This window comes from Trachurus trachurus, assembly GCF_905171665.1.
Source record: "Trachurus trachurus genome assembly, chromosome: 15".
In the NCBI taxonomy this organism is placed as follows: domain Eukaryota; kingdom Metazoa; phylum Chordata; class Actinopteri; order Carangiformes; family Carangidae; genus Trachurus; species Trachurus trachurus.
In genome coordinates this window covers 14,662,821-14,724,242 of record NC_139906.1, presented here as the reverse complement: position 1 = coordinate 14,724,242, position 61,422 = coordinate 14,662,821, and the positions used below count along the sequence as shown (strand labels likewise).

At 40.9% G+C, this 61,422-nt stretch overlaps 4 protein-coding genes across 5 annotated transcripts; 2 read left to right on the top strand and 2 right to left on the bottom strand.

Moving 5' to 3' along the window:
• Positions 1–5,849: 5,849 nt before the first annotated feature.
• Positions 5,850–10,744, top strand: LOC310997799 (uncharacterized protein). The gene is made up of 5 exons (XM_083987594.1): positions 5,850–5,939; positions 6,196–6,276; positions 6,389–6,504; positions 7,488–7,570; positions 9,981–10,744. The coding sequence occupies exons 2-5, from the start codon at positions 6,215–6,217 to the stop codon at positions 10,101–10,103; spliced, it is 384 nt and encodes a 127-aa protein (XP_083843720.1). The 5' UTR covers positions 5,850–5,939; positions 6,196–6,214; the 3' UTR covers positions 10,104–10,744.
• A 5,477-nt stretch (positions 10,745–16,221) lies between these two features.
• On the bottom strand, positions 16,222–18,852 carry LOC310998160 (uncharacterized protein). 2 transcript variants are annotated; one of them, XR_014595979.1, is made up of 6 exons: positions 18,763–18,852; positions 18,426–18,506; positions 18,198–18,313; positions 17,324–17,400; positions 17,132–17,214; positions 16,222–16,371 (listed from the first exon to the last, which is right to left on the bottom strand). XR_014595979.1 is itself a non-coding variant. In XM_083988088.1 (5 exons), the coding sequence occupies exons 2-5, from the start codon at positions 18,485–18,487 to the stop codon at positions 16,285–16,287; spliced, it is 348 nt and encodes a 115-aa protein (XP_083844214.1). In that variant the 5' UTR covers positions 18,488–18,506; positions 18,763–18,852; the 3' UTR covers positions 16,222–16,284. The 2 variants fall into 2 exon arrangements, 1 of the variants encoding a protein (XP_083844214.1); XM_083988088.1 differs by lacking the exon at positions 17,324–17,400.
• A 5,446-nt stretch (positions 18,853–24,298) lies between these two features.
• On the top strand, positions 24,299–49,396 carry pcsk2 (proprotein convertase subtilisin/kexin type 2; the record flags this gene model as incomplete). The annotated part of the gene is made up of 12 exons (XM_083987872.1): positions 24,299–24,490; positions 26,410–26,514; positions 31,000–31,113; positions 31,563–31,671; positions 32,861–32,898; positions 37,841–37,917; positions 38,872–38,960; positions 39,396–39,571; positions 41,674–41,889; positions 43,763–43,863; positions 45,191–45,418; positions 48,907–49,396. The coding sequence occupies exons 1-12, from the start codon at positions 24,302–24,304 to the stop codon at positions 49,394–49,396; spliced, it is 1,932 nt and encodes a 643-aa protein (XP_083843998.1). The 5' UTR covers positions 24,299–24,301.
• Positions 49,397–51,871: 2,475 nt separating this feature from the next.
• On the bottom strand, positions 51,872–60,904 carry bfsp1 (beaded filament structural protein 1; the record flags this gene model as incomplete). Its single annotated transcript, XM_083988482.1, has 8 exons — positions 51,872–52,869; positions 53,104–53,195; positions 53,716–53,936; positions 54,766–54,879; positions 56,268–56,360; positions 58,110–58,205; positions 58,771–58,831; positions 60,531–60,904. 8 exons carry the CDS (start codon positions 60,902–60,904, stop codon positions 51,872–51,874), a joined length of 2,049 nt encoding a protein of 682 aa, XP_083844608.1.
• Between the last annotated feature and the right edge of the window lie 518 nt (positions 60,905–61,422).

The window sequence follows — 61,422 nt, the reverse complement described above, 5'->3', positions numbered from 1 at the left end:
GGTAGTGTTCATACACTGTTTTAAGCAATATATTTACAGTAAATAGGCATTATCACGCGCAAAAAGCAGCAATAAAACCCTTAGCTGACTCATTACATTACAAGACACCATTATGAATTATGATTGATCATCAATAAACTGTATTCTTTTTTCTCGCTGTGCAGTCCTGTTGCCAGTGAGAGTAGTAACTTTTGATCATGTAATTATTATTTTCAGTGGGTCTAAGCATAACAGCTCTTATTTTTTGAATGTCAGATGTTGATGTGTTGTGTCAGTGCTGCATGAGGCTGTGCTTCGACCATTAGGTTTTGTCCTGTTTCTTTCAAATTCCATATCTCAGTCTTGCAGCCACCCAGAGCTTGTTGGAAGAGAGTGACATGATTGACTATATATATTGTTTTTAAAACTGCTGTAATATAACTGCTTATTATGGAATAAAAATGTCCATGTATCACTTCATTTGTTACAGTAAATGTCAAAACAGTGTGGTATAAACAGGGCACATGCAGCTACATGCATTAGAGGTATTATTGCATGTAACTGGGAGGTTATCTGTATCACGGCACCTGAACGTGAAATGGGAAATGTTCTTGGTCTTAAATGGTAAATGAGTGTCAGAATACAGTGTATGTCAGAATAAAATGACATCCCGCCTTGTACAAACCACCTGCGTCTGATCCATTACAGGTAGGCAGGCTGTCCCAGAGTACACGTTGTCGCTTTGCAGAGCCTGTGGGCAGTTTATAGACGAACCAGGTTTGTTAAGCCTAATGGTCCTTGTATTGATTGGCTGGGGTATCCTTGCAAATCGCAGGGGCAGAATGAACAATGAGGATCTCTAAATGCATTTCAGCTTACCGTTTTATTGACCCTCTTGGAGCGGCCAGAGCAGAGTTTATTTACACACTTTGCTCGCAGCCTGTTTTTACAATGGCAGTATGGATCTGTGAGGAAGGTGTTGGAGGGAGTATTGCACATCATCCACTGCACAGTCGACTGGTTATAATGAAGTGAACAGCTTTTAGTAATATGTAACATAAAGGGGCTATGGTTAGTAAAGTTGTGAAGTGAAAAACAATTAAACTCTATGCAAATGAATTACTTTTACTCGATTAAATAAATGAGGCTACACTAAATAAATTAATCAGCACAGTACAGAACTGCTAATTAGCAGTGCTGGCTTCACAGTCAGTAGGCAGAATGGCAGGCTTATTGCTTTTGCTCCTGTCAACTCGGTGCAGTTGCTCAGCCACAAAGAGACTGTGGCCATCACTAATCTCAGACTGGATCAAACGGTGCAGGTTCACACATCTGTGTTAAGAGTCTAATGAAAGGTGTTGAACTCCCATGTTTCCGTGAGAGTCACTGCTTCTTTCAGCCGAGCGGCATGGAAAAACATGCTCATCCAGGCACACGTACAAAAGGCTGTTTTTCTTTTAGGTTACACAACGTTTCTCTGCATCCATTGTAACCTTTGTTCCTACCAACCAGTGCTTAAATGTCAAATGGTCATAATAATGACTTTGTGTCTAGATTCCTGGAAATATTTACTCCTTATCACCGTTTTCCTTCAATAACATCTTCCTTCATTCTTTAGTTGGCTGTTGCTTTGTGTTATTAAAGGATCTGTGTTTTTCCCCCCTTGTATTTAGAATTATTTTAAGCATTGCTAAATCACATGATCTGTTGCTAACTGCTTGGGGCACAGTCATGTTTACTCTGTGCCCTGTGTGTCCTATGAAAAATAGCCATGATTGTTTGCTTTCTTAATGGACTGTGCTCTTTGGCTGCTATAGTGTATAGGGCAGTACTGGAAAGAGGCTTTGGAACCTCTAAGATACCATTACCATTAGCCCTAATGTCCTTTTAAAATGGAAAGAGCATCACAGCCCACACAGAGGGACTGCTGTGTATGCTGTTTGCGTGATGCAGCCCCATTGTCATCATCTCCTGCCAAGGTCACTTGGCCTGTCCCCTTCCTGTAGTCACAGTCAGAAATTAGCCTCTTAGCAAAACAGGGCCATTTCTCCAACTGATGAGCTGATGCCAAGCATTTTACACCCCATTCCCAATATTTAGCTAATTTTAGCTGTGCAGTCATGATACAATCCCTGAGGTTAAGAAGCAATTTAGATAAAATAAGGAATAATAATAAGGAAAAATAAGAATCAAGTGGTTGTTTCCTCTAAGCACACACAGTTTCAAACTGAAGGTTTCTAATGACGGTAACCTGTAACAGAAACAGATGGAAAGGATGGCCTCTCTCACTAAGACATGGAGCTCAACACGGTTTTGCCTCAAAGGTCAGGCTGTCTAATCATACCCTCTAAAAAGTCATGCGACGTTGAACGCGGCATCATCAAACGTCACAGCCCAACAGACGAATGAAGCTGATAATTGCCCAGACATCAGATTGGAGGTGGCTGACTTCACTGACGACCTAATGGGTGTATGAAAGGAAATGGGAAAGTTGGCATGTGCTGTGAGGACTGGGACCAGCTCACGAGGCTTGATTAGAAAAAATTAACTTTGAGGTAATGTTTTCCACAGTGTCCAATCCAAATCATCAGCAGCAAATGTGTCTGAGGTGTTTGATTGTGGCATGTTGGGGGGTACTCAGCATGATACTCTATAATGGCAATTAAACCACTGCAGTCAAGACATCAACATCATTTTTGGATACATGCTGGGCACGAATGCTCGCCTTAGAGATGAGAGCCTGCACATTCGCAAACTTACTGTAAACTCTAAAGCACCCGCTGATATCATTTAGCTGATTACTGTTGTGCTTTTGACAAATCATCCCATTATGTGACACAGAGCTGTAGCTGCTGATAGATGAGCTCTGCTCAAAATAAAGCCAAAACAGTATAACACTGCTCTATCTCAGAGTCAAGGTCAAAACACATTTTCCAAACTGCTAGTCTGACGCTACTACTACAACAACAATAACATTATTACATCTTGGTGCTAACACTTTGAACATGTTTTATTAGCAGCAAAGAGGGAACTCAAAGACCTTGGAGATGGGGTAGTCCTACAGTATGTGCAGACAGAGGAATACATAAAGTAAATCCCCATGTTATAATGCAGGTATTAATATTTTCTGGCAGTGCGTGAAAGATGCTGTTTCCTTCAAAGTCAAAGCGAGTTTGTTAATTAATCAAATCAGACTGCATGTTTTTTCATCCTCTCTCTCTCACTGAACATGATTCATCTCTGAAGTTAATTTGCATGTTCTTTTATTCCCTCCTAGGTGGTGCATTCATTAGACAGCACAGCATACTCACCTCGAAATAAGTAACACACAGGGGGAAATAATTATTGTGATTACGCATAATCTTTGCCCGCACAGTTGTTTTTCTTTTCCAATTAAAACAAAATTTATATTCGGAATATGCTCTGTATGAGAAAACAGGTGGTGCCATTCTCTCGCTGCAGCTCGCCACCGATGCTAGTGAGGAAAGATGAGTGCAAGCTGCACTGCTACAGGCTGTGATAGAGGATTAAATCCCAAAGACTATTAATAATATAACAACTTTTGCACCTTATAATTTGGCTCATGGTCATTTTGGTACACTAATAAACATAATGTTGACTGATATTTTTGATGGTTAATGAAGATTAAGATAATCACTTATTTATTAATCTAATTTATGTTATAGACAGTATTTTACTATTAAAGACAAAGCTACAAAGAGTTAGTAACCAGCTCTGCAGTTCCCCAGAGCACATTTGAGCTTTTTAACTCATCCTTTTGATTTCTCTGCATGCATCTTTAATGTTTTTGTTCACTCCAACTGCTCTCAAAGCAAAAGAGAAACACTCCACTGCACACTGCCTCCTTAGCACCAAACAGCAGCCAGGTAAAGAGAGAGGCTGACTGGCCAACATCATCCAAATGTATGCAAATTCTGTTCAGTAAAGAGGCAATTTTCTGCCAACAACTTAAATGAGAGGCAATAATGTGTCAGTGTTGTGTTTACAGCTAGTTTCCGCCAAGCTGAAATGGGCAAAAAATAAATAAATAGATAGAAATAATTAAATGGAAATTTTAAATATGACACATGCAAACAAATCAGCTCTGGAGAGGAGTTTAATTGCACAATTAATTAGGAAATAAGCACGTGTAGTTTCAGTGCAACACACTGTTTTTAGCTTTTACCCTATTTACTTAAGTGTATGACAAGATACATAATGTGCAGGGTAAATGTCTTGTGGTACTTTATGAATAGACTGCCTGAGCTTTCTTAAGCATTATAGTACTTTAGATTTTCTATTGTGGACATGGGCAGTTCAAGGCGAAGCAGAGGCACAGGCAGGAATATCAATAGTGTCCATATTAGTGAGCACCCCCGCCGAGAGAAAAATCAAAACATCACAGCAGTGTTGTACTGGACCTCACAAATAAAAGCTGTGGGTTGTGGTAACATGAATTAAAATGTTACCCAGTCTTTCCTGACGCTGCCTGAGACCTGCGGGGGGGATGTAAACAGTGCTTACATGGCAACACGACAATTTCAGGAGATGGAGGAGAGAGGAAATGTTAAATGATACACTGATTTGCTGAAGAAAAGAGAGACAGAGTGAGAGGACAAAGGAATATAAAAGCTGTGGATGAGTGAGGTAGAAGATGAGTGATGAGTTCAATTTAATCTTCCTCTCTGCTGGGTTGTGTGGTCCATGACAAATCGAGCCGTGTGTTTCCACCTGAGGTGGCCTTGCTGTCTGCCACACCTCACAGCACATCGAGCATCAGCGTAACCTCATGTTGTCCCTCTGCTCCCTGCTATCTGCCTTTCCAGCTGGCCTGATGGAAGTAATAGATCTGTACAACACCGTGTTACCGCTCCAATCTGTTTATAGGGATGCTGCAATTAAATCCTCCTTCCACAGTGACTTTATTCCAGCAGCATTGTAGACAGATTACTCTTGAATGGGGAGGCTTCATCAGACATCTCCTGTGCACACAACCCAAAACTTGCAATCGACATTACGCATGTTTACGCAGGAGTTTGTATTTTTGTCCACATCTGATGATTGACTTGAGATTTGCTATCTGCTCTCATGTATAGCAACCCAGTCGCCAGAAAGAAACGTTCACTATGGACTATTCTGCAAACTCCAGAAAAGTCCAGGATCAACGTTTCCGAGCGAAAATACGTTATACGCCAACATTACGTTGCCCATTCATTTAACGTGAGCCAATTGCTGCGTTCATTATCAACGTTTTCTACATGTGGCTGTACAACGTTATTTTTTCGCTGGAAAAACAACATTTTAGGATATATTTGGCATGGTTTTGATGACTTTTTTAGCGAGAAATGTGTGTTTTAGTTTCCAAATGTATGTTGAATTAATGCAAATAAGCTTCTGTTTGTAACATATTCTGCGAATTTGAAAATTGAAAACGTATATATTCAACATTATTCATTAAGCTTTCTGGCGGATAAAATGTGATTATTTGGCACTATTTGAGGACATTTCTAGCGAGAAATGTGTCTTTTACTTTACAAATATGTTGAATTAATGAAAATTAAGTTTTATTTGTAGCCTACTCCAGCGATATTTTATCCGACTGATTGGACTCTCCCACTATGCTGTGGGCACTGAATTATGATTATGACAACCTGATACTTTTTTCGTTTTGACGAAGATTTTTTCAGCTTGTAGTTGCTGTCGTGGTTGTTTTAAACGCTATTTTATGAATGTAATTTTTTTTTTCATTATTGTGGTAGGCCAACGTTTGGTGCATTATTTTAATCATAAACGTTATATTTATTCAGTTAATGTGTATTTCGTTTGTTAGTTATTACGAAGATTGCTCAGATTTCCATCGTTGCTATGCAGTGAACGATCAGCTGATTTCATTGTGACTGACGTAGCTTCCGGCAAGTCCGTCATCGTCTCACCGACAGGCAGCCCCAGCCCCCGTTCAGGTAACGTAAACAAACAACATGGAAAATTGTGATAAAATAATGAACAGTTAAAGCTATTTTACCTCCAAAAACCAGCCAGTGTCGTCAACCACAAACAAAGTTTGACAGATGTGGTTGATCAAAGTTGTTAAACTGGCTGACTTTACTAGCTGCACTGTTTGATGTAGATTTTAATGATTAGGCTAACGTTAACATAGCTAGGCTAACATTAATGCTACATGCCAGCCCTCACTGTACTTTTCTCACTGTTTTACAGGTAACAGATAATACCTACAATGGCTACAGCTGAAGCTGAGTTCAATGAGATGCTCAGTAAAACGAAGAGCCTGACACAAAGGTAATTTAAATATCTTATTCCATGCATGGGGATCAGATATTATGATGCATTTGTGCAGGAAGTCTGTGTGGTTAACTGCATTACTTTGATTATATTGTGTTGTTTTTTTTAGGTCAAAAAAGAGGACAAAGGCATCAGACCTGCCACGATGGAGAAAACGTGATGATCATCTCTGTGTCCTTGAGGAGACCGGTGTGGAGATGCTTGATGAACAAGAGCCAGGATTTGGTATGTGATCGTGATAATTTGTGCATCATTATTCTTATTTTGGTAGAAAAACATCATGTTAGGATTTCTATGCGGATGTACCAGTCCAAGAAGCTTTCTGAAGTCTGTAGTAGTTGTAGTCGTAGGCCTGCACACCTCAACATCACCATAATACTTCATTTAGAATGTGATTTTCACAGGGCCTGATTTAAGCCACAGTACCACCTTAAATTAGCTCAGTGCAGCATCACACCGGTGCTCTTACCAATCATATTTCCAACACACGCAACATAACACCACCTGAGAACTCTCTCCTAAACTTCATATGGATGCTGGCAGAAAATGGAGTATGCCAGGGTGGGCTGGCTTATGCAATATTTACAGAGTTTTATGGAGTGGGTGATAAGCTCTTTCAAGGTGGACAAGCTGTGCGCAGAAAGAGGATGACACTTGTTGGAAATTCCCACGGGTCACGTCATTCCCGCGGGATGGGAGTCAAAGTTTTATTAATCCTGTGATTGGGACGGGACGGGAATAAAAATCAACGGGAGCGGGCAGGAGGGGAAACTCCATTAATAGATGATGATTTTCAGCCGTGTTAAACTACCAAAAGGACAGATGCGTCCATTTTTGCCGTCATCTTTCAGTGAGCCAAAACTATTTTGGCTTGCGTTAGTTAAATGGGGAGTGGGCGCAGGAGACACACAATAACAACAAAATGCAACATTTTTGCAACATGTTTGGGTTCATTCAACTGAGATGGACATAAATGGACATGGTGTGAGCAATGTACTGTTTTTATTTTTTATTTTCTCCAGCTCTGAGGAAGGGGGCTACTTTGACGGGTGCTTCTCTGCAATGATGATGACATCCAAATGAGGGCCAAGCATGTACAGTAAGTGTTTTTGTGTATTTTCCACATAGATTCTCATTGAACATCTTGTACTACTTGAAAGTTTATTTTTAAAATAACATTAGAAACTTTTTGTCTTTGTATGCACCAGGAAAGGGCATCTGTGGTCGGTCTCAGCTGAATGCAGCAAAGGCGAGGACAACGAGGAGGAGTAGCTCCAGCCTTGATGAGCAGGTGTGTATCATATAAGAGTTATGCCATCATGGCATTATAGAGAGCCTAAGCGGAAGCAGGAAGTAACGGCGCCATGGGACCTCAACTCTGAAAAACTCGCCATTCAAATGAATGAGACTGAAAATTTTATTTCGTGATCCGATTGAATTGCGCCATGAGAAAAAAATATGTCCTCTACCTGTTTAAAACATCACGTTTCATGAAGAGAAATCAGCCGTTTATCGTAAAACGGCAACAGAAGAATGTATTTTGTGTAAAGACCGCTCTACGGACTACAGATCTGTGTCCCACAGAAAATACGTCACCAACTGGGGCGGCATTTGGTGTGTGACGTCACCTACGCGACTTGTAGTCTTTCTGGTTACGGATTCTTCTGAATCTTATTCTACAATAGCTTTACAACAAACTGCTGATTTCTCGGGATGAAACGTGATGTTTTAAACAGGTAGAGGACATATTTTTTTCTCATGGCACAATTCAAACGGATCACGAAATAAAACTTTCAGTCCCGTTCATTTGAATGGCGAGTTTTTCAGAGTTGAGGTCCCATGGTGACCGTTACTTCCTGCTTCCGCTTAGGCTCTCTATTCTTTGTGCTCTAAATATGTATGTATATCCACACATCAGCTGACCCACACTATAGGCCCAGTTCCAATCCGCCCCATAAGACTCAGGCCCTGAACCCTCACTGACTAAAGTGACGTCAGCTCTAAGTGACAGAGTGTGAGAGACTGTGAGGGTCCAGATGCTGTAAACATGACTGGAACAGCACTTACCCACTCTCACGACACGTTACCTTGACAACAAAATGTTGTTGACTCCGGTCATGAAATGATAATTTACTGTAATTTCAACACGCACAAAGTGTGTGAGGGGGACGGACTCAAAACAAAATGTTCCTGGATCAGATCTGATCAAATCATCATCAATACTCTGCAGTACTACTACCGTCAGTATTAACGTGTGCAAACTGCACATGTTAATACTGACGGTAAACTTCTTTTTTTATTTTTTTGTTGCCCCTGTCCATTAACAATAAAGAGAGCGGCAGAGCTCTCTCTGACTACGTTTGTTTATTTGCTTTTTGCTTTTTTTTTGAACACTTGCGTTCCAACGGCATCACCATGCATCGGTGCTAACTTACGGTAAGGGGGCAGTAAGGGCTCATTCACTGACTCACTGACTTGGTGATCTGACAACGGAACAGCCCTCACACACTCACGGAATTCCCGTGAATGCGCCTCTAAGGACACACTCACACTAGGGCCAGTTGATCCGTACCGTGCTGAAGCCCGAATGCCCCCCCTCCCCTGTCCCCCGCTGGCCCGCACTCACACTACCTCGAACCGAAGCATGCTGAAGCACGGTTGCCTCCGACACATACGTCATCGCGTTGATATACCAATACATCCATGATGCGCTCTGACTGCAGAAAGAACAGCGCTTTTTAATTGTTTGACCGGTTGTCATGGTAACATCTTGAAGTTTAATCAAAGCGATGTCAACTAGCTATGTTTATGGCGCAACGCAATCGTGACTGTTGTTTACACGCGGTTGCAGACACGAGGTGGAGAACGAGCCCGCGACGCATTACTGTACGCATTCCTGGCCAAGCGTACCGTGCACACCTCACCAACCGTGCCGGGCCAGGGAAGTGTACCGTGCTCAGGCACGGTACACTTGCACTCACACTGGCAATAGAATCAGGACTTTAGTCTAGTGTGCCTAGTGTGAGTGCACCCTAAGTCAGTGTGTCCGTAAGGGCTCGGATTGGAATTGGGCCATACTCTTCTCTCCAAGTTATTTTGCACTTCATCTATTCACAACTGTACTACACTTGAATGAAAATCTGTGTAATTGGTTAAGGTTTCACTAACTCACTTTCACAGACTAACACAAACCCAGTTGAATGAATTTATCTATTGGGCTCTTTTTTTGAAACTACAATATTAGCTTCATCTTTTTTGTGTAACTGTTAATATGTTTGCCATCAGTACAACAACAATTACTGCTATAAGGGTGTACGCAACTATACTAATTGAAGGCTGCCCAGAATGCAGCCACCTGACTGCCATGAAGTCCTTGTTGTCTGTGCTTTATCCCAAGGCATATGGCATCAAGTGCAATATCATTTTATTTATTATTCGTTTCATAGCCAATTACAGTGATATTTAACAGTTCTTATTAGCTATAATTTGATGATGTTTACATAATTGTATTGAATTCTACAACCCATAAGACACAAGGTAATACATGGTTTATCATTATTAAAGGTGAAACTCAGCATGATAATGCTGACAGTCATTGGAAAGTTTCAAATCCAGTGAGCGTGCTGGATTACAACGCTCAAACAAACTGATGAATGTTCCACAGACTCAGACTAATGATGTGCACTGTTCTTTAATTACAGATAAAGTGGGGAGCAGACAACCAGGATGGAGCTGGATCTACGTTGGTGGAGGAAATGGGCAACTCTTTCCTCTCCAGGACTGCCATTATCACTAAGCTCATGAGTAAGGGAGGTTTGTTTTAGGCTGTTACACATTGTTATAGAGTTATGATTTACATTTCACTACATTTTAGCATTACATGACTATTGTATTTCAGGTATTTTAGTGGAATAGTCCGACTACATTGTTGTTAGTTACAGTAAGTGAGCACAACATGATACTAAAACAGTTAAAACCCGACTCAAAAAGTGACCAACAGGGGCTCATGAAAGTCTTTAGCTTCTCTTTGCACCAGACACACCAGCATCTCCACAGGCAAAGGCAAAGCCTAGAGACCCACAAGGAGGAGATAAATTAATACATTCTTGTGAAACAGATCAGGCCAGGTGTATAGGGCTTTGTTTATTTCGTGACCATTTTTCATCACCACAGTACTGTGGGTTGTAGTCAACGACAAAGTAGATTAAACGTTTTTCCTCAAAACTGTAAAGGTTAGTACTTCCTATTGCTTGTTGTGAACTGTTTTCTTCTCTGTATACTATATGTCCTGTATACTCTATGTCCAACATCTATGTCCCGTCTGGCCGTCCTGGGTGTGGGATCCCTCTGCTGCTCATCCTGAAGTTTCTCCTGTTTTTTTCTCTCTGAAGTTTTTCCTCAGTGGATGTGAGGGTCTAAGGGCAGAGGATGTTGTTGCTATGTAATGACCTTGGAGACAAAGTGTTTGTAAAAACAGGCTATACAGATAAACTTGCAATGCCTTAAGTGGTTAGATTTTCCACCACTAAATGTGTATGTGTGTATAAATATGTGTAGATGGTCTTACTTAACCATGTTTTATTCTAGTTGTAATGATCTGTGTATGTATTCTTTATCTGTAGTATGAAAATGACTCTTTAAGTTTTGTTTTTACCACCCTGTGTTATAAAATGACAATTAAATGAATTCAAATCAAATGACCTTGATTCCTTCACTTCTTGACCCTGCAAATGTACAGAAACGTTAGTGTTTAAAACACAATTTTCTTTCTATCACCATATTCCAATATATATAATAATTTCATTTCAATAGGCTACACTGAAATCTGCAATCTTTTGAGTTTTTCACCATATTGCATTGGATAGATGTAGCCATCTTTTATTGATAAAATTGATATAGTAAATCTCCTCTCTCACAACTTCTTGTAACCTCTCTGTTGTGTGCCTTGGAAACCTTGGGCTGCGTTCAATAGCTCAATGCTCTAATGTAAGCTAAACTGGCTATTAACCCATCTGGTTGCATATTTTTTAAGCCACATTTTATGAACACAGTCTTCAAACAACACTCTCACTTTATAGCAACAAAAATGTGTCGAGGAATGATGCTTGGGTGTTCCGTTTTGAAACGTTGCCTAATCCTATTGCCTTTGAACGCATCCCGTTCAGACCGCGAAACAGCGTGGCAGAAATCACGTCTAAACTAGCACTAATACATTACTATTTTTATATTTTATAACATACAATCTCTCACGATATAAACATATATGTCATGGTTATGCGTTTTTTGTTAAAGAATGAGCGAATAGACGCTTTTTGAACCCTAGTGTGACAACCCCAACCCCAACCCAGGAGAACGACACAAGAACTACATGTTGCCATAGTGACACGTTGACTGTATGTGCGCTCCGCCATGTTGGTTGTAGTTCTAATGTGTTTTCCCTATTATGTTTGTCTAAGACCAGGAACATTGTAATCTTTTTATAGGTTTTCTGGGGTGCCGAGCACATGTGTTTGGTCAGATTTGATGTGTGTTCCTGTTAAAAGGGAGAAAATGTGTTTTGTGCCATATTTGACCCTATTCTTGACCCCTTCCTGCTGGTTTGCCATTGGACCTGATAGTAGAGGTCAAGAGCTTTCCAAAAATGTGTATAAATTGTCTGTAGCACATTTTGTTGCTGCTCTAGAAGCCTTTAAAAGTGTGTCAGGATCAAGGTTCAAAGGTCACTTGTGGGGAGCAAGAGCTGACCTCAGTTTTCATACTGACACATGTTACTCCCTAGGTCAAGACCTTTCCAACGATGTCTTCATTGTTGTCCTACGACAAAGTTTAATTTTCATCTTGCTTGAAAACTATGGCCCTTTGAGATATACGTTCCTAGCCCTATCTATGAGCCTAACTGGATGAAATCAGTCAAACATGTTTTCAGGGGTAGTGAGTGGCCAAAAATTGTTCAAGATGTTGGTGTCTGACTTATACACTGTTAGACTTTAAAATTTTGACCAGTTTAGACTAATTTTCCTCATAATCTACATCTACACAAAGGTCAGACAAGGAAGACCAGCTGTCCTCTCTCTAATTAGGATGCCCTGACTCTGAGAAAGGAGGTCAGCAGCAGAGAACAAAACTTTAAATAGCCTAACCAATCATTCTATACAATTTTCCCACTTGCCCTGATAAAAATCTATCTATAAATCTAAATTTCTCTTATAAATCTACACCAAATTGATACTGCAGTTTTGATTTGTGTTAGCCCCTCCCCCAAATTTAGGATATGTTACAGTCTTACAATCACAAGTGCACTGTATGTTGGATGGGATACCCCTCCTCCCCAAGTATATAAAAAATTATTACATAACTCTGTTATAAGTCTGTTATAACACCTTATTCTATAATGGCTGAAAGCCATATGGTCTCCTCACCTTCCTTTTCTCCAAGGCATTAGTGAAAGGTATTAGTGATTGCTGTTTCATTTGTACAAAACACACACACACACACACACACACACACACACACACACACACACACACACACACACACACACACACACACACACACACACACCGAAACCATTGTTTTTGTCTATAGTTATTGTCAGTATTGCAGTGGCTGTGTTTGGGAAGTTGGATCACTGTTGAAATATCCTCTAGCCATGAAGCAGTCAATCGTGTTGGTTGAGTGAGATCAGCCCTTCCTTCTTGGTCTTCTCTTCTTCCACTGATGGACTTGTCAAGATGGGCTTATATGCAAATGCTCATAAAAACGAAATCTGAAAGATGACAGTCTTAAGGCAACCTTTATTTAACACATACTACAAGGTAAACTGTACTCTGGAGAACATAGTGTTTCAAATGTACTACATTTCTTCAATTAACAGGCATGCATATTTTCCATTCGGGTTGATGAATGCAGATACTTTTATTTTGTTATCTGTGGGAAGAGATTTTCAAACATGAATACAGTATACAACTGATGAACTCATGGACTACCGTTTAAAAAATGATTAAAAGGACAAAAACACACAAAAACTGTACAATTGGATAAGCATAACTAACCAATCTATCAACTGATCCACCACTCAATCATTCATAACAATGTAACTATAATCATTAACCACATAATTGTACATTGTTTTAAGCTGTTTGTGTGGCACCCAGGAATCTCTCCATCATGTTGCTACGAGAAAGAAGAAATGGAAAAAAGAGAAATTCTTTTTAGTAACAGTTGCTTTAGTATCAATGAATCATGAATTAAACATGATGTTGAACATGACATACACACTTCTTTTAGAAATACTGTATGGTGTTACTTGCATTCAATGTTGATTGGTAACTACAGTGTTCTGAACTATATCTGTTACTCCAGCATGAATGTTCACCCTGTAACCCAGAAGCCTCTCATACAGCTACGCTTCATGGCAAAGTTGTGCACAGAATTTGAGATGTTGCATTTGTGGTAATGCATCTATGATGACACAACATACATACTGTACCTCTTTGAGCAGGGCAGCCATTTCACCTTCACCTCGCTTATCCCCTGAAAAACAACCAATAACCAAAATGACTGAAAATTAATACAAAAAATAAGCAGAAATAATAATCTATAATAATATCTATTATAACATTAGCCTAGAAATCTAGACGCACCCTAGCGGCAGCAAAAATATTGTGTTGACCAATCACAGCGCTCTATCTGTTTAGAGAGTCGTTGGGCGGCTTAACGCCATGACGACATACATTTTAATTGGCTTGTCAGGCTAACGTCATCCTGCTCTTTGCTCTGATTAGTCGTAGCGCTCAAGCACTACCCCATTACGTGCAGAGGCAGTTTGAAAGACAGCCTTCATCCCGCCCCCTGGATTGAGCCGAGGTCTACCGGTCGTTGCCAGACTAGACATTTTAATGATATAGTCTGGCTTGTCAGGCTATTATAACATAAGATCTTAACTTTAAACTGTGTGTGGTGAAATGGTGATTATAGAAAGTTTGCAGTAAATCTGTAGGGGAGACTGTGGTACGCAGCATAGGGCAAGCTGAGCCACCCCTTGTTGCTAGGGAACCATTAAGAAAAATAGAGCATGTGACCAAATATTTAGGAGGACCGAGGAAGGCATCATTTCATGGAATTTGTGACGTAAGAACCACATGGGTTAAACGGTTAGACATCTATGTCCGAAAAAACATTTTTACTCTCGAAAGTGAATTTTTGTCAATCACAAGTTTCATGAGAATTGTGTTTAGACCAAAAGAGATGATTATAAATGTGTTGTATGCATCAGTTGAAACTTTTTAGCTGTGGGAAGTATTAAAGTCAATATGGTAACTGTGGGGTACGTTGTGCCACCTGCCACATACACTACATGAATGTATTTTTATATTTTTCCTTTTTTTAGTTCAGTTGAGAGAGACAGGAAATGGGGAGAGAGAGAGAGAGAGAGAGAGAGAGAGAGAGAGAGAGAGAGAGAGAGAGAGGGGGAATGACATGCAGGAAAGGACTGCCCGATGCGGGATTCGAACCGGGGCCGGCTGCAGTGAGGACTGTAGCCTCTACATATGGGGCATCTGCTCACTTGACGCTCCTAAATGAATGTATTTTGTCTTTACTTGTCCTGATTACTAAATCAGGATTCTGGATGTTTATGATTACAGTAAGTACGCTGCTGAAAACAAGCTGCTGTTCATGGTGAGCCATGTATTACTTTAAAAGAGAAAGATGAAGGATTCTTCCCAAGATGCAATGTAATCACAAAACTCCCCAAAGCTCAGTGAGTTGGTGGCTCAGCAGCAGGTCACTGCAGTTTGTGTTCACCTGCCACCTGGACAGGTGGAATATGAAGTAAAGGGGGAGGTGGGAGCTGGTGGGGGCAGTGTTGCCAACTTGGCGACTTTGTCGCTAAATCTGGCGACTTTCCAACCCCTCTTGGTGACTTTTTTTGTCAAAAGCGACTAGCGACAAATCTAGCGACTTTTTCCCGTGATATTACAAACGTTTCTGGACCTGAAATCACGTTATCACAGCTGTTTTCAACGAGCAGCGACGCTGCTGCGGGCACTCACAGGTAGTCAGCCTACACACAGTAGTGTCACGGAGCTGCCTCTGCTGCATTCAGAGACGCTCTGCTCCACGCCACAGACATAAAGAGCGCCGCTGGCCGCTGCTGCCGCCGGCACCCCCCCCCCCCCCCCCCCCCCCCGCTGAGATAATGACGTCATTTAGCGACTTTTAGCGACTTTTACGACAGCCAATAGCGACTTTGCTTACTGAGGAGTTGGCAACACTGGGTGGGGGTCGGGGGGGGACTCAACTTAGATGCTCCTATGCTCAACTTGCCCAATTCTCCTCTGCATGGTGAATGTGTATATTAAATGGTTCATGTAGCCTACATAAAACCCTGAAAAGATGAGTAGTGTTGGTAGAAGCCCTTGTAATATCTGCACACTAGTAAACAGTATTCAACTAAAAACAACAGAAACAACAACCACCACAAGGACAACTTACTTTGGTAATCCTTTGCCCCACAATCTTGGAATAAGGGAAGCTCTACAGGTTTATGTGGACATCACAGTCTGGAAATGAGTGAAAGTTTGTAAGTTTAGCATAAAAGCACAAAAAGCTAAATTACTGAAATGACTAAAACACTTGTTTTGATAGAGACATCCATGAATGACATGAATACAAATATTAATACTTAGAAAATAATTTGAGCAATTCTTAATGTTAGTGATGCTATCTACATAATGGATGTGTGTGAATGCATATACACCTGCCTGTACATGTGCATCCCTGTATACAAGATCTTGACCCTTGATCAACACTGATTTTCATTCAAGTGTAGTACAGTTGTTAACAGATAAAGTACTAAATAACTTGGAGAGAAGAGTATAGTGTCAGTCAGCTGAAAGTGCTGAAACAGTTACAGTTACCTCTCACTTGATGCCATATGCCTTGGCATAAAGCACAGACAACAAGGACGTCATGGTGGTCAGGTGGCTGTATTCTGGGCAGGCTTCATTTATGTAGGACCAGTACTTGCCAACTACGTCCATACAGAAGACTGGAGGACTTGAGAACATGGGATATGCGAAGATCTCTCCCCTGTAGGATTGCATACAGCATTAATAGCAGTAATTGTTGTACTGATGGTGAAAATATATTAACAGTCACACAAAAAGTAGTAAGTAAAATTGCAATTAAACTCTTATTGTCTTCTTTCAAAAAACAAACAAACAAAACAAAACCAAAAGAGCCCAATAGATAGATTCATTCAACTGCTGGGTTTTTGTTAGTCTGTGAAAGTGAGTTAGTGAAACCTTAATCAATTATTCAAGTGTAGTACGGTTGTGAATAGATGAAGTGCAAAATGACTTGTAGAGAAGAGTATAGTGTGTCAGCTTAAACAGTGAAACATGTTGGTTGCATAGATTTAGGAGAATATAGTTGAGGACTATATCAACAAGAATAAGAATGTTATTATACGGTACTTGCCTGTACATATTTAGAGCACAAAGAATAATGCCATGATGGCATAACTCTTGTATGATACACACCTGCTCATCAAGGCAAATTGAATTATCATTTCATGACCGGAGTCAACAACATTTTGTTGTCAAGGTAACGTGTCGTGAGAGTGGGTAAGTGCTGTTCCAGTCATGTTTACAGCATCTGGACCCTCACAGTCTCTCACACTCTGTCTTAGATCTGACGTCACTTTAGTCAGTGAGGGTTCAGGGCCTGAGTCTTATGGGGCGGATTGGAACTGGGCCTATAGTGTGGGTCAGCTGATGTGTGGATATACATACATATTTAGAGCACAAAGAATAATGCCATGATGGCATAACTCTTATATGATACACACCTGCTCATCAAGGCTGGAGCTACTCCTCCTCGTTGTCCTCGCCTTTGCTGCATTCAGCTGAGACCGACCACAGATGCCCTTTCCTGGTGCATACAAAGACAAAAAGTTTCTAATGTTATTTTAAAAATAAACTTTCAAGTAGTACAAGATGTTCAATGAGAATCTATGTGGAAAATACACAAAAACACTTACTGTACATGCTTGGCCCTCATTTGGATGTCATCATCATTGCAGAGAAGCACCCGTCAAAGTAGCCCCCTTCCTCAGAGCTGGAGAAAATAAAAAATAAAAACAGTACATTGCTCACACCATGTCCATTTATGTCCATCTCAGTTGAATGAACCCAAACATGTTGCAAAAATGTTGCATTTTGTTGTTATTGTGTGTCTCCTGCGCCCACTCCCCATTTAACTAACGCAAGCCAAAATAGTTTTGGCTCACTGAAAGATGACGGCAAAAATGGACGCATCTGTCCTTTTGGTAGTTTAACACGGCTGAAAATCATCATCTATTAATGGAGTTTCCCCTCCTGCCCGCTCCCGTTGATTTTTATTCCCGTCCCGTCCCAATCACAGGATTAATAAAACTTTGACTCCCATCCCGCGGGAATGACGTGACCCGTGGGAATTTCCAACAAGTGTCATCCTCTTTCTGCGCACAGCTTGTCCACCTTGAAAGAGCTTATCACCCACTCCATAAAACTCTGTAAATATTGCATAAGCCAGCCCACCCTGGCATACTCCATTTTCTGCCAGCATCCATATGAAGTTTAGGAGAGAGTTCTCAGGTGGTGTAATGTTGCCTGTGTTGGAAATATGATTGGTAAGAGCACCGGTGTGATGCTGCACTGAGCTAATTTAAGGTGGTACTGTGGCTTAAATCAGGCCCTGTGAAAATCACATTCTAAATGAAGTATTATGGTGATGTTGAGGTGTGCAGGCCTACGACTACAACTACTACAGACTTCAGAAAGCTTCTTGGACTGGTACATCCGCATAGAAATCCTAACATGATGTTTTTCTACCAAAATAAGAATAATGATGCACAAATTATCACGATCACATACCAAATCCTGGCTCTTGTTCATCAAGCATCTCCACACCGGTCTCCTCAAGGACACAGAGATGATCATCACGTTTTCTCCATCGTGGCAGGTCTGATGCCTTTGTCCTCTTTTTTGACCTAAAAAAAACAACACAATATAATCAAAGTAATGCAGTTAACCACACAGACTTCCTGCACAAATGCATCATAATATCTGATCCCCATGCATGGAATAAGATATTTAAATTACCTTTGTGTCAGGCTCTTCGTTTTACTGAGCATCTCATTGAACTCAGCTTCAGCTGTAGCCATTGTAGGTATTATCTGTTACCTGTAAAACAGTGAGAAAAGTACAGTGAGGGCTGGCATGTAGCATTAATGTTAGCCTAGCTATGTTAACGTTAGCCTAATCATTAAAATCTACATCAAACAGTGCAGCTAGTAAAGTCAGCCAGTTTAACAACTTTGATCAACCACATCTGTCAAACTTTGTTTGTGGTTGACGACACTGGCTGGTTTTTGGAGGTAAAATAGCTTTAACTGTTCATTATTTTATCACAATTTTCCATGTTGTTTGTTTACGTTACCTGAACGGGGGCTGGGGCTGCCTGTCGGTGAGACGATGACGGACTTGCCGGAAGCTACGTCAGTCACAATGAAATCAGCTGATCGTTCACTGTAACCATAGCAACGATGGAAATCTGAGCAATCTTCGTATTAACTAACAAACGAAATACACATTAACTGAATAAATATAACGTTTATGATTAAAATAATGCACCAAACGTTGGCCTACCACAATAATGAAAAAAAAAATTACATTCATAAAATAGCGTTTAAAACAACCACGACAGCAACTACAAGCTGAAAAAATCTTCGTCAAAACGAAAAAAGTATCAGGTTGTCATAATCATAATTCAGTGCCCACAGCATAGTGGGAGAGTCCAATCAGTCGGATAAAATATCGCTGGAGTAGGCTACAAATAAAACTTAATTTTCATTAATTCAACATATTTGTAAAGTAAAAGACACATTTCTCGCTAGAAATGTCCTCAAATAGTGCCAAATAATCACATTTTATCCGCCAGAAAGCTTAATGAATAATGTTGAATATATACGTTTTCAATTTTCAAATTCGCAGAATATGTTACAAACAGAAGCTTATTTGCATTAATTCAACATACATTTGGAAACTAAAACACACATTTCTCGCTAAAAAAGTCATCAAAACCATGCCAAATATATCCTAAAATGTTGTTTTTCCAGCGAAAAAATAACGTTGTACAGCCACATGTAGAAAACGTTGATAATGAACGCAGCAATTGGCTCACGTTAAATGAATGGGCAACGTAATGTTGGCGTATAACGTATTTTCGCTCGGAAACGTTGATCCTGGACTTTTCTGGAGTTTGCAGAATAGTCCATAGTGAACGTTTCTTTCTGGCGACTGGGTTGTGTATAGAAGAAGGCGCAGCTAAAGGCAAAAGTGAATGATCTAGAGCGAGTGACACTGGGGTAATGATATGTCATCACTTGTCAGCCTCTCTGACAATATGAGAACCCAGTGTTATGTGTGGGTTGTGATAAGCCATCTACCTGTGAAGGCCGGCATCTTATCTCACAGAGCCAGAGACAGGCGGCAGCTTTCTATGATACAGAGAGAGTGGAACAGAGAGGAAGCGACGGAGCGAGAGTGTGAATGAAACCATCAGAAGTGCAGCCCCTGACACTATCCGCACTGCAATCAATGAGGATAAAGTCCCCAACACCCCCCCCAAGACACACACACACACACACACACACACACACACACACACACACGCACACACACACACACACACACACACACACGCACACACACACACACACACACACACACCTCCACCCCCAATCCAGACAGGCATCCCATCCCACAACATCAGCAACGGCACGACTGAGCAGCAGAGTACAGAGCTGCCTCTGAAATGACAGCCTAACTACAGGGAAGGATGACAAAGGCCTTTACTTTTGTCTTCTCTCTCTCTCTCTCTCTCTCTCTCTCTCTCTCTCTCTCTCTCTCTCTCTCTCTCTCTCTCTCTCTCTCTCTCTCTCTGTGCTGCGCTTCATTTCTGTGACACTACGTAATAGAGAAGGAGACTATTACATACAGACTCACAGTTCCATTTCCAAGTCTTTCCTTGAGGTTTCCCAGGTCAGTTTCTACTCAGTTGCTCTTTGATATAAAGGCATGAGGGTGGATCAACATCAGAATAAATGGGATCTCTTATAAACCTTTCATGCTGTGCTATATACTGTGCATATAATTTATTTTTATCTATTTATTTTTATATTATTGAAAGTGTTTTTATATTGTATTTTTATGGTATTGCTTGTTTGCACTCTAATTTCATTATACAGAGAGTATAATGACAAATAAAGGCATTCTATTCTATTCTATTCTATTCCATATAAAAACAATGTTTTGTTGCTGACTTATCAGGAGTTTCTGGTTTGATCTGATTTCACACTGAAAACTCAACAAAGTCCAGACTGTGAAAGATCAATACCCTCGTCTGTCAGGGCTGATGAACAATTCCACTCTGGTTGAAAGGCTGGTGGCAGAGGTTGCAGGGGCTTTGTCATGTTTGGGGGATCTGTGTGTTTTGGTGTGTGTGTGCTTGATTATCTGCTGAGTATCAGCTTGTACGTAGCTGCCATGGCTAATCTCTCCTGCTGTTTCTGAAACTCATAGCAGAAACACTGACAGGCAGCCTGCTTCCACTCTGGCCTCAGGCGTGTATGAAAAATTAAAGATCCACATTTTTCAGCTCCTCCTCCAAGACTGCTACAGCTGCACATGCAGCTCCATTTCTGTTATGTCATCCCTGTGCTGCTACATAGGTTGCTTATTCATACTGTATGTTACAAAGCAACACTGTAAGATATCCAATGTCCAAATGCTGCCAAAGCTTAGGCAAATGAGGAGGATGCTGCTGACTCTAATGTCATTACAGACACTGTAAAGCCTCATTAGAATAAAGTGAAATTTGATCATTAAATAAAAGGGAATGGAACCCCCCCCCTCCCCCTTCCTCAGACATTACTACTACTAATAAGATAATAATTTGAATGAAAATTTAAATTAAATCTTGTTCAAAATCAAATTTGTTTCTTTAGGCGGCCTAAATAGATTTATTAGATATTTCCCAGGACGCCATGTACTTAATTGAAATGTGAAAAAATTGTCTTTGTTCATCTAACTACTGATGTAATACACACTTGTGTTGAGAATTAATCTTTGAAACTGCTATTTTCAAGGGAAGGAATGAAACAAACAAACAAAACAAAACAATAATATCCACATCACTATATGCACAACAATGGGTCTGCTTCTTGTGCAGCAGGAGTCAGCTCATTTCTTTAACCAGCATGTCTCTCTCACAGGAGGTATTCAGGTTAAATATTTTATAATGTTTTAGAAACAATTGGCAAATTAATCTCTGTGCTTTTGCTCCACTTTATTCCAGCTTGGTGTCCCACAGAACTTTACCTCTGCATGACTGAAAACAATACAGGATAAAAACTACGTAGAAATAAGGGAAAGGGTGAACACTTCCCGTTCAGAAATGATCATGAACTTGATATTGCTCTTCATGTTTTGTGTACATAAAAAAAAAAGTATTAATCTTGTTTGTAAAAGGGTCACAGACCATGAAAATTATAGTTTATTAAGGTTAGTTATTCAACAGAGTGATGTTACTATGTATTTAAAAGTCAATTACAAAACAAAGAGGAATGATTTGGTAAAACTGCCTTTTAAAAGCTGTGGTCTCTGCATCTCCAAGTAGAATGATGTCATTATTTAACAGACTTATGAAACATGTAATCAGCTTAATATCAAGTTCAGATGCAATTCTTAACAAACTTTTTAGACATAACTCAGTGTTAAGGAGGTCCTGAATCATGGCCCCCATCCCACCATCTCTCACTTGTGTGACTCAATCACCATAATCATAAAGGCCAACACCTGCCAGAAGCAGAGGTGCCATAGTCTTGGAGCATTATACTTGTTACAGTGGGAACAAGGGAACAGCCTGAGAGCCATTTAAACACTAACTCCTCTCACAACTGCTATTGATTTGTCAGGAAACCCCCTCACTGCCTAAAAGCGGCAGATGCTGTGGTTTTTCTTTCCAGGTTTTCTCAGACACAGAGATGATGAAGAGGCTACGGTGTATGTGTGAATCAACAGTCTAAACAGCACTGTGGATCGGTCACGAGGGCCCAGAGCTGAAGAATAGCGTACTGATGGAGAAGGGAAGGATGCTGGCTTGCCCAAGCTAAATAAATAATCTCTGGGCTGCAGGATGGCAGGAGTGTGGGAGGAGGTCTGCAGGGAGCATGGAAACAGTGATTAGTAAAGTGGATCCACTTAAAGAAAATCCACCCTCATTATTTTTCCAGACTTCTGTGATAACTGATTCACATACTAATGCACTCCCTTGTTAGCACAACTTTTTTTTATGTATATAAAAGCAAACATTGCATTTGACAGTATACCATTATAGTGATAGATAAACATCTTTATAAATAAATCCACAGTGACTCAACAGAGATGGACACAAAACATGGCATATGCATATTTTATAAAGCTGTTCCTATTCCCATCATGTACTGTTTTAATGTTTTACCGAACAAGTGAAGCAATTTACCAGTAAGACCGCAGAGCATGAAAACTAATAATTTCTCATCGCTGAAATCATCATTTAAACTGGTTTTATGAAGCTGTCTCTTGAAATTAATGCAACATTGAATACTTGAAATATGGGAACTAGTGAGAGAAGTGGGATCATTTTTGTAAATCTAATTTTTGCTCTTCAGACCGTTTTGTTGCGACAGCTGGATACTTAAAGCGTGCAACCATGAAAACAGTTTTATGGACAATGTGGGCTCTCAGGGCAGAACGAATTTACGACAGATATTAACACATCTTATTGTGGTGTTATTCAAAATCAGAAACCTCCCCCTGCACTCAGACTAGATGTTTACATGGATTCCTGGTAAAGGGATGTTTATGTAAGACAGGCCAATGACCTGTCCTATTAGGTGCCTATACTATGATGCTCTCATGGCTGAACTGACAAGAACACAGTAGTAACACCATGCCAGCTGTGCAGCAGTGAGCACCTGTGGCTCTTTTCACCGAACCTTGTCTGAATAAAGCAAATTAGTAGTAACACCCTCACGGGAGCTCATTTCTCCCTCTCGTTCTCTACTTTCTCACATATGCGCATCATTGTTAAATGTGTCCACAGCAGCTCTGGAGCCCATTCATGTACCATATAGCAGCAAGGGAACAGCAGGAAGGCAACCGAGCAGGAGAGCTTTAATGAGCAGCCTTAACAAAGAGCAGGCTTCTGCCTGACAACCTTCCCATCCAAATGAGCAATTACCATCCTTCAGGACAGGTCTTACATTCCACTACACATGGAGGGTCAGGTGGGTCAAAAAGTGAGTGTAAAACCTACAGACCTATTGTAGTATTGTACTGTACTGTACTGTACTGTACTGTACTGTATTCCTTTACAATGGCCACCATAACTAATGGCACATTGATCCTTTTTATTTGGGTGAGGCAAGCGGCAAGATGCTGATCAATAAAAACCCTATCAACTCTGAGGATGATGGAAGGGAATTCTGCAAGGTGCGGAAAAGTGTCCCCGAGCTCATCCGGGGGGAGGAAACAACGGGACACACCCGCCGGAGCCCATTGGTACAACGTCACGCGCAGAAACTACCCGAGCGAGGAAGGTAAATGAATTACAGATGAGAGGAGGAGGAGGAGAGATAGAAAGCTGAGGATGCAGGTTTGCTGCCCAACACACAAACCGCACATCAGGAGCGGCTACACTTCGGTGATATCCAACTTCCAGCGGTCTCAGTCAGCTGACAGCGAGGAGATGCGTCCGCAAAAGCTTTAATTCGACCCCTTAACGTCCTCCTCTTCTTCCTCTCCTCCTCCTCTTCTTCCACCTCCTCCTCCTCCTTCTCCTCCCACCACCACCAGCGAGGAGCATCCCGCACACTGATCTCACTCCGACGGGCAGGCAGGCAGGCAGACAGGCGGACTGACACAAGCCAGACACGATGCGTGGATCTCCCCGACATGGGACAGCCGTGGGATTTATAGTGCTGCTGAACGCGCTGCTGCTGCTGCTTGCGACGCAGGCTGCAGAAGGAGCCTTAACGGACCATCTTCTGGTTCAGTTGCATGAGGACGCACAGGATGAGGCGCACCAACTTGCAACACAACATGGGTTCCAGAGTGCCCGAAAGGTAGGGATGCTCGGATCAAGCTGCCATAGCTTTATTTATTTGTTTATTTTTAGAATGTTTTTAAATAAAACCAAACATTAATGAATCATTCATTAGAATTGTCACATTAATCAATGGAATAAATCAAAATGAAATGAAATGAAATCACTGAAGATACTGTACATGGTGAAACATTTGCAATCTTTCATCATAAATACTCTGTGTTTAGTCACATAGAGAGTCCTGCGGAAAAGATGCTTAGGAAGCTTTTCAGGCTTTTCCATTATTGGCACTTCATTACACTTTTTCTTAATTTGATGACGTCATTCCCACTAAAATGCAGGCTCTAGTAAGCAGGTTGCCCATTGGCTCAAGGCCCATTGGCTGGGGACTCAACTCTACTCAGGCCAAATTCATTTATATTGTTGAAACAATGAAATGATCCCATGCCAGTGTCCTACAGAGCAGAATCATCTGTGAGAGCTGGAGAAAAGAAAAGAAAAGAAAAGAAAAGAACAACCTGTTTTCTCTCATAACATGAAGTTGTGGTTTGATGTCACCCTTTAGAATCTGATAGATTTCATCTTTGTGTGTTTAGTCATTCAATCCCATTTTTAAATTGGCGAGAACAAGCGTGTGTTTTTGTTGAATTACTGTGAGTACCTGATGTAACCCCCTTTCTTTTACATTGCCGCTTATCAAAAACAAAACACACCTTGCTCTGAGTATTGTGTTCCTGCTGCTTTTCGTGACATGCATGGCCTCCCCTGCAGACATTTACACACCTGACACAATACGTCTTATTAAAAAGCCTGACAAATACAGCACACATCACAACATGTCAAGAGACGGTAACAAGCTGTTGATGGCAGACCAATAGAAATAATTCACCGACACTGTGTACGCCTTGTCACATGTCAAAATAAATGTGTGGGTGAAATTGGCTGGAGCCATAGTCAGTGAGGCGTAGCAGTATACAGAGAGGTGCTCCAGCTGCTCTGAATGAGGATTTTCTGTTCCTGTTTTTTTTTTTTTTTTTTTACCTCCACAATGATGATGATAATGATGATAATAAACCCTGTTTCAATATGTGTCTCATGATATTGTGATATCTGTGTCGTGGCCATGCAGCATCACCTGTTCTGTGATTGCTAGTTCTGTTTCTTGTAGGCACTAGACCCCTCCACCCCTCTACCCCCCAACTCACACCCCCATCTCCTGCCTCCCAGGTTATGTAATCGGCAAGCTATATTTGTCATGATGGGATATGCATCATTAAACAATGTCTGTGTTGTTTGAATTATATTCTGTTGTTGCTTAATTAACTAGACCAGGACACCGAACTGCAAGACACGTCCAGATGTGCATAAAAGAGAGAGATGAAAGAGAGAACGGCAATCAGCCAGCATAAGCATTAATTTGAAGCATGTTTTTCTTGTCATTTTTGTGTTCATCTATTTTTTTCAAAAAATTAAAGAACAGTATATGATAAGAATAATCCTCGTCCTCCCATAAGAATTTCATTTTCACATTAGATCTGACAGCCACATCCAAGAGCATTTATTTTGAGGATTGACCTGTACCCTGACGGTTACTAAAGCATAAGGGGGTCTTTAATCTGTGCACAGAGCCGGAGGGAAAGCTCTGGATCATGCATCTCATTTCTCTGCCCTTGTGATTTATTATGGTTGATTCCGGCACTGTTCCTTAAAATAGACCCTGGGTGAAAGCCAGAGAATCTGTGCCCTTGCTCCCACCTGGAGGATGACCTGCTGTCCTTTTCCTCCTTTTATGACATACTGTATTTTTGATTTATAATAATAATATTTGCCATTTGCCACCATTTGCCAGTCAGGCACTTTCTGATTGCTGCCTCTGTGTTTGTTTCTCGTCTCTGCCTCTACTCCTAAGCCATCTTCCTCATCTTTATTTTTACCCAGCTTCCTTTTGGAGAGGGACTCTTTCACTTCTATCCTCAGGACACTTCAAAGAGACGAAGCAAACGGAGCACCCGCAGCAGACAGCGGCTCCAAAAAGACCGCAGGGTAAGCAGACACACACAGAGATAGACACATAAAGGAGCGCACACTGTGTGTTTCCTACATATATGTGCCTACAGCAGCATGGTCACGGTTATTCTGAGGGCTGTTTATGTAAAACACAGTGGGGAGTCAAGGCTTATATGTTGGATGCATCTTGCAGAGAGAAACTGCACATTGTGTCATTCCTATATTTCAATCTAATTTTGTGACTGTCTGTGCTACAGACAGTGCTGAGCAAGGATTTACAAATACACATAAAAACAAAACTGTTTTATTTTTTTTAGAGAGAGAGAGAGAGAGAACAGTGAACTGTAGGAGTGGTTTCTGTAATTGATGATGTCAGGTGCGCTGGTTGTACAATGTCAAGACATAACATCAGTTATTGACAGGAAATCATCCCACCAATCTTCAGGGACTAGGTTTCCTTCCACTTACTTTGAAAATAAAATGAAATATTCTGAACCTCTGTCTAGAAAAAAAAAGTCTCTCAAACACAAATAAATGCATGTGACTTCACAACACAAGTAAAGAAGAACACTGTCAGTGTTGGTCACTGCTGTTGAGATAGATAGGCAGATCACTGCATGGCCTGCATGATCCCTACTGTGCACATTCAGTAATACTATCATAGACCCTTGGTGGCTCTGCCTTTTTCTTTCTGTTTAGTCTAAGCAAAGACAAACTGACTGTGTTCCTCCTATCAGGGCAACTCGAAACCCTGTGGGCTGCTGCTAATTCATTATCCAGCTTTATATCACTCACTGAATATCTCTTAGAGGCTTGCCTTTTGCTGATAGTTATCACATAACGCATTGGATGTGTTTTCAAAGCTTTTTTATGCTCCTCTTTTGTACTTTGTTATGATTTTCAGGGTTTTTACAGTGTCTTTCCTGAAGCATTTTTGATAAGATCCAGGCCAGGGTACAGCTAAAACACAAGGTGTAGCATGGGCACTGTATTTGCATTAGAAATTAAATTAAATAATATAATCAAGCTAGGTTTTTATATGCCATCATGTTACCAAAAAGTGACACCAGCTAGGCCTAAATGGAAATTATAACCATGGACAATTATTCTCACAGTTAATCATAAATCATTTGGTCTATACTGTACAAGGTAAGAAAATCCATCAGTCAGTACTCAAACAAGGAAAACTGTGGTTTCCCACATTTTTGAGACTCTTGAACTACAAACCTTTGGCATTTTTGGCTTGAAAAAAACCTATGTGGATTTGTTTTATATTGATCCACTTAAAATTAAATGGTTCTTACTTGTGTGAAATACATGAGAAAGACTCGCTTTGTCTTATCCAAATAAAAGCTCAGTGTTTAGCTCTGTCCACCGTTGGGGGTGGGGGTGGTGGTGAAAGTGGAGGTCTTACTGCAGACAATGAACTAACCTCTCTAATTGCGGTTGTGAGAGGTGCTAATGAAAATAAATGTGAGCCACTCCACCGAGCTAATACAGCTAATGGAAGAGAGACAGCACGGACACGGGCAGGTCCACATTCCAGATGCAGGGTTATAATCAGATGCTTGACATGCTCATATGCAACACTGCAGTTATTGATTTCTGCACATCTCTGAAATTGATGAGGTCAGCTAGTCTGATTTAATGTTGCCTGTTTGTCATGCTAAAGTATCCCCCGACCCCCCCACCCCCTCACATCTTTGAGGTGGACATATCTCAGGTTTACACCTGCGGGTCTGTCAGTGAGGACGATGAGGCTAGCTTGTTGCATTTAAGCATATGAAGAAAAGTGATGCACATAAACACTAAATGGTATTTTACAGGTAAAAATAAGAATGCGTACTGTACCTTTTGCAGTAGTTTTTTATTTTAAAGGAGCAATTGCACACTTGTTCAACATGTTAAAATCCTGTCTCTAATTGAGTGGCAGGACTGAATGTACTGTTGGATGGATTCCTCAGTGTCCCAGGAGACTTGTTCTATGTTGGACTCTATTAGTGGAGCATGTTGACCCACTTCTTACTCACCCACTATCTTTTCCTTGTGTCTCTCTGCATCTTTCTCTATGCTTACTCGTCCTTGTCCTCTCCTGTCCTTTTACATTTCCAGTCCTGCATTGATCGATAATGTGACATGTATTTATCCCCACATCCGTGCCCTCATCCGTCCATCCATTCATCCATCGATCCATCCTACTATGATTCCTTACTCCAATATTTTCCTCTTTTTTCACAGGAGATAAATGCATCAAACCCTATTTTAGACACACTAGGAGGTGAATAAATAAACATTGAAAAAGGGAAATTGAATACATCTTTTTGAATCAGCAGCATGTCTTGACCCTGAAAGACACATGCCGGGAAAAGCCAGGAGGGAAATGAGGACGAGGAGAAAGGCAGCACAGCTCTTTTATTTGAAGTGAACTGGAGTGTTGTGAGTTGCGAGCAGGCAGCGGGCAAAGGCGGAGAATGATGGTCATGCATGGGCACTGTTTGATGTTGTGAGTGGGCAGTATGACATGCTGTCTCAAGGGAAATACCAGCTCTTCTGCCAAGTGATGGAATAAATGGATGATGGATGGAGAGAATGTGCAGGAGATGGGGAGATAATGTAGAAAGTCCTGAATATGTAAATGATATGATGAGAAAAAAAACGTGAGGCTAATTCAAGCATCGGTCTAATTATTTTCACCAGTTTGAAATCCTCCAAGATAGAATACAAACATGGACATATGGTTTTACTTCTTATTTTTCCTGGACTTGTCATTTAAAGGACTTACTGATGTGTTAATTTACGGCGTGTGTGCCCTCTGATTGCTTAGAGTATGCCATAAAGGAAAGATGTGGATGAATAGGCTTTGACCATTTTAAAAGGCCTGTCTTAAGTGCTGCACTGCTCTCTTATCTGTGGTGGTAAACACGCCAGACAATGCCTGTTCCTCTCAGTCACACTGGAGTGAATTTGCTAAGGGTAAGCACAAGAGGAATATTTAGGCAAAACGCTGCTTTGAAACTGTTTATTAGCAGCACTAAGTCAACTTTATTGGAATTAAAAGGTTTTTTTTTCATCAAGCCATTTCAGGTATAGATTTATTTTTAGTGTTGACAATTTCATGAAGAAAAAAGTCAATTTTCAAGCTTTTCTTGTACACCCCCACCACTCACACACACAAACACACAGACACAAAGAGACACAGAGACATAAAAGGACCTTTAAACCTTTAAATTAAGTCATTGTCCTTGAGACCTCAGTGACAAGCAGATTGTTGCTCATACGTTTCAAACTGAGAGCTTCACTTCAGGCTTGGTTTAGCTGTACTGGCAGACTCTAATAGATTAGATGACTCGTACTTAACCTCACGCGTGAAGGTGCTTATTTGATGAAATTCACTCAAAGGGAGTACAGTTTCAAATGAGAACGGCTGAATTGATAAGCTATACCACTGATTCCTGTTGATCCAACATCTGGAGACAAACATGAGGGTGGTGAAAGACATTTATCTCCATTATATTATGTTATCTGGTTTTGCAGCAGATTTCAGTAAGCATATGCAATCCAAAACACAGCTGTTCATCAGCCTTCATGATTCGAAGAAACACAAGGGTAATTGTGAGAGTAATTACTGCAGCTTTCTGTTGTACCAAGAGGAGAAAACAACAACAAAAAACATTTGTTAGGCAGGTGAGTTGAGAAAGCCTTGGCTCCAGCTGCAGCTGCTCTGATTAGGAGAAAAAGAATAGCCCCTTTTATGTTCTGTCTTCTTGATACATTAGAGATATGATCCCCCCCAAAAATGTGGGACAAAGACATTTTTTATGTGGGACAATGATTACCAATGGAAAGTAATTGAAATGTTAGGACTCGTCTAAAGAAAGCGGCCGGATGGGGAGCCTACTGCAATCTCCCGCCTCTAAAGGAGTGGTGGAGGGCTCAACACATCCAGCTGGATAGCTCAGTGGGTAATCCCTATGACTTCAGAGTGGGAGGCTGGGGGTTTGAATCCCAATCATGGCTATTAGTTTGCCTGAGTCAACAAAATCTGCAGAAGAAGAACGTTTTTTTTTTTTTTTTTATAATAAATTGATGTGAAAAGTATTTGCTTTGAAATCAGAACATTTCAGTTGTATGACTGACTTTGTTCCATCTCACAGTTTTGACAAAGTGACACGCTTTGGGGGGACTGCTGGATGGGTCAGTATGTAATGGTATCGAGGTCAGTACCTCGGAGCATTGTCCCCGTGGCAAATGTGCAAATCAAAATGTGGGACAGTGTCAATATGCGTGATGTTGGACAAGGATTGAAAGTGCTGTGCAGTCCTGCACAAAGCAGGACACCTGGTCGCCTTCAGTAGAGAGCATCTGGAGTTGCTGACTTCTCATGCACAGAGGTAGAATAACGAATCTGTCATGAGAAATCGGATTTCTAGTTTAACTTGCGTGCTCCAGCACAGGTGCCACTATCTGGGTTTTTATTATTGACTGACGACGAGCTGATATTTCTTTTGCTTTCTTCCTCAGGTGAAGAATGTCTATGAGCAAGACGGTTTCAGTCGTCAGAAGCGGGGCTACAGAAATATCAATGACATTGAAGTCAACATGAGTGACCCTCTATTCACCAAACAGTGGTATCTGGTGAGTAATCAGCCAAGCGGCTGTCTGCCTGCTGCCTGACCTTTAGCACCAACTGCACATTCTTCCACCTTAATGAATCAGAAGCCAGGCATATTCCCTTCCACTTTCTGAATCAATGTTGTTATTCATTCTTTAATTAGCCTGTCCAGTACTGTCGGTGCCATCTCAGTGCTGCATTCATGCCGCCTAGTTTCCTCCCCTCTTGTTTACCCTAACTGGCAAGCGTGACTTTAATGCCATGGCAAGCTTGCGTGTCTGATGATGAATGTGTCGTATAGCTGACATTTACGTCCCCTTCCTCTCACCTCCACTCTCCCACCCCCAAACACTCCTTATCCATAGCCTCCCCTTCCCACATACATGCATCCTCCACACTGACTAATTTCCTAATGGTGGCTCACCTGGGTGCCATGAGTCATGGATGTTCTCCATATTGTCTGAATGATTAGATAAACACAGGCCAGGCAGACGGGACCCCTGGGCTGGATCTTAATGTGGCTGAAGCTTGGCAACTGGGTTACACAGGCAAAGGAGTTACCATCGCAATCATGGATGATGGTGAGTATGAAGTGCTGTTGTTTTGTGCTCTAGGGTGCTGTCAGAAAGCACTCAATTATACCTGCACATATCCATTACAATAATTAAATGAACTACTTCGTTCACATCTGTTTAATGAATAATACAATGACTAACTAAGGGTACTTTGAACATGTATCGTGACCACTGATAATGTGTTAATGTTCGTGTTTTGTGTTTTGTCTCTTGTACGTTCAGTTAGTCTGTAACTTTGTGTTTGCTGCCACCTACCCGGAACAGGTCTCTCTTGTAAATGAGACCCTGGGTCTCAATGAGATTTTACCTGTATAAATAAAGGTTAATAAATAAATAAATAAAAATTGTGTAGGAATATGGATTGGTTCAGATTGACATTCTCACTAACTGAGAACTGATTGTTGAGACATTCATCTTACTAATGAAAAAGTGTAATGAAAACCAGTTATTTCCAAAATGTCAGAACTCTCTTTTCTGACCAACACTTCAATATTTGTGGACCATCTCCCTCTGCTTCATCCGATGGTAAAAGAGTATTAGTAAATTAGTAAAAGAAAGTGCAGCAACCAGACGTGACAGAAATGTGAATGCACGGCTTTTGTCTATTTACTGCCTTGACTGACATTTTAAAAATGATATACTTCCTGCAGCGAGCTTAAATACTTACTGCAGGTAGCTATTTACAACAGCAGTGAATAGTGACGGGAGATTATTGGCAATATGGAGTAGCACTAAAAAGATAGCAGAGAAAATTGCACACATAGCAATAGGTAAAAGAAAATGAGCCAAATAATCTTGGAAATCGACAGGCACATTGACTGGCAATATTTTTTCTGTCAACTGTCATGGATGATAACGCCTGAACACACAGAACACAAAAAGACCTGCTTCGATTTACAGTTAAGATATAAATTATATGATATAACTGATGAAAGAAATGGCAAGTCATTAAATTTAAGAAGCTGGAAGTAGAAAAAATTGATAATCAAAAAAAAAATCTTTAAATCAATCAATTCATCAACAGATTGATAGTTTCACGGCTATTCCATACATATCTATTTTTATTTCCTTGTTTTGTGTTAGAATTAGATTAAGAACAAACTAAGTGTAATAGCAATAGGACACTTAAGGTCATGCTATCCTCCATAAAGCACTCCCTCTCATTCTTAATCACTTATTATTGTCAACATTTCAGGCATTGACTACCTACATCCAGACCTGGCATCAAATTATGTGAGTACCTCAGTGTTATTGAATTTCATACTCTCCTTCATTTCTTTGAGCTGCTGTTAATAGGTGAAGCATGGGTTCAGGTGCTGGATTTCACGGGCTTCATGTGGCGTGCCATTGGCAGTGACAGGTGCTTTCCAAGTTGCCTTCATGGCTGCCGAGTCTCCTTGTATTCCTGGAGGACGCAGAAACAGGCAGACGGCCAGCCAAGCTGTTTAATGTTAATGCACACTGCACTGTGGCAGGCACAATGGCAGGCCGATCTGTCACAAGCAGAGATAATGCCAGGGTTGGCGCTGCATAATGTGATGCTCTATCTCCAGAATACTGATAAAACCTTAAAGGACAAGAGGCATTGCTAAATGGAACAAGGAAATGCAGAAGGCTTAGTTTGATTTGGCTGTAAAGTTGCCTGGTGCTGTCAGTGTGACTTCATTGGGCTGTCGTTGAATCCAAGGATGCACTAATGCAAACTCTTACTGTCACAGACACGGAGGTGTTGTGAACGAGTGAGTCATGATTCTTTGTTGGCCACACAAAAAAAAAACCTGAAAGAAAAAAAAAATTATAAAAAAAACCCTTTTAACAGTTACACCCATACTTCTTTTTAAACACACTTTTTCTTAAAAAGTGTCAGTAATTTGCATACTTATCTACCCTATTAGTTCATATATTGTTGCAAAGAGATAATGAAGATGATCTGGGAACAGTGTGCTCTTTGTTTTTCTTTTCCACCTCAGCTCATGTGCACATGGTGTGATTAATTTAAATGCGGCTTGCATAAGTGTGTGTTTTTCTCTTTCTGTGTGCATGTATGTGTTCACTTACCACCATGTTTGCCTGCATTTGCATGCTTCTTGCCTGTGAACAGAGACGAGCCGTGGCCCAAAAATAACACTCAGCCTCAGCTGGGGTGATGCAGGAGCATGCTCCGCTGGATTGATGGATCATGCTGTGCATAGATCTAAAGTGTGTGTGTGAGTGGGAGAGAGAGAGCGGTAGATAGAGAAAGAGAGAGGGACAGTGTGTACGTAATCCTGTTTTGTTACTGTCGTCATGGTGTTTCACAGACCCACAAAGACCTCCCACTGCTAGCTGAATAAAAACAAAACAAAACAAAAATTAGAAATAAAGGTCCTTTTGGTATCATCACATCTCTGTTGGATTTGAACTGATTGTGTTGTTGTGGTTGATCTATGTGTGTGTGTGTGTGTGTGTTAGACAACCAAATGTCAGTTTATGTGAGGGTGTTGGATTATGTGCCTCTTTGTTTTTTCAAGATTTCCCACTTGGAGTGGTGATCATACTGCAACAGCTCATAAGATACATTCTGACATGGTGAATTAATTGTGAGATTGTGTGTGTCCTGAAATGAGAAGTTGTCCAATTTCATGGCACATTTATCTGCAAATGCCAATAGTTATTCTAGTTTGAATGAGTTTTACATAAATAAATACATTTATACAGATTCTAGTATCACACTGCTAAGTGATATAATAGCAGACACACTGTAATGCTTATTTCCTGCCTTTAACAGATCACAGTATTTCAAATTTCAAATCTTGTTGTCTCGACAAAACAATTATCATGGTCTGTTTGACCTGATTCCTGCACAGGAGCTATAAGTGTGCAGGTACTCCTTTTGTGTCTCTGCTTGCCTGCCTCTGATCAATACTAGTATTGTGTTTGGGGCGATTTTAAGTAACAGAAACAGCGATGAGGGGATGAACTCTTTGTTGTCTGTCTTAAAGAGAGGAGCAGGACCAGAGGTGTATTATGGGGTTTTTATGTCCCTTCTGTGGAATATGTTGTTGCAAGTGAATCTCTCCACCCCCTTGTACGCCCCGGCAAGTTACCATGACGACACGCTATGAGGTCACATTACCGAGAAGTTCCTCTCATATGTTGCTTTTATTTGAATTTGTATGAGAGATGGAGAACGGGATGTTGAAAAAGGGGACGGTGCATAATTATTGTAGAGAGCTGTTTTAGGAGGGAAAACAGCGATGCGACATCTTTATATTGGTTTGATCAGATATTAATCTAGCAGATAAACTAAGCTGTATCTTGTATCTATGATTGTATTGTAGTAATGTTATGTTTTGATATGAAGAAGCAATCATCATCACTTAGGACACAAGAAGTTTTTATCATTTCACACCACTGAGGCTGCATCTAATGCGTCATCTTTTGTTGTGGAGTATATGCGGCTGAAAAGAGAAAAGAGATTTGCATTATATTGCCAGGTTGTTGTCACAGCCTGTGACAGAAATGTTCACAGCCTTTTTATTAGAGCAGGGCTATCGAAGGACAGTAGGCCTATCCTTCTTCACTGTAGTTTCTTTAAAGTTGGCTTGGACCTTGTGTTATAGATTCTTCAAGGTACTTTTACCTTGTAGCATCTTGCAGTGGACTTTCAAGCAAGGTTACATCATATTCTGCGTCAACTCTCCTAGATTATAGATAAAGTCAGCACCAAATGAATGATTGAATTGAGCCAAGCTAAAATGATGAACGGCACTGCATGATAATATTTTGTCTGTGCTTGGTCTACATCAACATAAAGTACTCCAGGACATTTGAGTCTATGACAAACCTAAAGGTTGATTTAAATATTTAACCTTTCAGGAAGAAGAACTGACATTTGTTACTTTCAACAGCATGCAATAGCCCACGCTAACATATGCTGCACTGAAAGGGATAACAAAAATGTGCTTTCTTAAGTAGAGGAAATTCTGGAAGGTACGATTAGGCGTAACACACAAGCAGCCACTACAAGTAGAAAGAAGCAGAAAATGTAAAAGGTAATTTGTTGCTCTCCATCACTGTGAAATGTTTTTTATTTTACATTCTCGTCTACTGTCAAGGTGATGACATCGCCCTCAACCTCCATGTTGATATGTCTAAATGTAGAGAAACAAGCCATGCTGGCTCCTGCTATAGCAACTTTGAGTCATTGTTCTTTGAAGGGCCATTTGCTCAGAGGATGGCGACCAGCTGAGGGGTACTGGGGAAAGGTGAGGTGAGTGACGGTGGGCACAATCCATTATTATCACTCTGGTTTGTCACAGGACACCAGAGGAATTGGAGGGTCTGATTGATAGCCGAAGATATGAGCTTGAAAGGCACAGCAAATGATTCATGGGCATGCCCCTGTGTCATTTATTCTCAGCACATATCACTCCATTTAATGAAAAAGATTAAAAAAACAAAGCAACAACAACAACAAAAAACACTCACACACACCTGATGTGAGCAAAGCTCTGTTTGGGAGCGATGTGTTCTCTCTTCACAAATGTGCTCTTCTGAATAATAATAACATTTTGAAGCCAGTTCTTAGACTTTTTATGTCTTTAACCAGTTTCACAGATTGAGTTGTTCTACTTGTACTTATTGCTCCTTTTACACCTACATTTGAGAAAGAGAGAGAAAACAAATACAAAGGTATGAATATGTCCCTATGGGCACTTCCTCATGAAGGACCAATCGCTGTAGTATTTCTACATTCCTCTAGTTACCTGCCCCACATCTGAGTAATTACAGTGTTTCTCTATTGGGTCAGTAAGCTTTAGCCGCCTAGCTTTCTCTGTGTCGTTGACTGAGTCATCTCCTCTAAATGCCAGCCAGCAGGGCTGTCATATACCCCAGCATGGAAACAGCCCCCAAAATTGATCTGATGAGTTTTTGGCCTATGACTGATGAACAACAGTTGTGGTTTCTCCAAAACTGTGACCACGCAAACCACCTGTTACTGGCTACACAGAGCTGAATAGAGTGACATGAGTGACAAGTGACGGAAAGCTTTGGAAGTGTGCTACAGAAGGCACAATAAATGTGAGACGTTCCCCCAGGATGTCTGTTAATTCTTAATGTGTGTGCGTGTGTGTGCGAGCAGGGTGCACAATGTCCTCCAGACATGGCTATCCTGATAATTACATTGACTGCATTAATGTCTCTCTGGCAGATGTGTGTCTCCTGCATGATCTTCCTCCTGCGTTTCTGCTGCTGGTCATTCTGATCCTATTACTTTTGGTCATGTGGAATTAAATGCAGGCAATGTTTGGTTCATTATTTTCTCAGCTTGAAATCCCTGCTGTGACCACACATTATACCAGTGAGGCAGCAGAGTTAAGATGTGTAGTAAAGTAATGTATCATGGCTTTCAGATCACAGTTCATGTGTGTGGCTACCTTAGGTTACCTCTTGTAAAATATAATGCAGTCTAACATATCATTCTGGAAGCTGTAGTTAATTGTGATACTGTTGAATTACATGCCTCAATACATGCATAACTTGCTCCCTAAATGTGACAGTGTTTGTCAAAATCCCTGAAACAGTTTGAACAAACGTTGAACATTGTAACCTCTGTCTATTGCACACCTGTAGTTCAATCTTTTTTTTAATGCACTTATTTATCTTCTTGCATATACCACTCTCATGCACAGGAAAAGTGAAGCTATAGTCATCGGATAGCTATAGCCAAGAATATAAACTTGGGAAAACATTTAACATAGTGTACCAGCACTTCCACAACTCGTACAAAAACATATGGTGAGTTGTGGTTATATGCGCCATGCTGGCTGATTTGGTAATGTGTTATTTATGGAGTTCCCCAGTTTCCCAAATCATTGCGAAGGTAAGCTTAATGAACAGACTGCTCTTGACAAGGAAGTTAATAGCATATTCCCTAAAATGTCAAACAGTTCCATTAAAATGGATTACATTTTATTTCCTAGATGCACCTAATAAACTGTAAGTATGTCACACTAGCAAGCCATGTTTGAGAAAAACTCAAAATCACTCCCATTCGTTGCATCCAGATAACAGAACAGACTGTGGTAAAGGTCAGCACTTCACTTTGAAATGCTCCTCTCTGCCTTCTCTGCTTTTGTTTTTCTGCCTCAGTGTTGTTGTTTTTGTAAATGCATCCATTTGGTCCTTTCAGAATGCCGATGCCAGCTATGACTTCAGCAGCAATGACCCGTTCCCATTTCCACGCTACACAGACGACTGGTTCAACAGGTAAAGCTCACCCAGCCAACCCCTGTTTATATGCTCAGTGTGTTTTTTGTGTGCATGTGTGTGCTCTGCCTGTAGTCTGGCAGCTTCCCTACTATTGATTTTCTCTTCACATAGTTCCATTAAGACATAATGGTGCAGCATAAACAGAGCTGTTGTCCAGCACAACAAAATAGAAAACATAATGCCTATTTTTACCTGCTCACTTGGAGGAGATAAGGTAGATAAAGGAGGACTAACACAAGTCTAGTCTGCTCTCAGAGTTGCAGTGTTCACAGTGGTGACCTGCTGTCTGATAACACCTTATCTGCCTCCCATCTCCCAATCACACTGGGTGATCCACTGCCGCTGCAGCACATGTCGAGGAGCGGAACAAAGAAAAATATATTCTTTCTCCGCCTCTCCTCCTCCACCGTGCCTTCATCTGCTCATATGGATTGTGTAGTGCATGTGTGTCTGTGTGTGGGAGTGAGAAGGGAATATTTGGGTTTGCCAGTGTAGCAGTTGCTGACTGTCGGGCACAACTCGCTGGCTAATCAGCTGGTTGTTATAAATAGCTGCCTGTCTGTAGCAAAGCATGCTGGGAGAGAGGGGTTGACTTTCTGCAGTGTCCCTGTGGGGAGCGGAGGATGGAGAGATAGACACATGGTGCACACGAAACACTGATATGTGCAAACATATTCAGTCGGACACAGATGAGTGATGGGAAAACGAATAGATAAATCATAGCTTTCCATGAGCTAATGTTCATCAGGTCACAGAATTACAGAGTGTTCATGCTAATTTTAATTGATTTGTGGCTACGAAAATGCTTTTTTCTATCAACAGTTTTCTCATTCTCGTCAATAAAAACAGGGGATATATCTAATCTGTGATATCTTATCTCATACTTAATCCACAATATACCCATTGTAAATTCATGCAAATCCCCTATTTTCTGCTCTTTGCTGTCACCAGTCATGGCACCCGATGTGCTGGAGAGGTGTCTGCGGCAGCCAATAACAACATCTGCGGTGTGGGAGTCGCCTACAACTCAAAGGTGGCAGGTGTGTGTCATATTAAAGCCGCAGATTGGACAGTGAGAGGAATAACAATGAGCAGAGAGTGATGATCATAAATGACAGTTCTGATAGCAGTATGATGAAAGGATCAAAGATGATAATTCACTCTGAGGGAGTACTGTATGCAGCATGTATAATACATTTCCTCAGGGCAGAAATAAGAAAATGAGTATTGACTACTTGATTTGTGTCCTGTGATGAACCTGACATCAATTTCTTGCCATTTCTAAGGGTATGATGCTACAAATTTGTGATATTGTACTGCCGTGACACGATATATAGTGTAATCCTAACCAGCCAAAACAAGTTTTATCCATTGATATCTAAACTACGATGTATTCCAGCAGCAATGACAATACAGTAAACCAATGTTAACCTGAATTTGAACGTCAGATTCATATGGAGGTGTTGTCGTGTCAGGTATCAGGATGCTGGATCAACCCTTCATGACTGACATCATTGAGGCATCGTCCATTAGCCACATGCCCCAGGTTATTGACATCTACAGTGCCAGCTGGGGACCAACAGATGACGGCAAGACGGTGGATGGACCCAGAGAGCTCACGCTGCAGGCTATGGCTGACGGCGTCAACAAGGTGAGGGTTCATTGTAGGCTACATACCGTGCAGAGGGTTTGATGATAATGTGAAAGTGTATGAGTAAATCATTTTGGTGGGTTTTATAGGCTTTCTATTCCATCCATTCATTTTTGCAAATCTTTAATATTGCCTGATGAATGAGACCACCAAATTAGTACTGACTGCAATCTCACAATAACCATTTTTACATGTTAATGGTTCCAAGAGGATGGATCTTAATGATCTTTCCCTGATGTGTAGCTCATTTTATTGAGTTTGAGTGTAATGTGTCAACACCTATATGATGGATTGGCACACAATTTGGTAGAAATATTCATGTCTGCCTCAGTTCATAAATTGTAATAAAAACAGTGATACCATGATTTTTCATCTTGTGTTACTATCAGGTTCAATTTCAAATTTGAAATTTAAGTTTAAGTTTAAATATAACTTAAATGTTATGGTGACACCCACAAAACTGATGAAAAAAGACAGTTTAGAAACAGCCAGTCCATCCCAGCACCACTATTGTGCGATACTCCGATATTCCACAGTAGACATTCAGTCCTGCTTTCTCAAGGACACCTCAGCAAGGTGAAGACCTGCCAACTGGGGCTTAGATATAAGCCCTCTGGCGGAAGGGCAGTCCTTTTGGACGTGCACACAGACACACAGAGTTGCCATGCTAACAGTGCCACTGCCAATTACTTGCTTGATTAATCATCATGCACCGTTACTGGCAGGTGTGGGTTGCTCTGAAGTGACCCTCTCTCAGGCAGGGTAGCTGAGTAGGAGCAAAGCTGACTGTAATCTCTGATCATGTAAACACACCCAATCAAGCAGCCACTCTGCAATTTGCCTCTTAGATTCTAATGTTCGCTCATATAGGATTATGCTGCCACTACAACTAAGGGAAACATTTAAAATAACAAATCGCATTATGATATATTAACAACCGAGCCACACAGAGTCACTCTAAGTCGGCATCATAGACATTACTGTGCGGTTTAGCAAATTGCCACCAATAATGGAAATGAATTACCCCATGTGTGGTGTAAAATTAAAGCGCATTGTTTTACCCGACGGAAGGCAAAAGTCCTGAAGCTTCAGAGGTGAGCTCAGGGATGCTCAAACCTCTCTTTGCAATTCAAATAGAGAGACAAAAATAAGTGCTGTGAAGGGAAGGACATGCCACTCCTCCTCCACTTGATCCTTTGTTTTGTAGGGGAACCTTTTGTAGAAACAGGTGCAGTGTTTGGTGAAGAGGATGCTCTCTGCATGGAGCCACAGTCAGTTGTTTCATGCTCCCAGGCACACTATCAGTAACAAAGATGACATTTTAATCCGTGCTTCAATATATGGATGGTATTATTCGCCACCTCAAAGAAAGGATAAAGAATGCTTTTAATATTGTTTTGTGCCTTCACTACTGTAATGCCTGTTTATCCACTGTAACTAAAACAGGTTTATCTGTAACATCACACCTTGCCTGTTGAAACAACAGCTCGTCTGCCAGGGTATTTTATTTTTACATTGCAAATTTCTAATTTGTCGCAATATACAGTATATTGTTATGCAATTTCATTATTATAGAGGTTTACTTATGATTTCACCGCTGCTGTACTCACTCAGCAAGAAACCAAACAGCAGCCATGTACACAAAATAAGAATTCCACACCTCTCTGTTTCCACCCTGCAAAGTGTCAAACAAAGACAAATGCAACAAACACACACACTATAACTCATCATAAGCCAGAGCACCTACAGTACCTCAGGCGGTTTGTTCCACAAAGCAAAGTAAAACTAAAAGTGGTATCACCATCTAATTTTTTCATATTCTTTTTGGTGCAGTTGACAGCTACAGTAGTTAGTAATCATTTCCCTCTCATTATTTTGACATCTATACAGTTTAGCTCTCCTGGCTGCATGATTTTGATTTGTTCTTTGACCATTGCATTAGATTATGTTGATGGTGGTAACACACACCGGCACCTATTGGGTAATACACCACCCTGGTGAAATTCCCTAATTCCCAATTCTCATTCTGGCGATGTAACTCCCACTGGTAAAAAGCGTAACACATTGCTAATGATTGGATGATTTTTTTGTTCTTGCTTTAGGGCCGTGGAGGAAAAGGCAGCATCTATGTATGGGCATCAGGAGATGGTGGTAGCTATGACGACTGCAATTGCGATGGTTATGCCTCGAGCATGTGGACGATTTCCATCAACTCAGCCATCAATGATGGACGCACCGCCTTGTATGACGAGAGCTGCTCCTCCACCCTGGCATCAACGTTCAGCAACGGACGCAAGAGGAACCCAGAGGCTGGCGTGGTGAGTGTGTTTGTGTACACAACATGTACATAGCATGTTTCATGTGACTGACAAAAACATCATCTGAAATGCTTGTTGTGGAGTTATTTTTTCACACTTTGTGTTCTTTGAGGTTGTCCATTTTAGTGGGTATATGCACTTTCACCGTTCAAAGATGACCTGTTTTGTGTCTTCCAAATACATCTCCTCCTTCCTAGATTGATCTGTAAATAGCTTCCTTTCAGTTTGCCCTGCAGGCAGTGTATCCTAGGCCTTTCAGGAGATTGGATGAGACCAGGGATAAACCCTTAGAAGCTGTAATTTTTGGTTGGTTGTGAAAAAAAAGACTTCCAGGTGGAGGAATAGCTTCTTTGATTACCTTCCTGGACATGCCTAATTATGCTATAGGTTCTAAAAGAGAGAGGCTGCCATACTGTGATGAACAGTTACAGCATAGTTGATGAGGAGGACATATTATGCTTTATAGTGTACTGTATTATTTTGCTTTTAGTGTGTGTAAAAGTTCTACAGAGTCACAAGGCTCAAAGTACACACCTCTGTCAGGGCAAAACCCACTTTTCTCATTTGCACAAATTATTGCCTTGTTGGGGATCCATGAGTAACTTCGTGTCAATATGTTCTTTATTGCCACCCACCAGACACTCCCTACAAAGTATGTTTTGCAGTCGTGCCAAAAAGACACAGCGTTCTCAGTTTCCTGGAGACTTTATATCCTCTTACCAAAAATAGACCTCCAAAGAATTTTTCACTGTTCCCTCCATTGTTCCTAACATTTTACTGTGAGTCTGGCACCACATGGACATCTTCAAAATCATGCACAGTTTGACACTGGATTTTCACAGTGATCTCTGAAGGAAGCAACAGTTTTCACTCCATTTACAAGCGAGCACGACGCAATAAAGGGCTAGGCTAGGGTTATGTAAATTAGCAAAATGGCAAAGTAATGGTGACTCCCTACCTTTGAAGTGATCATGAAGTCAAAATGTCTGTCTTTTATTCGATTATTGCTATTTGTTTAGCTTGAAAGTGTCTGTCCATAGTAACAAAAAGCATTCCAGGTTATGAATATTATCAAGTAGAGGTAGAAGGTCTGACCTGAGCTACAACTCTAACTGATGCATGGCTATTAGATATTTATTTGCAGAGTTGTATCACCAGTTGATAACAGCAAAAATGAATGGATGAGTCACCGGAATCAAAGAGACCCAGAGAGCATATGCTCACAATGAAAAGAAAGACAGCTAAAGCTTTAATAAAGATGGTACTTTCTCATTTTTGTTGAGGACAGACACCTGAAATTGATAGCTACCGTTTCGGTAATGAATGCTCTTATATCTTAACAAGGCTACATTGAGAATATGGGCTGACATTCTATAACATGCGTGTGAATTTCCCAGTGTACAAAGGCAGTGGTGTTTATGTTTGTGATTATGCAAATCACCTTTGGCTGTTGACAGAGGCACAGATCTTCCCTAGGGTTTCCTGTCTAATTGCAGTCAATCTGTTATCATTTCTAATTAAGAACCAAATTGAATAAATAAACGCTTATTCAGTAAATATAAACACAATTTGTCAGCCGATGCTATATGTAAAGAATTCAGCCAATGTTTAGTTTTTAGTTTTTTCCAGGTTAAGAATTATAGATTGGAGGAATGTTCTTAAACTTGTATCTTGAATATATCAGCGAGAGGGTGCTTGGCTTTGGAAGAGAAGAGAGCATTTGACTCTAACTTACTGCAGCTCACCTTCACCTTTACTTTATTTTTTAAAATTTGTTTAATTAATCCTTTACAGAGAAATTGTTGCAATAAATTCTGAACAGTACCTCATAATAAATGCATCCTCTTTCTTTCTTGTGATTTGGTAATTCCAGGCCACTACAGACCTGTATGGGAATTGCACGCTGCGTCATTCTGGTACATCAGCAGCAGCTCCGGAGGCAGCTGGTGTCTTTGCTCTGGCTATTGAGGCTAAGTATGTGATCTACTGCCCCTTCCATATACCTGTTATAATTGGGATTATTGACTTAGATGGGCTGTTTGTATAAAACATTATTACATTACCACATTTAACTGTTGAAACACAACAGTTCTTATGCTGTTCATTTATGAGCTACTGTTTCTTTACCACACCGGTCTTTCACATCACATTGAAGTCTTTGACTACCTTTGTCAATCTCTATCCACAGGTACTTAATTTTAATACCCTGTGCCCACATACCTCAAAAGCACAAATAATGTCTCCACTTTTCACAGAATTGCCTATTTATCAAACCATAAGCTGAATGAAAAGAGAAACAGCACTTACTCCGTCGCCCACAAAGTACAGACTCTATGTGCTTATGCCAAGGACACAAATCATATTTGGATCAGTGCTCTTTATATCTCAGCGCAAGGCTTGAAAATTCAGTTTATATATTGTTAGAATATGCTCAGTGCTTATGTTTTATTTATTACTGAACTTCCTATATGCATGATGCAGATACTGCACTGGATGATGAAAGGGTGAAACACACTGCAGTAACTGGTCATCTCAATCTGATGAAAATGTTGCAAACTCTACACTAATGGTGAAACCAGAGCTTCAGTCATTAATGTTTATGATTACATTTGTGAATCATGTCATATTAATGTTACAGCACAAGCTATATCTAAAATCCTGGAGAATTCAGAACAAGTAATTCCTTGTGGATCAGAGAATAATTGAAAAAATTATGCGACTTAAATAAACCCACTGCTTTATTAGACAAATATGACAGATCTAATAACCTGGAGAATATCTGCTTCTCCAATCCCAGAAGAGAGACGCTCCATTCTCTCAAAAGCCTCATTTCTCACATTAAAGGCTGACAGGGCCCTGCTGCCATTACCTAACACCAGCTAGTGGAGTTGAGTAAAGAAGCACTGTTTGCTTTGCACACACAATAATGATGTTGCTATTGGGAGGAGCGGATACTCACCCTATCCGGCGGCAAATAACCCACCGGGCTGTTAGGACGAGAGCACGGCCTTTTTACTGCCCAAACACACTTGAACCATACAACAGCAGTGAGTCAGACAGAACAAAGCTTTCACTATACACAGACAACATAATGTAGGGAAACACAGACAAAGCCAACCATCTGCCTCAAAGTACTGACCCTATGATGTTTAGATAATTGAAGGGATGTCATTGAAACAAAACCATGAATCAGAATAGTTTTACTATTTTGTTCCTGCTCCTGCCTGCCTGATATTTCTAGCTTACAAAATTGTCTCTGCTCCATCACTCTGTCACTCTGGCCACGTTTTGTCTTCCCCAGCCCTAACCTGACATGGAGAGACATGCAGCACCTGTCAGTCCTGACCTCCAAGAGGAACCAGCTCCACGACGAGGTCCATCAGTGGAGGAGGAACGGCGTGGGCCTCGAGTTCAACCACCTGTTTGGTTATGGCGTGCTGGATGCTGGAGGCATGGTGAAAATGGCCAAGGACTGGAAAACTGTGCCTGAGCGTTTCCACTGTGTAGCCGGGTCCATCCAGGAGACCCAGTAAGTTACATTTCTATTACACAAAGCATAATACATGTGAGCATTATGCATTCTGCAATGTCAAACTGTACCCACCAAGATTTTGAAAGGAAAACACAACTGAGCACAAAAGACACGCTCATCTAATTACTGGGTAATCCCAATAAGGCCTAATTCAATAAAGCATCTGTGATGGGAGTGTCCACTTCGTAACCCTGTAATATTTAGATTAGCTGCTCAGTCTGTCTGATGGTGCTGTAGATTTATAATGACATAGTCTATTATCCTGGCAGCCGCTCTTTGTGGTCTAATGCATCAGTCATTTTTTTGACATTTGAATTGGATTTGTGCATGACAGATAATGGTAAACAAACCCTAACAATTCTGCAGAAAAGCTATTGAGAAGGCATCTGGTGTCATCTTGTTTTGATTAAAAGTAAAAATTGCGGATAAGTCATTTCAGTTTCATGAGAAGAGATACATAAAGTTAAGCTTTTGAGAGAAGTAATAACACACTCGTCTTATTGCACATAAAAAATTCATAACAATAAAACACACAGTTGCTGAGTTTAATAAAATCACTGGTTGTGCTGCTACAGTCTTCGTCATGTGAGTCCTGTTTTGAAAATAGATCACATTCTGTATATTTGACGAGGATCCCTTTAAAAGATTCAGTTATGTGAGGAGTATGTAAGTCTCTGCCCTCATCTTTGTCAGATGCAGCTGCAGTTAGCGTCCTTCATGTCATCTTATCCCCTCAGTGTCTGCTCACATTAAGTAGTATCTCCCTTTGCTTCGTCCTATCTTCCCCCCTGCATCTCCTCCATCTAGCTTTCACCCGCCTCCAGCCGCTCTCGCTGTCATCTTTTCCTTTTTCACTCTCACCCCCCCACGCCCATACCCCCTTCCTCCACCCCTCGCACCCCTCAATGCCTCACAAGGGCTTTGCTCCCTCCATCCATCCATCATATCCTGAGGCTTTGACTTCCCTTGTGTGACGTCTGGTGGTTTCCTCTGGCTAGCCCCCCTCGTTCACTCTAATTAGACCACCATAAATGGCCCGACATGGCATGCCCCGGAAACACTGTCAATTAAAGTGACTGACAGCCAGGAAGGGACTCCAGGTGGAGGTGTTCCTGTGTGTAAATGCGTGCGCGCATGTGTATGTATGTGTGTGTGACCTAACTGTGAGCTTTCACATGCATTGTGAAAGTGTCAATGTGTGGGTGAAGATAAAAAGACTGTGCTACGTCTGTGGATTTCTTATTTTAGCCTCTAATCAGAGCTGCACAGACAACGCAGACACAACAACATGCTGTGTGTGCCTCCCCTGAGTGCGGTGCCTGATAAAAAAGGGAGCATCCCTGAAGAGTTATAAAGCTTTTAGTGCATCCTTGAGGACATAACACGGAAATGGTGGCGGTGACTTGCCCTCATGTGGACCTTCCTTGATCATTTAGGTTTCCACTGTGTAAACTTTAATCAGCTCAGTCATGGAGTAATGTTAATTATCTGACTAAATAACAGCTCATTAGTGAAGTGTTTATGAGGGAGAAATACCGTATTCATATTTCAAATGTTTTTGAGCTGTGACTTAAAAGCTGTGTCGCAGGCTGTCATATTTTTCATCGGCTCCCTGTTTCCACAGCAGCACCGCAGGGCTTCTGCTGCTTCTATTGTCGTAGAGATATAATTACAATGAGCCCACCTCTGATGATAGTGTATCACCAGAGAAAAGCAATAAACACCAACATAGCCATGCTCGTGAGCTCACCGCTCAGCACCGACCTGATAGCTGCTCTGGCTGGCTGCTGCTTACTTAACTGGAGGAGAACTTCTCATTATTCGTGGAGCTGGCATGCAGTGCCCTACTGTGTGGTGGGGTTGTTTTTAATCTCTGCTGGTCGTGCCCATCAGAGGCATCCCTCTCCCTGATCTATGACCGACTGCTGTAATTACTCTTTTCACATTATCCGATGGGAACCGTGCACCTGCTGCACACAAATGGCTTTGGGTGTCAGGAGTGAAATCAGCACATATTCGCTTCCAGATTTAGCTATACTCACAGTCGAATGAACTAATGATACTAATCACGAAGAAATAATGATGAGACTTTTAATAAGAATAAAGATAGAGATAAAAAAACAAAGTTAAAATTGCAAGTTTGCGAAAGGACATTTAATGTTGTCCCTTTGCACTTCACATGTGCACAGAACAACCCACATATGTTATGTTATTAATAAAAAAGAACAGTTAAATATTTGGTTATGTCAGATTTCTCAGCATGCACACTCCCACTGTGAATTGCTGTGTTTATCTGGGAACAGTAATTCGCCTCGTCAGCCCTTACCCTCATCTCTCTGTGCACAGCATAGTGCTCAATTAATCATTTTTTGAGTCGACTGCTTGTTCCACACGTCCACTCTATCACGCATTTCCCATATCTTGTCTCTGTTGCCTTTTCTCCACCTCCCTCTCCCCCCAATTTCCCACCGCCGGCAATGTGGCTTTGGCCTTTAATAATGTTATTAAGCCTCCTCATAGCCTGGGGTCGCCACCCCTGTCCTGCTGTGTTCTCACTCTTTCTTTCCATCATCCAAAGAGATGAGAACAGCAGTATGTCCTCCCAACCGCAAAGTCGTAACAATACAGGGACCAGCCTGCTTTTACACCCTGTTCTGAACAAATCCATCTGGACAAAAAAGAAAAACAATCCCTTCATGCACAGAAAAAGAACTAGAATTCAGGATTTAGATTTAGAGTAGTGCAAAGAGATGAATAATATTTATGAATGTATTTTGGAAATTTGGTTCCACAATTTTTTTAAAATAATTTACAGTTCTAATTCTTTTTAGACTAATAAATAATAAAAACAATGATAATAGCTCCTATGGGTACTGTGTAAAAAACGATGATACTGTCGCAACACAATCATTTCTCCTGAAGGTCTATTCAGTTGCTGCTCTGTGGCTTTTCAGCACAGCACTTGATCTTCTGACTTACTAATGAGACAGAACTTAAAGTGAAACATCTGTCTTTTTTGTTGTTGTGTGTGACATGTGTACAGTAAATGATAAATGGTAAACTTTGAATGAAACCATAGGAGTTCTTTGAGTTTTAAACTTTTAGAAAACAGATACTGTAGCAAAAATGATTTCAAATTTGTGGCAGCTCAAAAAAATATGTGGCCAAACAAGACAGATTTATCGCCTCCTCTAGAGAGAAATTATACGGTGAAGCAAGCAGACATGACAATCATCACTGCCATAAAGGAGCAGGTTCAAAAAGAGGCTTGATGCTTTTTCAGGGTTGGATGGTTCTGTAAGAAAAGTAGGTCAAGTACTGTATTTACTGGGACGTTTCTCAGAAATAGCAGAGCAGGGTGTAAGTAGATTGAACGTAACTTATAATTCTTCCACCTGCTGCTCTCAAACCGTCACAATGACTTTGCTCTGTCAGTTTCTACACAGTCTTACTGTAGCTTGTTCAATCTGTTTCTCCTCCTCCAGTAAAATCCAGTCTGGCAACAAGCTGGTGTTGACCATCACCACGGAGGCCTGCCAGGGGAAGGACAACTTTGTCCGCTACCTGGAGCACGTCCAGGCTGTGGTCACCGTCAACGCCAGCCGCCGCGGCGACCTCAACATCAACATGACCTCGCCCATGGGCACAAAGTCCATCCTGCTGAGCCGAAGGCCCCGCGACGATGACTCCAAGGTGGGCTTCGACAAGTGGCCCTTCATGACCACCCACACCTGGGGCGAGGACCCCCGAGGGACCTGGGTCCTGGAGGTGGGCTTTCAAGGTGAAGAGCCACAGCGCGGGGTCCTGAAGGAGTGGACTCTGATGCTGCACGGAACACAAAGTGCCCCTTATATAGACCAGATAGTGCGTGATTATCAGTCCAAACTCGCCATGTCCAAAAAGGAAGAGCTGGAGGAGGAGCTGGATGAGGCTATAGACAGAAGTCTGAAGAGCTTGATGAGTAAAAACAACTAAACTCCCATCTGCATGTTGCCAACTCTTTCACTTTCTCTTATCTCTTTCCCTCTCTGCAATCTCGCTTTATCCTCCTCACTGCATCTCCTCAGTTCTCTCTCACTCTCTCGTTATCCTCCCTTTTGTCTACCTCTCTTACCCTCTTCACCCAGCTTTTTGTTATCAAGTGTTTCAATTAGCCCCCAACCTTCAATGAATGTTTCTTGTAATCCATGATTAAAAGTGTAACCTTCAATAATCTGTTCTACATAGAGAAAGCAAACTATATCACCTGGATTTTTACACTCTACAGAATTGTACATAAACCAAATATAATCCACTCTTTCATGCTCTTGCTTTAACTGCCCTGCACCTCTCTTCTGCCAACTGTTATACAGTTTGTGACTGTAAATGATTTTCTGTGTCATTCTACTTAAAGTTTAATATCTTGCAAACAGAGCAGTGATACTTCTTTCTGTTTATATTTTTGTGACATACACTGTTTATATAAACAAGGAAAGGAATGTGTGATTCATTTTGCAGCCTGTGGTCCTCAGTTCATATTTCATAATCTTTGACGTATACTATAATAAATCTATTCAGCTGTTTATTAAAGCACTTGAGTGATTTGCAACGCACTACTGAACATGCTGAGGAAAAGTAGAATTATCTGTCATTTCAATACCCAAAACTTGGGACAAAATATGTTCTGAAAGGAATAGCACAAGCAGCTTCTGGGTCTAGTAAAACCTCCTAAACATAACGTACATAGGGTCTATAAATAATTCTGTGTTATATGAGAGTGATGCAGTGATGATCACACCTAGAATTATCACAGTCTTTTGCAGTTCAGCTGCTTTAGTGTTTCAATGTTTTTGCTTTACCGCCCACAACTTTACTGTTTTGGTTTAATGTCACTCCTCTCACCAGTATCGTTTCCAGAGGCAGCAGGCTGCTGTCGTCAGCAAAAAAGAAAGAAAGAGCTCCAAAAACCCACTGCACTCTCCCTGGGCTTCACCAAACAACAGATGCAGAACGCTGAGTATTTTGGCAGATAATGTCTAGTGAGTTGAAGGTAGATCATAAAATACAACAAATGTTGGGCACTGCTGAGTGGCCAGAAACAAGGCTCAGAATAAATGCAAATGTTGCTTAAGTAACTGCCATTTCAGTGTAAAAGGTGATAAAATGTCAATGAACCTGTTTTTCAAATGGCCCAATAGGTTAAATTAACAAAAGTTTAAAGCAAGAGAGGGAGAAGAACATTTCTTATATTACGTATTAGACACGTAGTAATACATTTTAGGGACTCAAAAGCAATATCACTGGCACTGGGGGCTACATATTATCTCAAGCTTCATCTCATTTGTTTCAAAATAATGAATAACAACAACAACTTATAAATCTTATTTGTTGTTGCTTTTTAGTTATCCTCTTTCTAATTTATATCAATTTACGTGTGTTCTTGTCTTTGGACTTTCAGTATTGAAACATATTTTCTTTCAAGCAGCTTATTGTTGCTTGAGCAGGTCAAATATTTTTTATTAGTCTCACCAATCTCTCCTGACATCTGTTGCTCATGTCATCTGTGCCATCTAAATTTTCCTACCTCTCATCCATTGGATCTGTTACTACTCTCCTCTTGGAGACAGGTTGGATTATACAACATGCAATGGACACTATGACTTTGTCAAGGTCACATAAATTATTCACAAGTTTCCCATGGATGCTGCAGCACTGGAAAGAAGGATACTGTGACAACCATCTGTAAATTGTTTGGTTAAGAGATTATTGTACAAAAGTTAAGATAATTATCATACTTATGCCCGTACACACGCATCACTGGTTTTATGACTTTTTATGAGGTTTTATCATCAGGTAAATGTGTGAGGTGCTTGCTACACAATATGTGTCTAAAATCAAACAAGACAATGTGTTTTGATGATTGAATCTTTTTTATTATTCAATATATCAAAGCAAATTAATACACAGCAAAATTGTGCTGAGGGCAGGCAGAGGCATCCAATTAAACAAATGAGCTCAAAGGGGGAAAGCCTGAATTCCAAGACAGAGTTCAGAAGGGTGGCACAACTTCTCAGTTTAATTTTTTTTTTCTTATTTTTTTTTACTGGTGGCATGGAGCTTGGAGTTTCATTGTCCCAAGTTTTCAGACAGTAAAGGACTAGCATGATCATGGGTGTTAAGTCGAACAACAACAGCAGTACTTATGGAACCAGCAAAACGTATTCTGGACGCAAGACCAGAGACTGCAAGCAAATGGAAGAGCATTGAATATTAGAGCAGGAATGTGTAGATGGTCTTTAAGCATAGTTGGTCTCCCTCAGAGACAAAACACTGGTCTTGATACAGTCGTGTTGAGGAACAGTGGTTTTATGTGGCCTGATACCAACATCAGTATTGTCTTCCTGTTAGAGGACCTGGACCATGTAGGACCCTGGTGGAGTTTACTAACTCTTCATGTCAGGGGACGTGGTTTCAATGTTTCTTCTTGCTGGACTTCTCAATCATGGTCTCCACCACCATGGAAGTCTCTTCATAACCTTTAACCTTGCGGCCATTGGAGAACTTCTCCACAGACTCCACCACCTCCACCTTCTCATAGCTCATGGCGTCTGGGCTGTAGCTGCCAGAGCTGGTGCTGGTGCTAGTGCTGGTGCTCGTGGTGGAACTGGAGCTGGAGCTGGTGCTAGCACCACGAGGGGCTGGCTTTGGGGTGGGCCCGTTGTCATCCCTGTTTTTCTTGGGCTGATCAGGAGCTGGGGTAGGATCTTTGGGGCCAGGTGGTGGAGGGACTGGGCTTGGATCTTTAGGTTGTGGATGAGGCTCTCCACCCTTGTGCTTACCTTTACCTCCATTATCTTTTCCTTTCCCACCCTTATTATCATCCTTTCCTCCTCCTCCATTACTGGGCCGGGTGGGACTGAGAGGCCTGGGTCCTATGGGATGAGGGGGTTGAGGGGGTTGAGGAGGGGGTGTTTTGCGCCCATAAGGCTCATAGGGAGACATCATTCCATCTCTGATAGTGACGTAGATGTGGCCGGCTGATGGTGTGGAGGTGCAGAAACATGGATCTGGGTAGCTGCCTTCACCTGTGACAAGGACGTAACGACCCTTGGTGTAGAAGTCAGCGATTGGCTCAGGTTTCTTGTACTTCCTCATTCTGTCTCTGACAATGTTACAAAGGGTATCAAAGGCTTTGCTGATCTGAGCTCCATCTGGGACGTCCTGTGGAGACACTCCAGTCAGAACTGGTTTCTGCTCTTGTCTCTTCACCCTCTCCTCCTGCACTTGCTCTGATGGGATCCCCTTGGTTTCTTCATCTGGAGCCTCTCCATGGGCTCCCCCATTTCTGTCCTCCTGGCCACTGTCTATCACATCTTTAGGGGTCAGCTCTTTCTTCTTCAACACCTTCTTAGCCATGATCTTCTGGCGGGGCTTGATGCTGGTGATATCCTGGATAGCCTGGGTGATATCTGGATGGAAAGTAAGTCAAACGTGAACTATAGCTAGTGAACTAGTAAACTGAGAAACCACCAAATTTGTGAGAATAAAGGTATTGCTTTAAATGGTAAGGAGATTAATTGGCTTTGCAAAACTATATCTCTAAGAGAGACCGCAGTTGTCTCTAACAATGGCTGCTGATTGCATGCTCACTCAATAGTAATTCTCAGTGTAAACCAGCTGTGATGTGCTCATTTTGCCCTTACCTCTCCCCCTGCTTGATGCAGTGGGTGTGTGAGTGTAGCGGTAATTAGTGGTGAACAGGGTAATGGGAGTGCCAATTATCGCTGAATTCAACCTGCGGGAGAGAGAGCAGCGAAAAATGTCACCCATGCAGCATCTGTGCATTGAACAGCTTTTCTATGCACGAAAATCTGGTAAGATAATCACAATTTTTCATCAAAGGAGACATGAGGTTACTTTGAATAACACAAATGTAGCTGATCTGACATGAAAACAAACCCACTCTGTTGTTTTTGTGCAAGTGCAGAAGGAAAACATTTGCTCTCATACAGTGACACCTACTGGCTATTTCTGCACACTACATCAACCTAGTTAAAGCAGTATGTACCTTTTGCATAGCAGACAGGGAGACAAAAACTTAAAGATAGCAATTGAAAATCAGTTTGGGTAAAGTGTTTGAAGTAATGTAATCACAGCTTTTCAACACCTTCTTTGGTTGCAGGTGAAACAAGTGACATTTGTATGTGTGTGTGTGTGTGTGTGTGTGTGTGAGAGAGAGAGAGAGAGAGAGAGAGAGAGAGAGAGAGAGAGAGAGAGAGAGAGAGAGAGTCAGTAATCATTTGGAGGCAGCCTACCTGTTATCTTCGTTTTCGATAATCCTCTTGTACCTCTCCAGCTCATTCTCAAGAGATGTCTGGTACATGGCCAGGTGGCGACATTCACTGGTGAACTGTTCCAGGGACCTCTCGGCCTCCTCGATCTCCTTTCGCAGAGATTCGATTTGCTCGTTGTACATCTGGATCTCATCATCATAGATCTCCTGTGCGTTTTTGATGGCTTGCTCCAACATGGATGTCTGAAAATGGAGGAAAAGAGGCAGGAATCAACAGTGAGATTACAAGGCCCTTTGAGAAAACGTGTCTTTATTGTCATTGGTCATAACACTAGTTGATATTTGTGTTAATAAAAGCAAGAAAGTAAGAAAAACAATTAGTAGAATTTAAATAGAAGCAGAATGTGAACAAAAATACTTAAATAAAACAGTCCTGTGTTTCTCATTTCCTATAGCCTATGTCAAACACTACCCTGCCATAACATGGTCATGGCTGACATCTAGTGGTAGAGCTATCACCCCATTATTGAGGCTGAAGGGTGAAGACCTATTTACAGTAATGTCTTGCTCAGTGAGAATTTATATTCACTGAAAAAATATAAAAAGTTAAATGAAAATAAATAAATAAACTAAAAAGTTACATGAAAATAAATAAATAAACTAATAGCTTGAAACACTTTAAAAAGAAACAAATTAGGACTGAAATTGTGGCTTAAGCAAACCAGATTTAGGCCTTAGGACTGCAGTAACAGTCTGGCATTTTTGTGTATGTCTGACAAAACAGGAAATGGTTATCGTTATTCCCAATTTTCTGACACCCTAGATCAATTCATTTTGAAAAAAAATCTAACAAAAAAAACATGCCTATTCATTACTGAAAACAATTATTAACCACAGAAAATATACATACATAAGTTTTACTTTTTTCTACTTTTTGTGTAGTTCTTGTGTAGTGCATTTTAATCCTTTGCTTTCATGTGTCTTTCTGTAAATATTGCCCCGGTGGGGGCTGGAAACCGCTGCATATAATCAGCATGGAACCTCTTGTTGTCATGGTGACCATGTGACCCACCTCAGTCTGTAGGCGATGTTTCTGGGCCTGCAGCTGACAGAGGGCGCTCTTATACTCCTCCAGTTGACTCTGCAGCCCTGGCATTTTCCTCTGGGCCAGCAGCTTCTCCTGCTCCTTCACACAAAAATCAATGAGAACATCCAGAGAACAGCAGTGTGTTTTTGAAGTATGACGGTTACACACCACACAACAAAACACGCACAGCTGGCAATCAAGTCTTTATCAACAGCTTCACTGTGGGGTTCTTACATTTTAGTTTTTTGTGTTTTTTTTTTTTTTTTGTTCTTGTATGAAATAACATTTTTAAGTTTCTGATTGAGCCATGGATTGCTCTCTGATTCTTTTTTCCATGTTTGAGATGCACTATTACCAATAATCTCAGGAGATTTAGCCTGCTATACAACTATTGGCATAGAGAGTTGAACAAAATATGATGTTTATCAAACTGATTGTCAAATGTGTGCATGCATGCAATATGCTTCCTAAATTTGAAGATAATTAGACCCAATGTAATTAGTTAAACCTATACATCTACCCTTCCACAGGTGTAGAAGCCCAGACAAGCAACATCTCCAAGCTCCATAACAAAAACTCTCTCCTTACTTAACTTTAGTTTAGTTTAGTTTTTTTCTACAGGGTTTTAAGTCTAAATGAATGAATAAATTCCTTATTTGGCATTTTAATGCTGATGGTAACGAGTGCTGTCGAACATATTTGTCCAGTCTATCATTAGTGTTTAAATGTGTTGGATTGTAAAGGTCATAGTGTAGCCTATTATATGACTGTTTCTACCTGTCATTAATTCAGATTTGTTCTTTATTTGCCACTCATCTCTTTAACAGTCCTCCAGGGACAAGCAACATACTGAGACTAAAAGCTCCATAACATTAACCTCTTCCTCGCTTTTGTTTTGTTTAGTTTTTTTTTCCGCTTTTAGTGATTTGAATTCAGCACTGTAGCTGTATGAATTGTAGCTATTTAATATGGATTAACAATTACATTATTTTGTGCATCCGGAGCAGCTCTGCTCCTGAGAAATGATTTGATAAATAAAACTCTAATTTGCTATACAAATGCCAATCAGTGCGGCTGCTGTTCCTCAAAGATTAGTATGCACAGTCGTTCTTCCTGGCATTTGCTTCATCGTCACTTTGACACTTTTAAACTGCTGGCCTGTCCACGTGTGTTCAAGGACTGCTGGACTGTCTGTCTTTGCTTTTCACACGTGCACGCACACACGTATACAAAAGCACAGGCGTGCAGACACAGGCAACCAATTGCACTGAGAAGCCAGTAACCTCGTCAAGCCCAGACACGTAGGCTGGGCTGACACACATGCAAACACCATCTTCTTCCCCTGGGGGAGGCAGTACACACACATATGCACACACACATACGCACACACACACACACACACACACACACACACACACACACACACACACACACACACACACACACACACACACACACACACGCACACACAAACACAGTGACCTCACCTCGGAGATGCCCACTGACACATTGGGAACAAGGGGAAGTGTCTGGTTGATTTGCTGCAAAATGTTTACATAGGTCTGGATCTCTGCGAGGTTCTGTGTGGGGGAAGATCACATAAAAGAAAATGTAAATTCCACAATTTAGCAAAAGGAAGAACATCCTTTAACTAATACATTTGGAAACATCCAATCTGCTCTGCTCCAAAACCTTCTACTACTGAAAAGGCTCTTATTTAGCTGAAATATAGTATTTATAATGGCGGTACTATTTGTAAAAGAAGATCCCAGACTCAGTAGCTAATAATGAGTAGATGTGTGCTATTTGTCTTTCAATTATGTATATAACAATGTGTTACCTTTTTTATATGTGGTATTTTATTGTTGCTGAGGGACTGCCGATGAAAATTAGCCTCTTAGCTAACTCGGGTACATTTACATTTGTTTTTACAATGTTTTACTAATGTACACTGTCCCATTTCAAATAAACTAATAAATAAATAAATATGTGTCCTTTCACTAGAGGGATATTTAAAAACTCAGAGGCATCATTCATTTTAGACAAATCCATATAATTTCCCATACAATATAGTGTGACTAGTGGCCTCTGATATGCTATCTCAATAACTGCAGAGTCACAGATTTATTCAACACCACCAACAGTGCTGAATGAAACTAACAAAGAGGGAAATTGCTCAGGCATGAAAGTCTATCAAAAGTGTATGCCGGATGAATTTTGTAACACTCTTTTTTTTTTTTTTTTTTTGGTCTAAGCACTTTTGTGGCCACTGCACTGCAACTTGGAGCTATTTCTCTTACACACAGGGTAATATTTCTCTTCTTTTGTCTTCTCTCTGTCATATGTCAGTGCCTGTGAAGAGCAGTGTTACAGCTTCCCCGCAATCGTTTCCTCACTCACATCACAGGAGTTAAATTGTTGCTAAAGCCCGGGGTACATCATAACACATCCTTTTGCACCTATGTCAAGATTTTATTCCTTGACATTTGAAGAGCAGGGGCCCAAAGTCGACAGTGTTCAAAAGCAACAGAAAGAAAACCACCTACTATTGTGTAAAATACCTTTTTTAAACTAGTAGCTATTCTTTGATGTAGATAAGGTTTCTTGATTCACGCAAAATGTATGGTTAAAAAAATCAAAGACTCTTGTCAAAAAGAACAAGATTGTCATGATTTCTGGATGTTTGTAGCCATCACAGAGTGATATGAGCTGCTTTGAAAGGAAAATATTACAGCCATTTCTCAGTGAGTGGTTCTCATTGGCCCACTTTGCAAAAGCCATCAATACGAGCAGTAATTGCACAGTGTCACTTCTGTATGTTTCCAACACACACTCACATACACTCTCCCCTGTCAAAAGAGAAATGTGTAGTGTCTTGTTGACTTCAATTTTGAATCACGTGAACCTGCTTTTGACTGTCGTATTCTGGAAGCATGTGAACAAATTGGTGGTATTTACACATAACTCACCAGAGACAAGGTTTCTACAAGTGTATATAAAAACACATATGTTGTGCAATGAAAATGTATATGCAGTTACATAAAAAAAGACAATAACCATAAACTATATGCTGTAAAAAATAGATCAAATCCTGAGAGCTTCGTATCCTAACCCCCTGAGAGACTGCTCTCTGTTCAGAAGAGATTGTACTACTGTAATGAAGTTTGGTTCATAGGTAGACAAATAGAAAATACAAGTTTTATCAAAACTATTACACACAACATAGCAATGATGAGTTTTCTTTTTCCAAAATATCCTGTATCATTTTACTATGTCCTACTATGATAAGGTATGAATGCTCAATATTGTTCTGATCATTTGTCACTGACCTTCTTGTGTCTCTCTCTGGTGGAGCTGATGTCGTCCTGCAGGAACTGTGATTGGATCTGGTACTCTAGGTTTCTCAGCAGAGTACTGTCAGCTTCCTGAGAGGAGAGGACAGAGGACAGGAGGGGAGAGGAGAGGAGAGGAGAGGAGAGGAGAGGAGAGGAGAGGAGAGGAGAGGAGAGGAGAGGAGAGGAGAGGAGAGGAGAGGAGAGGAGAGGAGAGGAGAGGAGAGGAGAGAGGAGCAACAATAGAGGACTCAAGGGAGACAGACCGTGGTAAAAGGTACAGAGTAAAATGTATCGAGTTCAACAATTGACATAAGTACCCTGAAGTTACACAATGCACTATTACAATGAAGACTCTTGAAAGTTGAACCCAGTCTCACATTGGCAATCAAAAATGAGTTAAGCTCTCTTTTAACACTCTTCAAAGGAAAATCAAACTCATTTTCTTTGAGCAAAGTTTCTGTATTTCTTCAATCAATATATCATTGGAGTAAAAATATAAAGCTATACTCTAACTATCTCTTATTTCACAAACACAGTTTTTTTTTCCAGGTTTAAGTGATGGACATCTCTGGTGTATTATCGTTATAAAATGTTGCTAATTTACATTTGTATGATTGTGTAAAGTTTAACAAAATAAATTTCATCCATACAGTACCTTGTTTAATTGTTCCAGTGTCCCCCGGAGCTGTTCTTGATAATCACATTCATTTCTGTATCTGAAACATAAAACATTATAATTACTATTGCTGCCAGAGTAATTATAAAAAGTTGTAATTATAAAAAGTAACGTGCATTGTGATAAACGTTGTAACTTGGTGTGTTTTATTTGACTCTAATTGCATGTTTGTGTTGTGTGAGCTCAATATGTTTTTTTTGATACGATGTGATGAGTCTAAACTAGGCATGGTGACCTTCTGTTGTCTTCACCAGCTCATACAACCACACTCCCCCAATACTCTTCTCAATACATTAATAATGTGAATTTTCTGCCCACAGACAGCTTATTACACCATGTTGGTAGATAGTTGTAATTAAAGCCATGCTTCACCACCATAATAAATATTTTTTCCATCTTTCTCTAAAGGCATGTAACCACACCGATAGTTTAATTATCCAGGTGTTGAAGGCCTGTCTGATTTGTGCCACCACATTAATACAATGGAAGTGAATGGAATTCTGTTTGTGGTGTTCACAGAAGAAAATGTTTGCTCTGGGTAATTCACCAACCACATTGTGAAGTGTTTTCAAACACAATATGTTCCATGGATGATTCAGAGTAATACTTTTCTAGATTTTTTATATGTTGATTGACATTACAAGAGCACCACAAACAAAAGTCCATTCACATCCTTTGTTTTTCTGAGGAGGCAGAAACCTATAGCAGATGGATTTCTGGAAAGCGCAGCGTTTGCTACCTTTGTGTATGGAAATAATGGAATTAAAAAGTGAGCCAATTCGCTTTTGTTGTTGCAATTTGTGTGCGGTTTGATAGTTTAATTACCCACTATTTTATTCAATGTCTAACATCTTGTGTTATGGAAGCTTCAAACAGAACACAAAACAGTATTAAGTAAATTAAAACGGGAGCGTACCTATGTTCCCCGACCCTCTTTTTGAAAAAGGTTCCCTATTTTTCCCAAAATGGGTCATATGTTCCTATGTTCCCCGCTGTTGCTGGTCGATGGGCTCTCTCTACTTATCTGGACTCTCTATCGATCTGGCCTGTCTAAGTTTTACTAAACTTAACCAACTCCTTTCTTCATTGCCTAAACCCAACCAATGGGACAATTCCACTTCTCGCTCAAAGTCACAACTCAACTTCTCACTCAAAAATAGGCAAAAATCTGCAAAGTCACAACTCCACTTCCAGGTATGGGACCAAAAATTGCATGTTCCCCGGGTCCTTTTGGAAAAAAGCGGGGAACATAGGACCCTTTTTCTAAAAAAGAGTTCTATGTTCCCCGGTCACATACACAGCGGGGAACATAGGACCCTTTTGGGGAAAAGCGGGGAACATAGGACCCTTTATTAGAAAAAGGGTCCTATGTTCCCCGGTCCCATACAAAGTGGGGAACATAGGACCTGGGGAAAATAGGGATGATCCTAATTAAAACAAAAGAAAATTCATCTTTCAGCATCTTTTTCATGATTACCTAACTAATAAATACTACAAGTATAATTATTGGAAATCGCATGTATTCTGATATTGATTTTCTATTGAGTTTCCTTTGTTATCTGCAATGTTTCAGTTATCTTGTTTTTGCAACAAGCATTGTCACATTTTCAGCATCTTGTTTCTTTATCATCTTCTATTAATTCTGAGCACACTTCTGTATGTTTCTAGCACTCAGACCTCTGAGGAAAAAGTTTGACCTTTGACACACAGGTGAGACCAACCACTGCCCACACTCTTACTTGCTGGTAAATTCATCAAGCATGCGGCAAGCATCCTTCAGCTCTCTGTCCAGTTTGCCACGGTCAGAGGACAGCTCGTGGATACGTTGCCTGTTGACATCGATCTGCTCTGTGAAGGCCTCCTCCAGGCCACTGGCCTCTTCCATTCGCTGCAGCGTCTCTAGCTGCTTGCGGAATACAGCATTGCGTTGCTCCAGGACTCGAGCTCTGTTGATGTACCGGGCAAAGCGGCTGTTGAGCTCCCGAAGGCTCTCCCAGCCCTGGATGGCTGAGATGCCTGCAGAGGTTTCAGAGTCCTCTGGTTCCTCGTCGAAGACATCTGAACGCTCATATTTTTCCTTGCGCACCTCGCGCAGGTAGCTGGTCTTGAACATGGTGGTACACTTCTCTCCCTGGGCTGATGGTATCCCTGGAGTGCTCGGTCCCCTTCGGCACCTTTATTGTGTGAAAACTCGGGTGCTCACCCTTGGCTGTCTCATGCTAGACTAAACGCAGCACAGCAGTGGCTGGTGGCGAAATAGCCCCCAAAACCTCCCCCTGGCTGTGGCCACACGTGCTGTGAGCCTGGGGCCTTCTAGAGGGCATTGTTGCCTTTGTGATGGAGATTAGAAAAGCCATGCTGTTGATGACAAAGCAGAACCACAAATACAAACAACTGACTGGCCCGCGAAAGCACTGGGTTGTCAAACACCATTATTTTGGTTCTTAGTCAGCTGCTTTCTAGATCCCTGTTTGATATGGTACATTGGATGGTGGCCCACCACGGGACAGAGGGGAAGTTTCGTGCAGGGCAATTTGTGTGGACTGTGGAAAACATTTTCTGCCTAATGTGAAGCTAAGTGTTGACACACTGTGCCCTGTGCATAAAAAACTGTTGCTTTTTGTTTACAGG

Coding starts and splice junctions, on each gene's coding strand:
- LOC310997799 (XM_083987594.1), top strand. CDS start 6,215: ATGGCTACAGCTGAAGCTGAGTTCAATGAGATGCTCAGTAAAACGAAG. Junction 6,505..7,487: donor TGAACAAGAGCCAGGATTTG/GTATGTGATCGT, acceptor TGTATGCACCAG/GAAAGGGCATCTGTGGTCGG. Junction 7,571..9,980: donor GCTCCAGCCTTGATGAGCAG/GTGTGTATCATA, acceptor CTTTAATTACAG/ATAAAGTGGGGAGCAGACAA.
- LOC310998160 (XM_083988088.1), bottom strand. CDS start 18,487: ATGGCTACAGCTGAAGCTGAGTTCAATGAGATGCTCAGTAAAACGAAG. Junction 18,314..18,425: donor ACGAAGAGCCTGACACAAAG/GTAATTTAAATA, acceptor TGTTTTTTTTAG/GTCAAAAAAGAGGACAAAGG. Junction 16,372..17,131: donor GCTCCAGCCTTGATGAGCAG/GTGTGTATCATA, acceptor GCAATCCTACAG/GGGAGAGATCTTCGCATATC.